The 72089-nt window shown below is 44.0% G+C and overlaps 4 non-coding genes across 4 annotated transcripts; all 4 read left to right on the top strand.

The window, feature by feature from the left end:
• Positions 1-20158: 20158 nt before the first annotated feature.
• On the top strand, positions 20159-20244 carry trnal-cag (transfer RNA leucine (anticodon CAG)). The gene has a single exon. It is a non-coding gene; the product is annotated as a tRNA-Leu (tRNA).
• Positions 20245-21728: 1484 nt separating this feature from the next.
• On the top strand, positions 21729-21801 carry trnav-aac (transfer RNA valine (anticodon AAC)). The gene has a single exon. It is a non-coding gene; the product is annotated as a tRNA-Val (tRNA).
• A 2055-nt stretch (positions 21802-23856) lies between these two features.
• On the top strand, positions 23857-23929 carry trnav-aac (transfer RNA valine (anticodon AAC)). The gene has a single exon. It is a non-coding gene; the product is annotated as a tRNA-Val (tRNA).
• Positions 23930-25584: 1655 nt separating this feature from the next.
• Positions 25585-25666, top strand: trnal-cag (transfer RNA leucine (anticodon CAG)). The gene has a single exon. It is a non-coding gene; the product is annotated as a tRNA-Leu (tRNA).
• Positions 25667-72089: the final 46423 nt, after the last annotated feature.

The following is a 72089-nucleotide window of genomic DNA, read 5'->3' on the forward strand; positions in this document are numbered from 1 at the left end:
TCCGATATTCCTATCCAAGTTATTTACATCCATGATGAAAAACAGTGTTTGCAGTCCTGATTTTTCTTCCCCCGCAACAATTCTTTAATAATCAATTCATCTGCAATATCCTCCTGTTCTTATCCTCACTGGCACGGAGCACTGGAAGTAAAATGGATATTACCGCTGTCGTGGTCCTGTATTTTACCCTTTTTCTTAGCTCTATATAATCACTCTGCACGACCTCATCACTATTTCTACCTCTGTCATTTGTACCAATGTGCACAATGACTTCTTGCTGCTCCCCCACCCCGGTGAGAACGTTCTCCAGCCGCTCTGAGACATCCTGGACCCTGGTACGTGGGAGGCTAAACACCATCCCGGATTCCAATTTGCTGCCACAGCGTCTCTTGTCTGTCACCCTCACTATCGAGTCTGCAAAATTACTTCTGAAGTTATTCTGCTTGCACAACCTTCTGACAATGGGATTTCGTAAAGAAACAGATAGATTTGGCGGAATTGCTTTGCTTCAGGCAGTGGGGAGATTCCAATGAATCGTCATCAGGAATCTCTCATGAGTTGGAAAGGTGAGTTTTCTTTTCACTCCCAAACTTTGCTGTGATTAGCGACAGGGAAACAGAAAGGGAGCAATCGACAGTTCCTTCACAGATAGGCTACATTTCTTCCACCTCGAAGTTAAATCAATAAGACCCCAAACTGTACCATGTGAGGTCTCCTTGAACATTGTCCGAACTATATGACACCATCACATTCTCTACTCCAGGTCAGTGCATTATTGCTGTTGCTGTACACAGAATAAATTCATTAACAATCAATGGCCCTACTTGTTTTGAAGATGTGTTAATATGTGCCTGCATAATGTAAACATAAGCGTTTCATGTCTTCACAATATCTGTGTTAAGATGAATATGTTTTATTCTTAAACAAATACAGAAATTACTGGAAAAGCTCAGCCTGTCTTCCAGAATGTATGAAGAGAAATCAGAGTTCAATTTTTCAGTTCAATGACCTTTCCTTTCAAACTGACTTATTGGGAAATTATTTCCCCAGTTTTATTCTCCCACACAAGTAGAAATATCCATCCGGTATTCACCAGCTATACTCTTCTCAAGATCTTATATGGTCAAGACAACAACCCTCATTCTCAGGCTGAACTGTTAATTCATCATAACGGAATGCCTTCATCCCAAGAATGAGTAAAGAGAAAAAAAGCTTGGAAACGTTTCAAAAGCAATTTTGTTTTTTTTTCAGATTAGGCAATTATAACTACACATATTACTTCAGTTGTGATCTCAGTCATGCCCTGTACTGATGCAGAAAAACATCACTAAGATCAAACCCAACACCCCTTGCACGAAACAGAATCATTCCATTTACCTTCCATATCATTTGCTGCATCTTCAGAGTAATTTGATGTGAGTCATGTGCCAGAACACACAAATCCCTCGGTACCACTGAGGTCTGCATTGTCCTTGCATTGAAATCATTTTCTGCTGTTTGTCTTTTCCTCAAAACAGAAAATTCCCTTGCTCACAACTGTCCTCTGTCTGTATGCCATTGCCGAATGCTCTGACCTCCACCAGTCTGTGTCCCATTGCAGACCTTCTGCACTCCCTCTGTCAGTATCCCATTGCAGACTCTCTGCCCTCCCTCTGTCACTATCCCATCGCAGATGCTCTGCCCTCCCCCTTTATACCAAATCAAACGCTCTCCTCACCCCATCTGTATCCCATTGCAGCTGTCCTACCCTCCACTGTCTACATCCCATTGCAGACGCTATGCCCTCGCCCTGTCTGTATTCCACTTCAGATGCCCTCCCCTCCCCTATCTATATCCCATTGCAGATGTGTTGCTATCCCCTGTCTCTATCCCATTACAGATGCTCTGCCCTTCCCCTGTCTCTATCCCATTGCAAATGCTCTGCCCTCCCACACCTCTATCCCATTGCAGATTATCTGCCCTCCCCCGTCTCTATCCTATTGCAGATGCTCTGCCCTCCCTCTGTCTGTATCCCATTGCAGACGTTCCGCCTCGATTTGACATCTGATTAAATGACTATCCTGGTGCATGAACACACAGAGCTCCATCCCTTTCATCCGGTTCATTAGAATAGATTGTAATTTGTTGATGACATCACACAGATCTCTGAAGAATTCCACTAGTTACAGCTTTCGAAACACAGAATGAGTAATGATCTCTACTCTGTATTTCCAGACGTACCTCTGGTGCCCCTTGACCACTCACCCATTCCATGCCCTTCATCATTTGTAATCTTCTAGAGAGTTCAAATTTGACTCCAATCAACATGAATGGCTGTGCTTTCAGTCATCCTGCATCTCAATTCTCAAATTCAGTAGTCGCACCTCGTCCTTCTTTATCAAGGCACGATTCCAAAAAGAGTTTGATTATCCTGTTCAAACATATTAGAAAAACAGTGCTGGGAGCTTTGAAACTGGAGTTTTCGGCCCAGTGATAGGGACACTACCATCATTCAGCATTAGCCCCTGAAGCTGCAACAAGATGCTCCTGTGTGTTTGTTCATCAGCCTGTCGTAACATGCTGTGACACTACTCCACAGGACACGAATATGCACCACCGTCTCCAGAGATAGGGGCACTACCAGACAGTCATGGACTGGAATCGAATCCATACTTCCGCCTCAGATACGTGGGCACCATCCATTCAACAAGACCTAAACCATGCTCAGAGTTTGGGTCATATTTTAAGTGTATGGATGTATTAAATTCTGGTTAGCATTACTAAATTATACAGGGGACATTTCTCATTGAAAAAAGTACAAGTTATTCGACTTAACTTTAGGAAGTTGAGTACATGGGCTGTGCCATTGAGATACACTATGAAGATCTTTAACTGTTTGGCTATCATTTCTGGTTGAAATGGCTATTATCAGTAGTCTGCTACTTTTGTGGAAGAAATCCTACAAACACACGCTGCACTATGAAGGATCTCATGTAGATATCAATACTGAACACCGGAGATCAGGAAGGAGCACAATTCTGGTCCCAAAACACCGGTCACTATTTAAAATCTCTAACATGTGGCTTCCCTCTTCTGAAAATCATTCATTGATACAAGGAAGCTGTTTCCTTTCCATATTTTGCTTACCGACTCCTTCCTCTGCCTGCGCAAGGCAAACCAAGCTCTGGGTCTTTGGGAAACCCAAGTCTGGTGTCTGTGGGCCGTCTGGAGAGGGGATTGTCAATTTAATCCGAAGGGGGAACGTGAGGGGGCAGTAATATCATTCACTGGGCTGAGGTGTTGCAGATGGAGTTTAACATGGATACATGTGAAGGATTGCATTTTGGTAAAACAAACAAGGGGAGAGCTTACACAATTAATGCTGGGCTTTGGTAGTTATGTCGAAAAGAGGGACCCGGGGCGCAGGCATAATTCTTTAAGTTTGTGGTGCAGGGTGTTTAAGGTTACTTCATTGCTCAGACCTTTGAGGTTAGAAGCTGGGAAGTCATGCTGAGATTGTTCAGGACATTGATAAAGCCTCTTCTGAAGTACTGTGTGCAGTTCTGTTCTCGGAAGGAGGTTATTAAGCCGTAGAGAGTTCAGAGCGGATTTAACAGAATGTTACCAGTAGCACCTCATCTCCTGCCTCGAAAGCCAACAAACACACGGCAAGAACATTTACAAATCTCCACTGGCCAACCCAGATCCCAGATCCAACCCCCGGACTCACATCTGCCCTCTCGAGGAGACCTAATGTACATCTGCCTTCCCACCATCTGCTCCACACTCCCCACCGAACTATCACTATCACCTCCTACCTTCGCTCACCTATCACTTATCTTTTCCCCAGCCTCACCCCATCACCTAGTTTCACTTACCCCTTCTCCCTCCCCATTCCTGAAGAAAGGTCCTGCCTGAAACGTCGACTCTCTTGCTCCTCGGATGGTGCCTGGCTTACTGTGCCTTTTCCACCGCCATGCTTTACCTACACTGTATTATCCAATATCTGCAGTCCCCATTATCTCTTAGGTACAATCCCCTGTTAACATAACCATGTAGTTGTCTGTTATTACTGCACGTAGTCTTAGGGATATTTTCTTCTCAGATCATGGACGATATAAGTTCTCTCAATGCCTTCCTGATATTGCGGTGCCTGATCAGTGGATACAGAATGTACCTTTCAATTTATAAACAGAGAAGCATGCTTATATTCTGATAAACCTCTGGCATTGCTCTCATATCCAAGGCAGATTGAATGCTTACACATGATTGTTCTACCAGACCCAACATTTGTTCCCTCAGTCAGCCCCACATATCCCATCCAGAATGTGTAAATTTTAATCATAATTTTGAATTTTAATAAAACGAATTGAATTGAAATGGGTTACCGGGAGTAATTGGTTCAGCGACTCCGATTGATGTCAGTCTCCGTGTATCCTAATAGCGTCACTGGAGGGCTTTCCTCTTCTATTAACTAGTGACTCGGTTCAATGTGTTATTCTATAGTATCAGCGGGAGCATCAGCGACAGCATTAACGGGCAACAGCAGACGCAGAGAGAGGTGGAAGAGAGATCAGAATCTGAGAACATTAAACATGCATGTTCCAACAATGAATCAGAATCTGAGAACATTAAAATTGAATGTTCTAACAATGGATCAGAATCTGAGAACATTAAACTTAAATGTTCTAACAATGGATCAGAATCTGAGAACATTTGGCTGGAATATTCCAACAACGGATCAGAATCTGTGAACATTAGACTGGAGTGTTACAACAATGGACAGGAGTTTATCCGGGGGTCTTTACTGGCTTGGTCAACCTTGGATCTCTTTAGCATTTCGGCTCTATGATGTATTGATGGTTATTCAAGCTGGTTGCTATCCCATCCTTACTATAGTTGGTGTTCCTGCTAAGTCATTCTATCTGGTCATTAAGGCGGGTTGGACTGAATTGCTGCTCATATTATTTATTATTTGGAAAGATAGATGTCAACATTTTCAATTCCAATGAAATATTCAATTACTCACAAATTATGTTGAACAAGTTATCCAGAGAAATTGCTCACCAATATGTGAGGAGAACCAGACTGTTCCAAACTCCGAAATCCTTCTCACCCTCCACAGATTTACATTTCTATCTCCTCCCCACTCACGAATCTTGTCCAATCCCTCCATCATGATATCCCCGTCTCCTCCTCAACCTTAGTGCATCTTCTGAATAAACTATCAATTGTGACTTTGTTAAATCTGGATACAATTTATCAAGCCCCTTCTAAACACATGTCAATTACAGAGTAATTGCTGTTGAGTATGATGAACTTGTTCACTGTCAGGCGGGCAGACACTGCATGCTGCTTAAGTCATTGACACATAATCTAGACACACGGAATAATAATCTGTTGATATCTCATGAACGAAATTGATGTAATTGAACTGAAGGCTTCATCATTTGTGAGAAAAGGCCCATCTGCTTGGTTCATGTCCTTCAGAGAGGTCAATGGGTTATCCTTCCTCAGTCAGGTCTGGGCAAACCCACAGCAATGTGTTTTACTCTTGACTGTCCTGAGAAACAGCTGAACCAGCCACTCAGTCCAAGATCCGTATAACACACTGGCCTGACCAGGGCTGCACACATCCCGTGAGAGAAGAAACAAAGTAAAGTGAGCTCCCTTCCTCTGCCTGTTTTCCTTATTCCTACACTTCATTTCCATTCAGGTAGGTGACCATTCCCTATTTCAAGTGCAGTCTTTCTGACTGGATCTCTCCCCAATAGTGATGTTCATCTCCATAGGCACCTCTGTTGCTGGCTTTACTGATGCTAACATGCAGATGCAAGGAACTTTTAAATTCCACATCAGTGGCAGTGCATAGAAAATGAATGGGCTTTTATGTCATAATAAAGATACGGAGACCAGTAAGTGAGGGGAAGGAACTATTGTGATCATCACTGAGAGTATGGCTGAGGTAGTATTTGGTGTATTATGGACAGATTTGTTTTCTCCTTTAAAAGGAACTTTCTCATTGCAAGACAGGCTGTGTAAAGGAATTTCACGAGACTAACCCTGGGCTGATGGCAAAAGAGGAGTGAGTTAAGAATAATCTATAGCACTGTCAGAGAATAATTGCATTAAAACTTTAATGATGATGGACAATCACTCGTTATGTTCTACACAGACACTAAATGAATTCCATGGCTTGTATTTTTATTTTTACTCGGGATGCATGATTCTGGATATTTAAGTGCCTCTCAGGATAAAATCTTCAGTCAAATCCTGTCTTGATATAAGGGTCAATCCCTCGTACCTGAGCAGGTCAATTAAACACTTTTGTTAATGTTAATACGTGACGGTGTCTGTGTGGGGAGTATTTTCTTCTCATAGAGGGTAGCGAATGTCAGGAATTCTCAGGTCAAGAAAGTTAGGGGAGTGAGATCACTCCAAGTATTTAAAGAGGAGGTAGATGGATTTTTGACCCGCAGAGAGCCGAGGGCGTGAAGAATTGTGCATTAAACAATAGTTAATGCCAACACTTGATCAGCCATGATAGCATACAATGGCGTGAGCATCCAAATTACTTATTCCTGTTCCTTATGTCCTCATATTCTGGCTTTGGAAAGTGAATGGTTGTAATTTTCCTCGAGGTTTTGTTATTGACTGTTGAGGACAGTGAGAGAAAAGTTAATTGTGAGCCATCTCTGGGAGAGATATAGGCCCGATATTCACAGTACATCCGGGGCTACAACAAGACCAATAAATGAAATACCATTTGCCGAGAGGACACAATCTTTAAAGAGGTGGGAGACCACTTTCATGCCCAGTTTGGATTTCCCATCACATTTTCCAACCCACAGTAAACCACACAGTGTTGAGGGACTGAATGATATTCTGTAATACTGCGGACCAGGTATTTGGAACAAGTGGTCTCTATCTGCTCCTAATAAAGTGGTTTTAAGGACTGAATGGAACATAGGAACAGAGAACTGAGGACCAGGAATGGGTCATTAGACACTTTGTCATTGCTCGATCAGACAATAAGATCAGGGCTGATCTGATTGTGGTCTGCGCAGTACTTTTCTGTCTGTCCAAAATTATCCTACATTCACGTGTCTGCCAAATGTTGCAAAACACAACTTTGAATAAATGAAAGCACCCAGACACAATGCTAGGAAACTGCAAAAAGCCAAAGGACACAAGCAGCACAATTCTGGAGGGCAACAGACATTTATCTATCAGTCACGTTCCCATCCAATTAAGGCTGCTGCAGTTTATCATTTTAGATTTGTTCATGGAATGTGGGTGTTGTTGATAGGCCAACATTTATGGACCATGTCTAATTACAATGGAAGTGGTGGTGTTGACCTGCCATCTTGGGATGAAATTGTTGGGGAAGAGAATTCTCATTTGAACAGCATGTGTGAGTTTCTCATTTCTGCTCCGAGCAATGTTGGAGGGTCACTGTTTCCTTTACTAGCCCCACTTCTCCACTGGTTACAGCAGATTTCAAGTGTAATCTGGGTCATTTTCCCGAAAAATGGGAGACATAGAGTCACACACGTACAGACGCACACACAAATGCACATGTCTTATGATGAAAAGAAATGAGGAAAGGTTTCCAGAGTTGCATAGCAGTTGAACTCATGTCAAATAGAAAAGTGATAATGTGTCCCAACTGCTATTCTGTCTGCAGTGTTATTCTACTCAAACAAACTGCAGGTATGAGACTTCTTCCTGGAACAGTTGGATTTGGCAGAATTTCCTTTCCTTCAAGCAGTTGAGAGATTCCCATGAATCCTCGACAGGAATCCTCCATGTTTGGTAAAGATAACTCAGGGATTTTTTACTCTCGCACTTTGCTGTCAGTAGGGACAAAGTGATAGAGAGGAAGCAGAAAACACTACTATCATAGGGCAAACCAGACAGAGAACAGCCAGGGAACTCCTAGAAGCATGGCATTCATCCACAAACTCCATCACCAGACACATCGACCTGGACCCCATATACAAACCACTACAGCGGACAGCTGAAACTGACACCCGGAAGCGGCAAGGACAGACCACTATAAATACCAGAAGAAACATCAAAGAAGCGCTTCACAGGAGGCTCCACAGCACTGAAGATGTCTCCTAGCCAGGGGACGAAACGTTTACAATAAAAACTTCCAGCTCGGCGAACAGAATCACAACAGTCTCGTACTCCACAGGGATAAGATCGCCTACGTGCAGAACAGAGAATTGGACACCTGCCTGGTCAGCCTGGACCAGGAGAAAGCCCTAGACAGGATATCACACAGGTATATGAGCGATGCTCTCTCCAAAATGTGCTTTGGGGAGGGAATCTGCATTGGATCAGACTGCTCTACACCAACATTATCAGTGCAGTCTCAATCAATGGGTGGGAATCAGAGAGCTTCCCAGTCAGATCTGGAGTCAGGCAGGGCTGACCTCTCTCTCCTGCCTTGTTTGTGTGCTGCATAGAGCCATTTGCTGAGTCCATCAGGAAGGATGTGAGCCTGAGAGGGGTGACTATTCCTGGCAGCAGGGCTATGCAGTTTAAGGCCTCCGTGTAGATGGATGACGTCGCCGTTTTCTGCTCGGATCTGCTGTCCGTGCGCAAACTCATGTGCATATGTGACCAGTTCGAATGGGCCTCAGGGGCCAAGGTAAATCGAGGTAAGAGCGAGGCTATGCTCTTCTGGAACTGGGCCGACCAATCCTCGATCCACTTCACCGTCAGGACCGACCACCAGAAGGTTCTGGGTATTTGGTTCGAGGAGGCTGGAGCGTGTGCCAAGTCTAGGGAGGAGCGTATTAGCAAAGTGTGGCAGAAACTGGGTAGATGGAAGCTACGGTCGCTCTCCATCGCGGGAAAAAAACTGGTCATCAGGTGTGAGGCAGTGTCATTGCTGTTATATGTGACACAAGTCTGACCTATTCCTAGAACCTGTGCAGCTGCAGTCACTTCCAATTTATATGGAGGTCAAAGATGGACCGGTTCCGAAGGGACCCGCTGTACAAAGATCTGGGTAATGTGGGAAAAAATACACCCAATGCCACCCTCACCCTGATGGCCACCTTTGCGTTTGGCTGCATCAAGCTGTGCAGGGATCCCCGGTACACAAACACCAAGTGTCACTGCACACTGAGGTTCTACCTGTCCCGGTGTTGCGAAGGATGGACCTGGCCTCGCTGCCGTGGATCGTTCCGAGTAGTTGGACCTTCCGTATCACCTGTCCTTCGTGGAGAAGTTTATGAAGAAAATCACCTTTGACCAAAAGTCCATCAGGAAGTGGTCAGCACGTAGCAACCTTGAGACCTTTCGGGAAAAGGAGAGGGCCGATCCTATTGAGCGGTTCCCTGAGCAGACTGTCAAAGCCATTTGGCAGAATGCTTCATCACCAAACTTTCCAACAAGCACCAAGACATGGCTTGGTTGGTGGTGAGAAAGGCTCTGTCTGTGAGATCCTTTATGCACGCCCTGACTCTCAGCCGTACCACACGTTGCCCTCGAAGTGGCTGTGGGAGTCGGGTGGCGGGGCGAGACTGTCACACACCTTCTAGAATGTGCCTACGCAGAAGGAGAGGAATGCAGTGGTGCTTGTCCCGAGCAGCGCCGTGACACGGGATTCTGTGCTCTACGGTCTGTTCCCCGGGATGCACACCGAGACAAACATCAACTGTGCCTGGAGGATCATCGACTCTCTGGTCCGAAACCTGTTGATCTTCCAGCTGAAGGAGTTGACCCCGACTGAGTGTTGCAGACTGGCACATTCCAAGGTCCAGGACTACGTGTTGAGGGACGCACTGAAGCTTGGGGCAGCTGCCATCAAGGCGCGGTGGGGAAAGACCACCGTGTAATATCTGCCTGCCTAAGAAGAACACGGGGCCCACGCATTCATTTGGGCCCTGCTGATGCTGCAGCTAAATATTTGGACATAGGCCTGTATATAAAACTGATAAATTCTGATCTCTGTATCTAAATGTTTACGTATGTATGGCATGACCAACTGTACAGATCATCAAATTATTTTATGAATAAAGTATACTTTTGAAATAAAAAAAGCCGAAGTGTGCTGCATGCAGAATGTTCCTGGGAGAAGGCTAATTTGATGTGACCTTCCGGAGTGGGAAGCACTGCGAGCAGCTCCTGAAGGTCTTCAAGGAGAAGGAAGGGGAGCCTCTGTTCACCACCTTGCCAGCGATCCTGTTGGGTGTGCGTCCTGCACAGAGCAGGGGAGTTACGATTCATATGTACAGCCCCCACGTCCCAGCAGCTGGTGTCCTCACCTTCCTGAGAAGATACGTCCAGGTTGAGGCAGAAAGCACTGATGTGGTCGACCCTTTCAGGATCTGGACCAACAAGTGGTAGGTCAGGTTAATCCTGAGTGTCAATGCCATTGGATCATCATCCATCCAGCCTCCAACTTTGCAATCGGAGGGGGTAGAGGGTACCTGACATACGCAGCCCAGCCGAAAGTGTGCTAAACCTGCGGAGGTCAGGTCACATTGCGGCTGACTGTAAGGTCACTGTCGGAACTGCAAACAGGAGGGTCACCTGACCAAGGAATGCAAAGAGACCAAGAACTGTAATCTGTGTGGCGAGGCGGACCACGTGTACAAGGCCTACCCAAGACGAGCATCCGCCACCTCAGCACAGATGGCCAGAGGTGGATGGCAAAAGATAAGCAAGGCAACACAAACCAGCAAGGGAACAGTGTCTGGTGGCACCCGGAAGGAAGGACAGCCTGGAGCGGAACAGCCAGCAGCCAGCAGGTAGTTACAGTAGCTGATCCCAGCTCCTACAGAGCAGATGGAGGCAATAGAGGAGGAGGGAGCCAAGGAGGCAGAGGAGTGGATTCGAATAAAAAACAGGAGGGCGAAAACGTGCCCAGTCACCAAAACCTCCTACCAAAGGGGGAAATGACAGCTTCACGGTGAGGTTACAGGCAGCTCTTCGGATGGTGAAGATGGGCCGCATGGTGGCACAGTGGTTAGAACTACCTCCTGCCAGCGCCAGAGACCCGGGTTCAATTCCCACCTCAGGCGACTTTGTGTGTGGAGTTTGCACGTTCTCCCCGTGTCTGCGTGGGTTTCCACCGGGTGCTCCAGTTTTGTCCCACAATCCAAGAATATGCAGGTTCAGTGAATTGGCCATGCTAAATTGCCCGTAGTGTTAGATAAAGGGTTAAAATGTAGGGGGAAGGGTCTGGGTGGGTTGCGCTTCGGCAGGTTGGTGTGGACGTGTTGGGATGAAGGGCCTGTTTCCACATTGTAAGTAATCTAAGCTAATCAAAGATGGGCTCGAGGAGGGTCATCACCAGAAGAAGAAACAGAGCACTGCGGGGAGAAAAGAGGGTGGAACCTCCCAAACAGGAAACGATAAACCCTCTGATGTGACTGCCAAAAGCCACCCTTCACCAGGTTAAAACCAGGAGGTAGCCACCAACGCACAGCTCTATGTAACTGGCAGCAGAGACCCTCTTCAGATCTGAGCTGAGGATTAGGGAAACCATTATCTTCTTATGTTAAAAACAGATGTAAATTCCGTGTAAATGGAGTCAATGGAAAGGAGATTGGTTTCCTTCATGCTATGGGCTGCGCACACAACCTTCTGTCATTTCTCTTACTGTCCTGGGTTGGGCTGTTGCCACACCAGGCCATTACGCTCCTGGATGGTTTGCTCTCAGTGGTGCATTTGTAGAAATTGGTTAGGATCGTTCTTGGCATGCCAAATGTCCTGAGCTGCTGGAGAACGAAGAGGGGTTGTTGTACCATCTCGACTGTCACATCTACGTGGGAAGTCCAGGACAGACTGTAAGTTATCTTCACTCCGAGGGACTTAATGTTGTCCACCATTTCAAATTCAGTTCCATTGATGTAGATGGTGGCATGTTCTCCTCCTTTCATTCTGAAGTCATTGATCAGTTGGTTGGTTCTGCCGATGTTGAGAGAGGTTGGTCTCAGTGCAGCACGTCACCAAGTCCTCTTTTTCCATTCTGTATTTTGACTTGCCATCATTACATATCTGTCCTACTATGATGGTGTCATCAGTGAACATGTAGATGGCATTCGTTCAAACTTTGGCAATACAGTCTTGGGTGTATGTGTCCTGTGGGTCAGAAAGCTGAGGATCCAATTTCAGAGGGCGGAGCTGAGACTAAGGGAGTTTTGTGATCAGTCTGAAGGTAATAATGGTGTTGAAGGAGAATCTATAGTCAATGAGGAGGAATATGACGTGGGTGTCCTTGTTGTCCAGATGTTCCAAGGATTTGACACCCGCTATGGACACATTCCGCTGTAGGGGATCGAGGCAGGCTGGGAGACTGGAGCTAATGTGGGCCATGACTAGCCTCTCGAAGCACTTCGTGCACCCCCTGGCAGCTGCACTCTAAAGAGAAATGTCCCAGCTTACCCAACCTCTCTCTATGACTCAGAGCCTTGAGTCCTGGCAACATCCTTGTAACGTTCCAGTTTAATACCGTCCTTCCTATAGCAAGGTGACCAGAACTGAACATAATATTGAACGTGAAACTATTTGCAACTGTAAGTTTTACTCTGCTGCCGATTATTATGCGCTGTGATGTTATTTTGTTTTTGTGTTATTCTGAAATCTTGTTATTAATTAAATCTTCTGATGGCAATCCCCTCTGGTGAACGGCCTCCTGACTGCTTGAATTGGAATTAATCTATTTTGTTTGGGCAGATATATTGAGGCCGCTGTATATTAGAGAACAGGGAGAGATGATGCATGTTTGTGCAGTGTGTATCCTTTACTGGACAAGCTTGTCTCTCCGTGCATCTAAAGCTTTTAATGTGGTCAGAGTACCTCAGAATTGATACTTCACAGAAGGAAGCTATTCAGCTCATTGTCAGTGCATGAACATAGAACATTACAGCTCAGTACCTGCAACATCCTTCAGCACTGCCCACAGCTCCACCGACCTTAATGCAAAACGTAATTTACTAACTCATCTTTCCATTCTCTTATTAAGGACATTTTCAAAAAGACAAACAACAATCGCCCCAAAACAGATTTTTACAGTGTACCTCTGGCTACTGAACTCGAGGATGAACATTCCCTATAAACTACCACCCTCTGTCTTCTTTCAGCTAGCCAATGTCTGATCCAAACCACTAAATCACCCTCAATTCCACGTCTACGTATTTTCTGGGAGAAAGTAAGGACTACAGATATTTGATATCAAAGTCGAAAGTGTGGTGCTGGAAAAGCACAGCAGGTCAGGCAGAATCCGAGGAGCTAGGAGAAAGTGAAGATTGCAGATACTAGAGACCTGAACACTGATTCCTGATGAAGCGTTTACAAATGAAACATCGACTCTCCTACTCCTTGGACGCTGCCTCATCTGTTCTGATTTTCCAACACCGCACTCTCCATATTGTCTGCAATAGCCTAGCATGGTGGACTTATCAAATTTTTGACTGAAATCCTTATACCCCACTTTACCCTCATGTTTGGTTAACTTCTCAATGAACTCAGTAAGACTTGTGAAACATGACATAACCTTCACAAAACCTTGTTGACTATTCATAATCAAATGATTCCTTTCTAGATGATAATACGTCCTATCTCTTATAATCCTTTCCAACACTTTACCCAAAGTAAGCCTGGTATATAATTACCAGGGTTGTCTCTTCTCAATTTCTTGAACTAAGGGACAACATTTGCTATCGTCCAGTCTTCTGGCACTATTCCTGCAGACAATGGCGATGTAAAGATCCGAACCAATGTTTGTGTAACCTCCTCCCTAACTTCTCAGAGAATCCGAGAATTGATCCCATCTGGCCAAGGGGACTTATCTATTTTCACACTCTCTAGAATTGCTAACATCTTCACCTTAAGAACTTCAATCTCATCTAGTCTAATAGCCTTCACTCCATATAGGCCTTGATAGCATTGTTTTTCCATTGTGAATACTGATACAAGTATTTATTTAGTGCTGTCGTATCTCCTTGGACTACACACACAACTTCACACTACTGTTCTTGATTGGCCCTAATCTTAATTTGGTCATTACTTTATTCGTGACATACTGATACAATGCTTGAGGGTTTTCCTGGATCGTACTTGCCAAAGACTTCTCACGCTCTCTCTTGGCTATTCTTAGCTCTTTCTGTAAGTCCTTCCGAGATAACTTGTAACTCTCAAGCATCCGAACTGACCCTCACGTTTCATCTTTACATAAGCCTCCTTCTTCCTCTTGACAAGAGATTCAACTTCTTCAGTAAACCACAGCAGCCTCACGTGACCACTTCCTCCTTTCCTGACAGGTATAAACTTATCAAGGACACACAGTAGCTGTTGTTTGAAAAAACTCCACATTTCAATTGTGCCCATCTCCTGCAGTTTCCTTCCTCATGCTATGCATCCTAAAACCTTTCCTAATTGCATCATAATTGCCTTTCCCCCAGCTATAACTCTTGCCCTGCGGTATAGACCTGTCCCTTACTATCGCTAAGGTAAACATAACTGAATTGTGGCCACTATCAGCCAAGTGTTCACCTACCTCCAAATCTAACACCTGGTCTGGTTAATTACCCAGTACCAAATCCAATTTGGCCTTGTACCATGTTGGCCTATGTACATACTGTGTCAGGAAACCATTCTGCACACATTGGACTAAAACTGACCCATATAAAGTAATTGAACTCTAGCATTTCCAGTCAATATTTGGAAAGGTAAAGTCTTCCGTAACAAATACTCTGTTATATTCGCTCTTATCCAACATCATCTTTGTAATCCTTAGTTGAAATCTCTGGAACTTTTCAGAGGGCTATAGAGAACTGTCAACAGGTTGACCTCTCCGTTTTTGTTTCTAACCTCTTCCCATACTAACTCAGTAGACGAGTTCTTATCAAACATCCTTTCTGCCAACGTAATATTGTCTTTGATTAACAGCGCCATCTCCCTCCCACCACTTCTAATACCTTCCTTGTTCTGAATGAAGCATCTAAACCCCGGACCCTCAAACGATCAGTCCTGTCCCTGCTCTATCCATTTCTCCAAAGTGGCCACAACATTTGTGAAAAGCTTTGTAGCTCGGGTGCTTGTTGTTATGGTTCTGTTCGCCGAAATGGGAATTTGTGTTGCAAACGTTTAGTCCCTTGTCTAGGGTCATCCTCAGTGCTTGGGAACCTCCTGTGAAGCGCTTCTGTGATATTTCCTCCGACATTTGTAGTGGTTTGTCTCTGCCACTTCCGGTTGTCAGTTCCAGCTGTCCGCTGAATTGGCTGGTATATTGGGTCCAGGTTGATGTGTTTGATAATAGAATCTGTTGATGAGTGCCACGCCTCTAAGAATTCCCTGGTTGTTCTCTGTTTGGCTTGTCCTATAATAGTTGTTTTGTCCCAGTCGAACATCAAGCTGTACAATTTGGAAACAGGGAGTGATTGGAGGGATGTTAAACGAGGGTGAGTAGCATAGATCAGAAGACAGCATGAGGAGAGATAGACAGGAACAGACAGAAAATGTAAGTTTTATTTAGAAATTCTCACAGATTGCAAAGCCTTTATCTTGTGCCATACCCTGTGAGCATTGGGCGAATACTGGCTGTGGTCCCAGAGCGTTGATCTTCAATAATATCACAGAGCTGAGTTGCTGACAGTTAAACAGAGTGCAAAAGGCCAAGCGATTTTTGTTTTTGCAATTAGAAGGTGGTTTAATTTAAATAGACTGGGCGAACAGCAGCAGGAACTGAGAATCCTGCTCATACTGCGCCAGAGAACCTCAATGAGGTGGATCACTGACAGAGGGGAAATCAGCATCTCAGCTGTGGGCCAATAATGAGCGAGAAAGATTGCACACCACTTCCGTGGTTTTGTAATACACACTTCAATTTATCTCGCTCAATATCATAAGTGTATCTTATCTCTTTGTACTTTCCATAGTTTTGTATGGACAGAAAATTATTTTGTGCTGGATTTTGTTTTCAATAAACAGATTTTATTCTTCGTTCCTCACTTTAAATGTATCCTTGAATCTGTTCTGCATATGAGTTATAAAGGGTAACATTCCAATACTGATAACTGGGGAATATTATTGTCCGTCCGTCATGTCTGAACTGCCATGTCCCCCACATCTCTTTATGTTCTGTCTCCTCCACAATTCCATAATCACACTGTCATTGAAGTCCAGTAAATGACACTTCATCACAGTTCACGAACTTCAATAACATCAATAGCACAGGCCTCATCTGCCTCTCTCCGAAACTGGAATAACAATCTGAATTGCATTTGTCACGTTCAATTCTCTGTTAAAAGTTTCATGCCATTTGTCTGTTATAACCTCACGTTTCTCAGACACACATTCCCCTCAGATCATGAACTATCTAAATTGTCTCAATGTTTTATTGAAATTATAATGCTTGGTCAGTAGTTCCAGGATGTATGTTTCCATTTATAAACAGAGAAGCACGTTTCAGTTCTGATAAACTTATGGCATTTCACCTGCATCCAAGACAGATTGAATGGTTAAACTCAATTGATCTACCAGCCTCAAGATCTACCACCCTTACATAGCCCATCCAGAAAATGACAGTTTAAATCATTGTTCTGAATTTGAATAAAACAATATTGAATTGAAAGTCGTTGGCTGGAGCTATTTGTTCAGTGACTGTGATTGATGTCATTCTCCATGGATCCGAGATGTGTCACTGGAGGGTTTGCCTCTTCTATTAATTAAGGACTCGCTTCAATGTGTAATCCCAGTATGGGCGGGAGCATCAACGACTGCACTAACAGGGATCAGTACCTCGAGAGATGGAGGAGGAGAGATCAGAATCTGAGAACATTAGACTGGGACGTTCAATTAATGGATCAGAATGTGAGAACCTTAGACTGGAATATTACAACAGACAGGAGTTTATACTTGGGTCTTTACTTCCTTTCTCAACCTTGGATATCATTAGCATCACGGATACAAGATATCCTTTGGATTATTCAAGGTGGTTACTATCCCATCCTCGCTATAGTTGGTGTTCCTGGTAAGTCATTCCATCTGTCCATTAAGCTGAGTTTAACTGAATTGCTGTTCATAATCACATTTTAAAATTTGGAAGTCATCATTTTCAGATATAGTCAAAAATTTTATTCCTTACTGATTATAGCTAGCAAATTACTATTCACAACTTACTCAACAATACGCGAGGAGAAACCAGAATGTTGCTAAACTCCATTATCTTTTTTCTCCATTAATATTTACATTTCTACATATTGTCCCCACTCACCAATCCTGCCCAGGACCACTATCAGGGATATTTAAGTCACCTTCTCAGCCTTAATGCAACTGCTGAATCATTCATCATTTGTGTCTTTGGTAAATTCAGATATAAACATTTCAAGTCCCTTCCAATTCTGCTTACAGCACAACATATTTACACTTGAGATTGTTACTTTGTCCTCTCCACAGAATCTGTCAGATGAGCAGACAGTGCATGCTGGTCAAGCCATTGACTCATCAACAAGCGGCACACAATAATAATCTTTTGGTGTCTCATGAAGGAAGTTGATGGAATGCAAATGAAATCATCACCACTTGTTATAAACAGAAGCCTATCTGTTTGTCTCATGTCCTGTAGAGAAGGCAATGTGTTATCCTTCCATGGTCAGGTCTCTGTGTGACTGCAAATCCACATCAATGTGGTTTACTCTTTATTATCCTTTGCATCAGCTGAATCAGCCACTCAGTTCAAGATCAGCATAAAATGCTGGCCTGACCAGGGCTGCACACATCCCATGAGAGCAGAACAACAGGAAAGATAGCTTCCTTCCTCTGCCTGATTTCCATGTTCCTGCAAGTAATTTCCATTCAGGTAGGTGACCATTCCCTGTTTCAAGTGAATTCTTTCTGATTGAGTCTCTCTCTCTGAACGTGATATACATCTCCATCGACACCTCTGGTGATGACTGACGCAAAGATGTAAGAAACTTCAAAATTCCACATCATTCGCAGTGTAGTGAGAAGGAGTTGTTTTTCAAACCACAGGAAAAAAAGTTAAGACAGCTAAGTAAGGGAACAGAATTATTGTGATCAACCCTAGAGTGTTGTTGAGATAGTATTTGGGGTATTGTGCACAGATTTTCTCTCCTTTATAAAGAATAATCCTCTTGGCAGAAAGAGTGTAAAGGAGTTTCACCAGACTCATTGTTGGAATGATTGTACCATCGCCTGTGCGTAAGGATTAATCTGTAGCGCTTTGAAGAATGAGATTGTAAAGAACCTTAAGGTGATGGGCAGTTACTCATTATATTCCAAACAGAATTAATACGGTGATAAATTCCATATTTTTTTAACGTGGTTTACATGATTCTCGATGGCTTAAAAGACTCTGAAAACGTTCCTCTCAATCCACGCCACTCACCATTTCGATTGAGAGAGAGGGCCATTCTTTAACTAAACTCTTCCAACATTAATACAGTACATTTGGTGTGTAATCATACATAGAACTTCACGTTATCCACCATCCCGACAGGAGTCACAATACCTTCATTCTAAAACAGTTAACTATCCCTACCAGCTTCTGACCCCCACGGAGAACATGGGTCTGTCTTCTTGGAGATGGGAGATGCCTCCTCGAGGCTTGGCACAAAACATTCGGCTTCCTTCTTCACTGCCGGCAAAACACGTTAAAGTAACATTTGTTCCACAAGCAATGGAGCCACGAGGAACATTGTGAGCCGTCTATGAGTACATTCTCTGCTCCATTCGTTTTCCAGGATGGAACATCCGTGACACCCTCCTATTCCTATGTAAGTGTCTCGAGGGGTGAATGGTCTCCTCCTGGTTCTATAGAACAGGTTTAGGGGTCTTCCTGGACCCTGCCTGTTCCTATTTAACAGCTCAATGTAATGCCGGGACGCCTCCTCTTCAACTCCTCTTCGTTTCTGCAAGGCCTCATTTGGAAGCTGTCTGTCGTTATTCAAGATCCGAGAATTGGCAGCAGAGGTGCTGAATCATGGTTTGGATCAGTTCGCACGTTATAGTGACTCATTCAATCAGCAACAGCAATGAAAGAAATTACACTCTCAGAGGAACCTCTGGACTTGTGATTTCATAGCGTCGCTAGTATTAAGGTGAGCCCCGAGATCTAAGCCAAGTTGGAACTGAAACGGAGGAATTGACAGAGAGGCTACAGAATGACATCGCAACCTTTTGGTTTTCTTTAAATCACTGACGAGCAGGAAAATGTAAACGGGAGGGCGAGTGGGAAAGTGAGGCAGTTGCAGCTCTGGTGAATCTCCTTCTTTGTGAGTCACTCAGCAACAAGAGACGTGAAGGTGACTCATGCGGGAGAGCTCTTCACATCGAGAACAAAAAGCACTCAAGGGCAGTTAGCACCTCTTCCGCAGTGGGGGTGGGGTGAGTAGGACCTTCTGTTACTATGTTCAGAAACTGCCTTTTAAATTGACGTGAACAGAAACTGCATTTCTAATAAGCACCATGGAATTTAGCAAAATTTATTGAGTCGCTTCTCGTCGATTCGCACACAGGTTTCCAACTCAGTTGGTATCCATGTGGCTCATGTCCAGGTATGAACATCCCTGCAGCCAATTGCACGGTTAAGGTAAAAGGCAAGGAAAGTGGCATCTCGAACTGGCCCCGAGGTCAGAGCATCCTCCCAATGTGATCTGTCGTTCTCGGATTGTAATGCTACCTCCGGTTTTAGGATGGAGAACATTCTTTGGGACTCTTATTCTGCAAAACAGACACAGTGACTGAAACGATGCTGCACGGTATAATGTGGAACACGGCCTGCTCAGCTTTGTGCATTTTCCCTGCAGTCCGGTGTGTTTCATGTTCCGTGTAAACGTGAAAGTTGTCCTGTTTCGAGCAATGGGTGAAATCATTCAGCAAAGCAAGAATCGAAATTGAAGTAATGTCAAGCAGCTCATGGTGATTTGACCAAATCATAACCGAACATATATTCTCACGCAGTCAAAGATACATTTCTGGTTGAAAAGAGTCTGAGAAGATAGACTCAGCTTACCATTGAATTTTGTCTGGATTGATGGGCTTTCATGATCTGCTGCGAAATTGTCATTGTAGCTGGGCACATCCCAGCAGCTGTGCGAGTCGGAGAGGGATCATGGAACCCTTTTCATTTGACTTAGCATGTGTGGTTATGCAGGAGCACAATTCGAAATGCAAGTAAATGCGCTGCCGCGCTGTCTGGTAGTGTGGCCGAGCGGTCTAAGGCGCTGGATCCAGGTTCCAGTCGGGAAAGGGGCGTGGGTTCGAATCCCACCGCGGACATTTTAGCTGATCAACTCCACCGCTGCAGCGTTGTTAAAATCCCCGCTGTGTTGATATTCCAGGGGAATTAACTGTGGTGAATATTGTGAAGTCTCTCTGCTGTCATGATGGTGCTCGCCTCCCCTGCCGAAAATCGCAAACAGCTCAACACTTGCTTTACGTTCCATGCAAGTTGAGTTTTTACTGGAACCGAATGGAGACTGTTATTTCATCGCTGTTGTGAAACAAAGTCCTGCGCTGAATCGATTCATCGTTATTTGGCTTTCTGGCGAATGGGAAATTCTTTCCACTGAATGTGTTATTGAATTTCTCCCATTTCCTTCATTTCCGTCTTGGAGACACCGGAAGGGAAAGGTAATCTAATCGAGACTGTGATTGGTGAAATTCACTTTTTTTAATGGCCCATACTTATTATATTCTTTCTTTCTCTCTTTTCAGCATTGTCCGGGAAGTGGTGGTGCACTAAGGCTGCAGTATGTTTGAAAGAGTAGTTTGGAATTGCCCAGTTGTTAGTTGTGAGGTTACTTTATGCCTCATGCCCTCGGACTGTCTCACATTTAGCATTCATGCTTCGCTGTGTCTGAACATGCATTAGGTATGCCAGTTTTGTTTGTGTTCCGTGTTAAATGCTTTCTGTTTGCGATTCGCTCAATACATTACGAGTTAACAGGGGTTCTGAGGTAACTTCCAGCAGCAAAAATCCTCAACTGAGGATCTGGAAAAATTTCACGAAGTATGGTCAGTCACAGCATAAGTAAGGGAGTCGTTCGTTTCTGCAGTGTTTCACAATACTACCTTTCCCGTGAGCAGTCGAACAGTCTAAATGATTGTGCTACAGACTGCGACGGCAAGATCCGCTAAAAAGTAATCCTTTCAAACACAACGTTATTGGGGTACACCGCGTGGAAACAGATACTTCGGTGTATCTCATCCATGCTCACCACATATCCAAAATTAAACAAGTCCCGTTCCACAGCATTTGGCCTCCATCCCTCTAAACCCATCCTATCCAGAAACTGATCCGAATACCATTGCAATTTTCTGAGTGCAATAGCCTCCTCCACTTCCTCTGGTAGCTCATTCCATACACGCACAACCTTGTGTGTGGGAAATGTGCCTCAGGTCCTTTGTCAATTTCAGAGCACTCACCTTAAACCTATGCTCCCGAGTTTCCAACTCACCCCAGCTTGGGTAAAGCACGTAAATACTCAGTTCAAAACCCTTCCATAAAATCATGTAGCAGCCGTTATGCTGCCGGGAAAGTTGTCCCAGCCTATTCCACCTCACTCTACAGTCCGAACATTGACCACATCCTTGTCTATATTTTGTCACCAATTTCACGTCTGTTTCTTTTTTTTAACTTTTTCAAGATGTCAATTACCCTGGATAACAACGAGCTATTGGAAAAAGAAAGGTGAAACGGAGAATGGCTTCAACTTTCAGTGCTGGATGCCACAGAGCCGCAGCACGGCCGGCGCAGGCTTGTTTCTGTAGTGTAGTGGTCATCACATTTGCCTAACACGCGAAAGGTCCCCAGTTCGAAACTGGGCAGAAACTGCTTTGTTCTTCAATTGCAGCCTTTTACACGGACAAGAACGCAGCTTTCTTGCTTGCTTTCCCATCTGCAAACCTGCCTTCGAAATCGCTCGAACAAATCTGCTCTCTTTGTGAAATGTAATGCAATTCCATTAAATTAGTTTGCAAAGCATTGTAAAGGTTTTCTCCAAGCTGGGTCTGATCATATGCCATTCTGTTTCAGAGTGTAGTTACCGCGTTCTGAATCTTCCACAAAAAGCAGTACCGCATTTGCATTCCTTGCGCAGGCGGGCCGGTTCAAAGACAGCGAAGAAGCTGATGAGCTGGTGTCACAGTACGCCACGGATTCCTCAACTGGTCTGTCTGACAAATGTACCCCAAAGTCGTCTCTGCAAGGCCTCATTTGGAAGCTGTCTGTCGTTATTCAACGTGCGAGAATTGGCAGCAGAGGTGCTGAATCATGGTTTGGATCAGTTCGCACGTTATAGTGACTCATTCAATCAGCAACAGCAATGAAAGAAATTACACACTCAGAGGAACCTCTGGACTTGTGATTTCATAGCGTCGCTAGTATTAAGGTGAGCCCCGAGATCTAAGCCAAGTTGGAACTGAAACGGAGGAATTGACAGAGAGGCTACAGAATGACATCGCAACCTTTTGGTTTTCTTTAAATCACTGACGAGCAGGAAAATGTAAACGGGAGGGCGAGTGGGAAAGTGAGGCAGTTGCAGCTCTGGTGAATCTCCTTCTTTGTGAGTCACTCAGCAACAAGAGACGTGAAGGTGACTCATGCGGGAGAGCTCTTCACATCGAGAACAAAAAGCACTCAAGGGCAGTTAGCACCTCTTCCGCAGTGGGGGTGGGGTGAGTAGGACCTTCTGTTACTATGTTCAGAAACTGCCTTTTAAATTGACGTGAACAGAAACTGCATTTCTAATAAGCACCATGGAATTTAGCAAAATTTATTGAGTCGCTTCTCGTCGATTCGCACACAGGTTTCCAACTCAGTTGGTATCCATGTGGCTCATGTCCAGGTATGAACATCCCTGCAGCCAATTGCACGGTTAAGGTAAAAGGCAAGGAAAGTGGCATCTCGAACTGGCCCCGAGGTCAGAGCATCCTCCCAATGTGATCTGTCGTTCTCGGATTGTAATGCTACCTCCGGTTTTAGGATGGAGAACATTCTTTGGGACTCTTATTCTGCAAAACAGACACAGTGACTGAAACGATGCTGCACGGTATAATGTGGAACACGGCCTGCTCAGCTTTGTGCATTTTCCCTGCAGTCCGGTGTGTTTCATGTTCCGTGTAAACGTGAAAGTTGTCCTGTTTCCAGTCACAGCAAAAGTAAGGGAGTCGTTCGTTTCTGCAGTGTTTCACAATACTACCTTTCCCGTGAGCAGTCGAACAGTCTAAATGATTGTGCTACAGACTGCGACGGCAAGATCCGCTAAAAAGTAATCCTTTCAAACACAACGTTATTGGGGTACACCGCGTGGAAACAGATACTTCGGTGTATCTCATCCATGCTCACCACATATCCAAAATTAAACCAGTCCCGTTCCACAGCATTTGGCCTCCATCCCTCTAAACCCATCCTATCCAGAAACTGATCCGATTACCATTGCAATTTTCTGAGTGCAATAGCCTCCTCCACTTCCTCTGGTAGCTCATTCCATACACGCACAACCTTGTGTGTGGGAAATGTGCCTCAGGTCCTTTGTCAATTTCAGAGCACTCACCTTAAACCTATGCTCCCGAGTTTCCAACTCACCCCAGCTTGGGTAAAGCACGTAAATACTCAGTTCAAAACCCTTCCATAAAATCATGTCGCAGCCGTTATGCTGCCGGGAAAGTTGTCCCAGCCTATTCCACCTCACTCTACAGTCCGAACATTGACCACATCCTTGTCTATATTTTGTCACCAATTTCACGTCTGTTTCTTTTTTTAACTTTTTCAAGATGTCAATTACCCTGGATAACAACGAGCTATTGGAAAAAGAAAGGTGAAACGGAGAATGGCTTCAACTTTCAGGGCTGGATGCCACAGAGCCGCAGCACGGCCGGCGCAGGCTTGTTTCTGTAGTGTAGTGGTCATCACATTCGCCTAACACGCGAAAGGTCCCCAGTTCGAAACTGGGCAGAAACTGCTTTGTTCTTCAATTGCAGCCTTTTACACGGACAACAACGCAGCTTTCTTGCTTGCTTTCCCATCTGCAAACCTGCCTTCGAAATCGCTCGAACAAATCTGCTCTCTTTGTGAAATGTAATGCAATTCCATTAAATTAGTTTGCAAAGCATTGTAAAGGTTTTCTCCAAGCTGGGTCTGATCATATGCCATTCTGTTTCAGAGTGTAGTTACCGCGTTCTGAATCTTCCACAAAAAGCAGTACCGCATTTGCATTCCTTGCGCAGGCGGGCCGGTTCAAAGACAGCGAAGAAGCTGATGAGCTGGTGTCACAGTGCACCGCGGATTCCTCAACTGGTCTGTCTGACAAATGTACCCCAAAGTCGTCTCTGCAAGGCCTCATTTGGAAGCTGTCTGTCGTTATTCAACGTGCGAGAATTGGCAGCAGAGGTGCTGAATCATGGTTTGCATCAGTTCGCACGTTATAGTGACTCATTCAATCAGCAACAGCAATGAAAGAAATTACACTCTCAGAGGAACCTCTGGACTTGTGATTTCATAGCGTCGCTAGTATTAAGGTGAGCCACGAGATCTAAGCCAAGTTGGAACTGAAACGGAGGAATTGACAGAGAGGCTACAGAATGACATCGCAACCTTTTGGTTTTCTTTAAATCACTGACGAGCAGGAAAATGTAAACGGGAGGGCGAGTGGGAAAGTGAGGCAGTTGCAGCTCTGGTGAATCTCCTTCTTTGTGAGTCACTCAGCAACAAGAGACGTGAAGGTGACTCATGCGGGAGAGCTCTTCACATCGAGAACAAAAAGCACTCAAGGGCAGTTAGCACCTCTTCCGCAGTGGGGGTGGGGTGAGTAGGACCTTCTGTTACTATGTTCAGAAACTGACTTTTAAATTGACGTGAACAGAAACTGCATTTCTAATAAGCACCATGGAATTTAGCAAAATTTATTGAGTCGCTTCTCGTCGATTCGCACACAGGTTTCCAACTCAGTTGGTATCCATGTGGCTCATGTCCAGGTATGAACATCCCTGCAGCCAATTGCACGGTTAATGGAAAAGACAAGGAAATTGGCATCTCGAACTGGCCCCGAGGTCAGAGCATCCTCCCAATGTGATCTGTCGTTCTCGGATTGTAATGCTACCTCCGGTGTTAGGGTGGAGAACATTCTTTGGGACTCTTATCCTGCAAAACAGACACAGTGACTGAAACTATGCTGTACGGTATGATGTGGAACACGGCCTGCTCAGCTTTGTGCATTTTCCCTGTAGTCCGGTGTGTTTCATGTTCCGTGTAAACGTGGAAGTTGTCCTGTTTCGAGCAATGGGTGAAATCATTCAGCAAAGCAAGAATCGAAATTGAAGTAATGTCAAGCAGCTCATGGTGATTTGACCAAATCATAACCGAACATATATTCTCACGCAGTCACAGATACATTTCTGGTTGAAAAGAGTCTGAGAAGATAGACTCAGCTTACCATTGATTTTTGTCTGGATTGATGGGCTTTCATGATCTGCTGCGAAATTGTCATTGTAACTGGGCACATCCCAGCAGCTGTGCGAGTCGGAGAGGGATCATGGAACCCTTTTCATTTGACTTAGCATGTGTGGTTATGCAGGAGCACAATTCGAAATGCAAGTAAATGCGCTGCTGCGCTGTCTGGTAGTGTGGCCGAGCGGTCTAAGGCGCTGGATCCAGGTTCCAGTCCTGAAAGGGGCGTGGGTTCGAATCCCACCACTGCCATTTCAGCTGGTCAACTCCACCGCTGCAGCATTGTTAAAATCCCCGCTGCGTTGATGTTGCAGGGGAATTAACTGTGGTGAATATTGTGAAGTCTCTCTGCTGTCGTGATGGTGCTCGCCTCCCCTGCCGAAAATCGCAAACAGCTCAACGCTTGCTTTACGTTCCAGGCAAGTTGAGTTTTTACTGGAACCGAATGGAGACTGTTATTTCATCGCTGTTGTGAAACAAAGTCCTGCGCTGAATCGATTCATCGTTATTTGGCTTTCTGGCGAATGGGAAATTCTTTCCACTGAATGTGTTATTGAATTTCTCCCATTTCCTTCATTTCCATCTTGGAGACACCGGAAGGGAAAGGTAATCTAATCGAGACTGTGATTGGTGAAATTCACTTTTTTTATGGCCCATACTTATTATATTCTTTTTTTCTCTCTTTTCAGCATTGTTTGGGAAGAGGTGGTGCACTAAGGTTGCACTATGTTTGAAAGAGTAGTTTGGACTTGCCCTGTTGTTAGTTGTGAGACTAACAACAGTTGTTAGTTATGCCGCATGACCTTGGACTGTATCATTCGTGCTTCGCTGTGTCTGAACATGCATTAGGTATGCCAGTTTTGTTTGTGTTCCGTGTTAAATGCTTACTGCTTGCTATTAGCTCAATACATTACGAGTTAACAGGGTTTCTGAGGTAACTTCCAGCAGCAAAAATCCTTAACTGAGGGTCTGGGAAAATTTCACGAAGTATGGTCAGTCACAGCAAAAGTAAGGGAGTCGTTCGTTTCTGCAGTGTTTCACAATACTACCTTTCCCGTGAACAGTCGAACAGTCTAAATGATTGTGCCATAGACTGCCACAGCAAGCTCCGCTAAAAAGTAATCCTTTAAAGCCGGTGTAAGCAACACAACGTTATTGGGGTACACTGCGTGGAAACAGATACTTCGCTGTATCTCAACCATACTCACCACATCGCCAAAATTAAACAAGTCCCATTCCACAGCATTTGGCCTCCATCCCTCTAAACCCATCCTATCCAGAAACTCGTCCAATTACCATTGCAATTTTCTGAGTGCAATAGCCTCCTCCACTTCCTCTGGTAGCTCATTCCATACACGCACAACCTTGTGTGTGGGAAATGTGCCTCAGGTCCTTTGTCAATTTCAGACCACTCACCTTAAACCTGTGCTCTCGAGTTTCCAACTCACCCCAGCTTGGTTAAAACTCATAAATTCTCTGTTTACAACCCTTCCATAAAATCATGTCGCAGCCGTTAACGCTGCCGGGAAAGTTGTCCCAGCCTGTTCCACCTCACTCTACAGTCCAAACATTGACGATATCCTTGCTGAAAATGTGTTGCTGGTTATAGCGCAGCAGGTCAGGCAGCATCCAAGGAACAGGAAATTCGACGTTTCGGGCCAGAGCCCATCATCAGCAATGAGGAGAGTGTACCAGGCTGGCTAAGATAAAAGGTAGGGAGGAGGGAATTGGGGGAGGGGCGATGGAGATGTGATAGATGGAAGGAGGTCAAGGTGAGGGTGATAGGCTGGAGTGTGGTGGGGGCGGAGAGGTCAGGAAGAAGATTGCAGGTTAGGAGGGCGGTGCTGAGTTGAGGGAACCAACTGAGACAAGGTGGGGGGAGGGAAAATGAGGAAACTGGAGAAATCTGAGTTCATCACTTGTGGTTGGAGGGTTCCCAGGCGGAAGACGAGGCGCTCTTCCTCCAACCGTCGTGTTGTTATGTTCTGCCGATGGAGGAGTCCATGGACCTGCATGTCCTCGGTGGAGTGGGAGGGAGAGTTAAAGTGTTGAGCCACGGGGTGGTTGGGTTGGTTGGTCCGGGCGTCCCAGAGGTGCTCCCTGAAGCGTTCCACAATTAGGCGGCCCGTCTCCCCAAAATAGAGGAGGCCACATCGGGTGCAGCGGATGCAATAGATGATGTGTGTGGAGGTGCAGGTGAATTTGGGGCGGATATGGAAGCATCCCTTCGGGCCTTGGAGAGAAGTAAGGGAGGAGGCGTGGGCGCAAGTTTTACATTTCCTGCGGTTGCAGGGGAAGGTGCCGGGAGTGGAGGTTGGGTTGGTGGGGGTGTGTGGACCTGACGAGGGAGTCACGAGGAGAGTGGTCTTTGCGGAACGCTGATAGGGGAGGGGAGGGAAATATATCCCTGGTGGTGGGGTCCGTTTGGAGGTGGCGGAAATGACGGCAGATGATACGTTGTATACGGAGGTTGGTGGGGTGGAAGGTGAGAACCAGTGGGGTTCTGTCTTGGTGGCGGTTGGAGGGGCGGAGCTCAAGGGCGGAGGAGCGGGAAGTGGAGGAGATGCGGTGGAGGGCATCGTCGATCACGTCTGGGGGGAATCTGCGGTCCTTGAAGAAGGAGGCCATCTGGGCTGTACGGTACTGGAACTGGTCCTCCTGGGAGCAGATGCGGCGGAGACGAACGAATTGGGAATATGGGATGGCGTTTTTACAGGGGGCAGGTTGGTGACGATATCCATATCTATATTTTGTCACCAATTTAAAATCTCTTTTTTTAAAAAAAAAAATTTTCAATATGTCAATTACCCTGGATAACAACGAGATATTGGAAAAAGAAAAGTGAAACGTAGAATGTCTTCAACTTTCAGTGCTGGATGCCACTGAACCGCAGGGCATCTGGCTGAGGCTTGTTTCTGTAGTGTAGCAGTCATCACGTTCGCCTCAACACGCGAAAGGTCCCCCGCTCGAAACTGGGTAGAAACTGCTTTGTTCTTCAACTGCAGCCTTTTACACGGACAAGCACGGAGCTTTATTTCTTGCTTTCCCATCTGCAAACCTGCCTTGGAAATTGCTCGAACAAATCTGCTCTCTTTGTGAAATGTGATGCAATTCCATTTAGTTAGTGTGCAAAGCATGGTAAAGGTTTTCTCCAACCTGGTCAAGCGACTCAATAAATTTTGCTAAATTCCATGGTGCTTATTAGAAATGCAGTTTCTGTTCACGTCAACTTAAAAGGCAGTTTCTGAACATAGTAACAGAAGTTACTACTCACCCCTCCCCCACTCCGGAAGAGGTGCTAACTGCACTTGAGTGCTTTTTGTTCTCGATGTGAAGAGCTCTCACGCCTGAGTCACCTTCACGTCTCTTGCTGCTGAGTGACTCACAAAGAAGGAGTTTCACCAGAGCTGCAACTGCCTCACTTTCCCACTCGAGCTCCCGTTTACATTTTCCTGCTGCTCAGTGATTTAAAGAGAACCAAAAGGATGCGATGTCATTCTGTAGCCTCTCTGTCCATTCCTCCGTTTCAGTTCCAAAATGGCTTAGATCTCGGGACGCACCTTAATACTAGCGACGTTATGAAATCACAAGTCCAGAGGTTCCTTTGAGAGTGTAATTTCTTTCATTGCTTTTGCTGATTGAATGAGTCACTAACGTGCGAACTGATCCAAACCATGATTTAGCACCTTTGGGAACTGTATTCATATTGAATCTGGGACATGACTTGCAGCTGGAGCAGAAATTGTGGAGGGGAAGCTTGGAAACACGGATTGGGGGTCAGTGTCACTTCCTGACCCAGCCTGGAATTTCCAAGTACATTTCCAAAACTATACCTAACCATCGGAGTGGCTCGATCTGCCCCTGTGTAGCAGGTCCGAAGGGCTGAATGGAACATCAGAATGTCGGGCTCCGGGACACGAGTGGGCCTTTCGGCCCTTTGACACTACTCCACCAGTAAATCAGATTGTGGCTTATCTCATGGCGTTCCCACCTGCACTTTGCTCTCCATGCACCATTATCCCTGATTCACCTGTCTATGGAAAATCAGATGAAGCCAACCTCGACATAATATAAGGATTCAGCCCTCCCAAACTTCTGGGAAGGAGAATTCCCACCTGAATGAATTCCCACTTTGTGATTTTTTTTCACTCCAGTTGTGACTGAGGATGGAGGGTGTCACTGTTTCCTTTTCTCGTCCCACTCCTCCACTGCTCACGACAAATGTTAAATGTAACCAGGTTGGTGACATGGCTGATGATAAAGATCTTAGCCTGGGTCAGATTCAGTGATAAGAACAAGTCAGGCAGATTTCTTTAGACAGCCACAAGTTACGAACAGCACTAGCGGAGGAGTATGGTGGATTTGTGCATAGCACTGCTGCCGCACATACCACGGAGATGGGTTCAGTTCCAACCTCGGGCGACCCTCTTGTGGAGTTTGAACATTTTCCCCACGCCTCTCTGCGTTTCCACCCAGTGATCCAGTTTCCTGCCACAGTCCAAATATGTACAGTTTAAAGTGGATTGCCCATAGTGCCCAAGGATGTGTGGGTTAGTTATGGGAAATGCAGGGTTCCATGGATAAGATTGGGGGCATGTCCAAGTGGGGATGCTGTTGGGTGGGTAAGTGTGGACTTAATGGACGGAACGTCCTGCCTCTACACTGTAGAGCTTCTATGACAATGACAACAATTTTGGGCTATACAAACACCCAGTGGGTATATACCTAATCCTCTCTCCTCAAGGTCTCATATGTTTTATTTCTCTCTCTCATTCTAAGAGTAACCTTTAAAAGCCTTTCTAATATAAGCCCTTCATCCCAGGAATAAGTGTAATGAAATATCTCTGAACTGCTTCCAATGTAATTATATCCTTTCTCAGATAAGGAGACACAAAAGACTAATCTCACACTCAGATCACAATGTTTATAATTGTTTTCTCAAAGTGCTGTGAGTCTTTGCAACACTCTTCCCCATAGAGTATTGGAGGCAGAGATACTGAATTTTTTGAGTCACAGATGGAAGGTTCAAAAATAACAACAGAGTCAAGGATTATCGACGAATTGGCAGCAATGTGCATTGTGAGGGGAAAATGTAGACAGTGGTATCAAATAACATGGCTTCAGAACCTGCAGGAATATAATGCAAAATGAAATGATAATATCGATAAAATGTTAAGGGGGAATACAAGATGGCGGCGATCCAGAAGGTCTGCTTTGCTGGGCTCTGCATCAACACACGGGCAAAGTGTTTCTCTATCCCGCCCCATCCCAGCCCTTTACTTAAAATTCAACACTAGAAGAGTGATTGAATCATTACTGATCCCGGTTTGTCAAAGGGAAATGACAAAACACGGGAAAGGATCAAGTAAGTCCCAACAAGCGGTGCACCCGTCAGCATCGAGCATGCCTGAGACCGCCGCTGCAACCCACTCCGCTCGTTCCATGGACCCAGTTACTCACCAGGCCTTGGTCACTGAGTTCACTAAGTTACGTGAAATGATTGAAGCCATGATTGAAGAACCGTTCAGCCGTGGCTAGAGCCGCTCTCAGCCGTGCTCCAGAAACATGAGCAGCAACTTGACAGCCTTGGAAACAGAACAGACGATGCCAAGGGCCGAACTGCAGCGACAGAGACCGTGATCGATTCCTCTCGGGAGAGGATCCTCGCCACTGAAAAACAGGTCTGCACCTTAACTGAACAAGATGACGAACTGAACAAGATGATGAGCTCGAGAACAGGATGAAGAATATACACATCGTCGGTTTGCTGGAGCGGACAGAAGGTGGTCAGCTGGTGAGTTTTTTTTCAAGAACTGGCTGCAGCGATTCCTTCACTTCGAAACTGATGAGGGACGGGTGAAGACTGAGACAGTTCATCGGGTTACGGCGTGGAAGTCAGACTCAGACCAACATCTTCATCCTGTCCTTGCGCGATTACTTAGTTTTGGGGACAAACAAAGATTGATGGAAGCTTTAGAACCCAGGGGAAAGAGCCGATGGGTTTAATTCACGAGGGCTCCAGGATTATGTTCTGTTAGGACTTTTTAGCGGCGGTGACTCAGGAAAGAAAATCTTTTGATGATATCAAGAGAAGAGTAAGGGAACTCGGGATTCAGTATTCCTAACGCTTCCCAGCGGTGTCCGTATTGCTTTGAATGGATCCGTGATCCCGTCTGACTCTCAAGAGAAAGCGAAAAGTTTGTGGACATTTTAAAGTAAGTTGGATATTTAGGTAACCATGTTTCTCTCCGAAAGAAATTTTGTTGGATTTTTCTGCTATTAACCAGTGTTAAATTATAGCCTGGAATGGGTAGAGTACTCAGTTTTAACTTCTTCATTAGTATTAATACTTTTTTTTTCTTTCTTTGCTTGTGTCTGGGGTGCAGCTCCAACTGGAGGGAGTTACAAATGTAGTTGTGATGACTAAGTGCCGACTGAAGGGCAGTTCAAGCCCGATTTTTGTTGTTAATTGCCCTGGATTCTTTATTGGTAGCGAGCACAAAATAAAGTTTTGAGATATGTAAGCGTCCCCAGTGGGCGGTGGGGGGTAAATTCCACAATCGAGTGTCATTGGCATTTTGGATTTTATTTCGTTCTTTGGTTTTTTTATGTGTTTAGCTTTGGAACGTTTTGAGAGCTTGTTAGTTGTATTAGTTTTAGTTTGGACAGTTTTTAGGCTCTATGAGTATTTTTTTTCCATTAATGATCAGCGATGTGTAATTTGATGTGAAACTCTAGAGTTGAAATGTTGCTACAGTGTGTTATGGAAACTGATGTGCTTAAATGTTGTACCTGGAACATTAAGGGGAGCCATCTGCCAGTCAAGAGGAAAAATGTACTTTCTAGTCTTCAAAAAGAGAGGGTGGATGTTGTCCTATTGCAGGAGATGCACCTTGATGGAAAGGAACATTTGACGTTACAGCAGGGTGGGTTTGATCAGATTTATTTATCATCTTTTAATACTAGGAATAGGGGAGAATCCATACTAGTGAAGAAGAATCTTCCATTTAAATTATTGGATTGTACTAGACATTCACGGAAGGATCAGCATCCCCAGAATCTTGAACTATGGGAAATAATACAGTATTTTGAATGTTTATTGCCCCCCGGCGCGCCCTCTTAAAATCCTAGTTGATGCATTTCCCAAATTCAGTTATCTTGCATCGTGGCAGATTACCATAGAAGGAGATTTCAACTCTCTTATGGCCCCACGGTGGACAGAATGTCCAAAGGTCCCCCAATACCCTCATTATAATGCAAGCAATTAGTTCTCGGGCAGAACTCGAGCTGGTGGATGTCTGGAGGCAGATCTACCTCACAAGTAGGGATTTTATTTTCTCCTTTAACCCGCAGAAGTGGCACTCGAGGGTTGATCTCTTCCCCATTCCTGCTACAATCTTAGATTCAGTGGCATCCTCCACAATTGGAAATCTTACCCCAACATACCTGCCCCAGAAGTAAGATAGAAGTTACATAAGATTATGTTGTACGCAGTTGAGGCTCTTATGTTTTTGTCAAATCCCACAGTTTCGGCAGCTCACGTGATGCAATGCATTAATTCGCTTATCACCTTTTCGGGCTATAAGATTAATTTTACAAAGTTTGTGGCCATCCCTATGGGAGGTCTCAGGGAAATACCTGATGTTGAAGGCAAATCCTGGTTTCCTTTTAATTGGTTACGGGAGTGGTTTCCCTATTTCAGTATATTCATTACATCTGTCTTTGATCATTTACTTAACATGAACTATGTCCATTTGTTTGACAAAATTAAACATGACCTTCAAAGATGGGATGCACTCCCAATATCCTGGCTAGGTCGGATGGTTGTTCTTAAAATGAATGTCCTTCCTTATTTGCTATACCCCGGGTGAATTATTCTTTTCGTGTTTCCCAGACAGAAATTTAGGAGACTTAATGGCTGATTTAGCTCTTTTATTTGTCACCATAAGCGACTCTTTATCAAGCTAACCAAATTGCAACTACCTCACAGAGCGTGGGGAGTAGATTCCCAGATTAAAATCTATCAATTAAGCTCTTTATTATCCCATGTTAGTGTCTGAGCCACTGAGGACTCAGCGTCACTGCGGTTAGATATTGAACCCTCTCAGAGAAAGTGAACCCTTATTAGTCTGTTTTTCTTAGAAAAAATGGCATTGTGGAGTATTCTCATAACCCAATAATTATCAATCCTGTTAAAACATGAATGACAATGCGTCAGATCGAGGGCAATACAGCCAAAACCATGTTTCTTACCCCTACAATTGGTATACCGAGTTGTCAACCGGGGCTAATGAATTCCATGTTTAAACTGTGGGAAGCCAGGGGTGTAACTTGCTTGAGTGATTTAGAATTAATAGAATCCCTACAGTGTGGGAAGAAGCCCTTGGCCCAAGAAGTCGACTTCGACCCACCCAGACCCATTCCCCTACCATCCTATATTTACCCTGACTAATGCTCCAACCTACATATCCCTGAACACTATGGGTGATTTATCAATAGCCAATTCATCTAACCTGCATGTCTGTGAATCCTGGTGCTGTGAGGCCGCAGTGCTTACTACTGAACCACCACGTGTTATTTGAGGGAGAACGAATGACATCATTTGATCAAAAAACTCGTAAGTATGGACTACCTACTGAAGACATCTACTGTTTATTTTTCCAGTTCAGAGATTTGATTTTAAAAAAATACAGCTTTAACAGACTCTTACAGATGCGATCGAGAGAAGTGGGTGCTTATTGCTTAGAATACACTCTCTGTCAGTACCCTTTATCATTAGTTGGAGTGTGCCCCCTCAGACGAGTCTGTGAAGATTTGTGATGCCTGCAAGAGAGAGAGTTGGGGGTTCAGAATACCTCGGAGAGATGGGAGGATATTTGTGAAAATGCTCGAAGGATTTTGATCTGTAATAGGACCCATTCCATGCAGTTGAAAATTCTTCATAGGGTCTATCTGACCACAGATTGACTCTCAAAATGCAAAATGGGATTATCTTCAGCATATCGTAAATGCAGAATGACTACAGACACTCTTACTCATTGCTTGTTGTCCTGCTGCAGGCTTCATATATATTGGAGCACTGTGGTAGCTCTGATAGAGTAGGTATTGGGGATTGAATTGGAGATGGATCCGGTTTTTCTTTTCCTGGGCCTGCTCAGGGTTCCTTACGCAGATGCACATAAGGAAAAAAATATATATATCCTTACTTTCTGTGCTAGGAAACATGTTCTGTTGTGTTGGATGTCTGAAAACCCCGGGTCTGTTGGGTCGTCGTAAGTTCTTCATGGAGAATATCCCTTTGGACTTTCTCACCAGTATGGTGCATCAAAAAAACAGAGATTTATATAAGACATGACAGCATTTTTTTTGGATTACCACGATGCAGGTTTATCTGTCACATGAAGAAGGGCTTTTATACAGCCATGACGATATTGGCTAATGGATCTAATATCAAGCGAGGAACAATTATGAACATAAAATGCGTATCAGTTAATGCTCTTGAAGAACGAGAGCTACGTTTTGTTATTCATTATTTAGAATTAATAGAATCCTTACAGTGTGGAAACAAGCCCTTGGGCCCAACAGGTCGACTTCGACCCACACATACCCATTCCCCTACCATCCTATATTTACCCTGACTATTGTTTATTTTTGTTTTACTTCTGTCCATTTAGTGTTTTTAACTTGTTTTGTATGTACATGTACATGCGTGTAATTTTGTTCAGTTATTTGAGTTGTGTTGTTAATCGGTTATTATAATATTAAAAATGTCTTCTCAATAAAATTACTTTATTAAAAAAAATAAAATGGTAACATTGATAGAATAGACTCCCAAAGAACTCTCATTAGAGAGACCATGTCTAGGTGACATCCTCAGTGCTTGGGAGCCTCCGGTGAAGCACGTCTGAGATGTTTCCTCCGGCATTTACAGTAGTTTGTATCTGCCACTCCTGGTTGTCAGTTCCAGCTGTCCGCTGAAATGTCTGCAACACAAATTCTCAGTTTGGTGAACAGAACCACAACAATGAGCACCCGAGCTACAAAACTTCTCACAAACTATATACACTTCGGTAAGAACCCCCTTCAGTTTCCTAGGCTGTAAAGAAATAAGTTCTAACCTGTCCAATTTCTCCCCATAACTTAAACCCTTTAGCACAGGAAACATCTCTGAAATTTCTTCTACACTCTTCCTTGTTCAATAATATCCTTTCTAGAGCAAGGTGAACAAAACTGAACACCATACTCCAACTGCAGCCTTACCAATATCCTGTATAATTGCAACATAACGCCCCAACTTCTATACTCAATGCCCTGATGTAGGTCAGTGTGCCAACAGCCTCCTTCACTGTCCCGTGTATCTGTGACTCAAATTTCAGACAACCGTGCACCTGATCTCTCATGTCCTTTATTCCACTACACTCCTTAAGGCACTCTCATTCATCATTAAACTCCTACCTGGATTTGACTTTCCAAAATGCAAGACGTCACCCTTATCTATGTTACACTCCACATGCTATTTCTCAGCCCACTCCTGCTTCCGATCAAGGTATTGCTGCAATTTCTGGTAATGTTCCTCATTGGATCCCTCCTATTTTAGTGTCATCTGCAAACTGACTAACCTTGCGTTGTGCACCATCGCCCAGAGCATTGATATAGATAACAAACAGCAATGGGCCCAGCACCGATCCTTGAGGCACTCCAATTGTCACAGGACTCTAGTCCGACAAGCATACCTCCACCATAGCCATTTGCTTCCTAACGCCAAGCCAACTGTGTCACCAATTTGCCAGTTCACCTTGGAGTTCATGCAATCTAACCTTCTCGAGCGGCCCACCATGTGGAACCTTATCAAAGGCCATACAGAAATCCATATAGACTATGACCACCACCCTGCCCTCGTCAACCTTTCTGGTCATTTCCTCAAAAAACTCAAACAAAATTTGTAAAGCATGACCTGCCACGCACAAAGCCATGCTGACGGTTCCAGGTCAAACTCTGTCTTTCCATACGCATGCACATCTTATCTCTCTGAACCTTCTCAAGTGGTTTACCGAAAACAGATGTGAATCTTACTGGTGCATACTTCCCACGTTTTTCTATGCAGCCCTTCTTGAATAAGGGCACAACATTTGCTCCTGCCAAATCTTCCGGGACCCTAGCCCCTGACAGGAGAAAGGCTTTTAGTAAAGAGAAGCTGGGAGGAATGTGAAGAGGCTATGGTGGAGGTATACTTGTCGGACTAGAGTCCTGTGACAATTGGAGTGCCTCAAGGATCAGTGCTGGGCCCATTGCTATTTGTTATCTATATCAATGATCTGGATGATGGTGCACAACGTAATGTTGTACCAAATCTGAATGATGTATTTTTGTCAGTAATTGAGCAAACAACCTGACTGACAGAATTCAGAACCTGGATAGCCTCTTCCTGTTCCTGTGTGAGACACTCAAGAGGCAACACAGTCTCAGTGATGTACAGCACTGAAAAAGACCCTCCGATCCAGTCATCCATTCTGATCAAATATCTAAATTAATCTCGTCCCCCTTGCCAGCACTTGGTCCATACTCCTCTAAAACCTTCCCATGCATGTACCCATTCCAATGCCTTTTAAATGGTGTAACTGTGCCTGCCTCCACCACCTCTTTTGGGTTTTCAGTCCATAAACACAGCAGTCTCTCTTCGAAAGTGTTGTGCCTAATTTCCCTTTAAAAATCTTTCCCCTCTCACTTTAAACCTTTGTCCTGTAATTTTTGACTCGCCTACCCTGGGGTAAAGACATTGACTGTTTACCTTATCTATGCCCCTCATGATTTTATAAACCTCTTTAAGGTCACCCCTTAGCCTTAACACTTGAAAATAGCCCCAGCCTATTCAAACTCTCCCTGTAGCCCAAACCCTCCAACATCTGCAACATTCTTTTAAATCTCTTCTGCACCCCTTTGACAACATCTTTCCGATAGCAGGGAGACCAGAATTAAAGGCAATATTACAAAGTGGCCAAACCCATGTCCTGGACAGGGGCAACATGTCTTGCACACACATAGACTCAAAGCACGCACCAATAAAGGAAAGATCACCAAGTGCCTTCTTCACTACGCTGTCTACCTGTGATGGCACTTTCAAGGAACTGAGAACCTGCACCACAAGGTGACACAGTAGCTCAGTGACTAGCATTGCTACCTCAGAGCACAGCGATCTGGGTTTAACTCCATCTTTGAATGACTGCCTGTATGGAGTTTGCACATTCTCCCCGTGTCTGCTTGTGTTTCTTCTGGGTGCTACATTTTCCTGCCACAGTACAAAGATATACCGGCAAGAGGAGATTGGCCATGCTAAATTGCCAACAAGTACCCAGGGATGTGTAGGCGAGGTGGATTAGCCATGGGAAATGCAGGCTCAGAGGGACAGGGTAGGGGTTTCTCCAGTAGGATACTGTTTAGTGGGTCGGTGTGGCCTCGATGGGCTGAATAGCCTGTTTCCTCACTGTAGGGATTCGATAATTTCAATTGAGTTCTCTTTGAGTGGCAACTTTCGACAGAACCCTACCTACATATCTTGCCCTGATTTGCCTTGCCAAAATGCAACACCTCATATTTATCTAAATTTAACTCCATCCGCCATCCCTCGGCTCACCTAATCAACTTTCTCTCTGTTCGGAGATATCATTTTTCACTGTCGACTACACCACCAAATTTGGTATTATCTACAAGCTTACTGACCATACTTCATATACTCAAATGCAAATGATTTGTGTAAGTGACAAAAGGCAGTGGACTCACTATTGAAATTCGCGGCACACCACTGGTCACATATCTCCAAGGTCATTGAACAAATATCCAGTGTCATGCCCTGTCTCTGATATTCCAGAAAATGTTGGATCTACATGGCCAACTCTCCCTGGATCCCAGGCAGTCTGACCTTGCTAACCAGTCTACAGAACATTTTGGTTTTCTTACTGAATTCCATAAAGACAACATCCACTGTCCTGCCCTCATCAATCATCTTCATTACTTCCTCAAAAAATTCCACCGAGTCAGTGAGTCGTGATTTCCAATGTACAAAGCTCTCTTCAGTCCTTGTCTTTCAAAATGCGTATACATCCTTTCTCTCAAAATCCTCTCCAACAATTTAGTCACCATTGACGTCAGGCTCACCGATTTATAATTACCTGGTTTTTCCGTTCTTTCTTAAATGATGACTCTACATTAGCAGCCCTCCAGTATTTTGTCACCTCCCCTGTGGTAATCAATGATACAAATATATCAGCAAAATGCAGAGAAATCTCTCTTTCCTAGCTTCCCACAAATGTCTGAGATACAACTGATCAGGTCCCAAGGATTTGTTCACCTTTATGTGTTTTAAAATGTCCAACACGTCCTTGTAATATAGACACTTTTCAAGACATCACTATACATTTCCTCATTCTCTCGCTCTTGTAACTCCCTCCACATTAAATACTGAGGAGAAATACTCGTTTCATATCCCTCCCATCTCTTGTGGTTACACACATCGGTAGCCTTACTGATCTTTAAGGTGCCCTATTCCTCCCTAGTTAATCTTTTGCCATGAAAAGATTTGTAGAATTTCTTCAATACCTCGTCAACCTTATTTCTAAAGCCAACTCGTGTTCACATTTTTCTAGCCCGATTTCCCCATTGACTATACACTTACTGCCCTTATCCTCTGGGTATCCACTTGATTTCAGTTCTGTTCACCTGACATATGCCTCCTTTCTTACCTTGATCAGCGCATCAATATGTCTACCCATCCAGCACTCTCTGCACTCACCAGCCTTGCCCATCTCACTAATGGGAACACGTTGGCTCTGGACTCTCTGAAACCAAGTTTTGATCGCCTTGCATTTACCAACCATCACTTTACCTGCAAAATCGAGTATTCTAATTAGCCTTTCACAGGGCTCGACTAACACTTTCAAAATTAGCCTTGTTTAAAGTTAGAACTTTATTGTTTACATCAGGTCTTTCCTATTCCATAACTAGTTTAAACGTAATATTTATGCGTAACAGACTTGAAATGTTAAATAAACACTTTCTGCTCCTCTGTAACAGGCTCGAGAGACTGCATGGGATCCTCCTGTCCCTGTATAATAGCCACAAGACATTAAATGTTATTACGAGAAGCCAATAAACTGTATCTGATGGAGGTCCATCCCTTCTCAGTTACAGAAACAATGAACTCCAGGTGCCCTCTCAGTGACACCTCATACAGCTGCAGCGACAAATCCTTTTATTTTGAATGATTTTGTTGGCAAAATGTGCTAATATTCCAGAGTTCCACCTTTTCAATTAGCAACAGGCTAATATGGACTGAATGGCCTTCTCTTATCCTTCTGTAAGAGACCCACAGGGACAGAATTGCTTCGGCCTGTTCCTAGTGCACTGTGTCAAGGTTATAAAAGGATTTGAAAACAGGGCACTTAAAACCCAGCGTAGCCTCACACTGGTCAATAAGTATCATACTGTAGGTTAAGGCATCTAGAAACTTGCCCATCCGATGTTTTTTTTTTATGTAGCCGATCTATTATTTTATAACTGCTTTCATTCATAAACCGAGTGGAACACATATAGACCCATGCAAGGAAAAAGAAATAAAAATTGAAACATTTATGGTCCATCTCTCAGCACCCTCATCCAATCCATCCAAAACCAGTAAATGTTCCCTTTTATAGTGATATGAAAAGTGATGCATGGAACTGGTTAACTGATCCTATTTGTTCAGTGACTGTGATTAATGCCAGTCGCGATGGATACTAATTATCCCAATGGGTTTCCATCTTTTAATGATAATTGGGCGCCGTTCAATGTATTATTCCATAACATGAGCGGGAGCATCATCGACAGCACTGACAGGGATTAGCAGATCCAGAGAGAGGGGGAGGAGAGATCAGAATCTGAGAACATTAGACTGGAATATTCCAACAATGGAACAGAATCTGAGAACATTAGACTGGAATGTTCCAACAATGGATCAGAATCTGAGAACATTACACCAGAATGTGCCAACAATGGATCATAATCTGAGAACATTAGACTGGAATATTCCAACAATAGACAGGAGTTTATCCTATTATGTTTGGCGTCTTTCTGCATATTATTTGTTGTCATTATCAATGAAGATCTATTACGCTCTTCTCATTATTCAATATTTTTATTATCCCTTCCTGGCTATCGTTGGTGTTCCTAGTAAGTGTCACTGTCCGTTTTTTTTCTATAAACTAGTTATGGCTGTATTACTGTTCTTTCATATATTCTACATTTCTATCTGCTATTATTGTTCCTGTTGAAACTCTGAATCCAGATATTTACTCTACAGACCACTACTAACTACATCAATGAAGGTGTTCAATTACTGCCTCCCTCTGCTCTGGCAATGTTACTCATGGGTCTCTGTGTTGACCTACTCAGTTTCAGCGGATAACCGCAATATACTGTATCTTTGCCTTTGTTATTTAAATATTAAGAGCATGGAGGTCACTGCCTGCTCTTCTGGTTACAAACTCCGCTTCCTTCCAGTATTTCTATCCCATCCCTGGCTAATACCTGCGGCTGAAGCAAACGAGTCACAACTGTGGGTGATCCCTTTGGCCATGAGCTGATTCCTGACACCATACCCTGTCCATTTCTAACTTGAAATACTCACCACTCCACAATGTATCTCACTGGCTTATTCCACCGCCTGTTTGAACTTTGAGTTATAAAATACAGTCTTAATGAAGTTAATAATCTGCTGCTGACGCTCCTGGCTTCAAACCTGTCGAAGCAAATCTGATTCGAACTCACACCAACCTCCCATCCATCAGTCATTCATGTGCACCCGGGTATATATTGCTATTGTTATGACAATGCCTTTATTTTAACATTTTCAAACACTTTACCTATCTGTCCATGAAAATTCTCTCGTTTTCTCTCTCCGTTGATTAAATAAAAGCCTGCCAGTTGTTCGTATTTAAAACAGTTTCCTCCATGTGCGTTCCTTCTCAAACATTGAGTTTCGCATTCAACCACGCCAATCTGTACCTGCATTTGTCCCTCTCAGGTGACCTTGCGATCAGTAACACGAGGAAGCCCATTGAGTAAAGGACCAGGCATCTAAATTGTGTGACAATGCTGTCACTTTTTTTTAAAAAAGGTTATTTTCCTTTTTTTAACAAGAGGTCTTAAAGGCCAAACTGCCTACGGAAAATGGCTCATGTAAGTAACTTAAGAGACTTTTAGGGTTTTTAATAAATAGCAGTAATAATGGCCAGCTCACATAGACCAGGCTTTCTAGTTTTTTCCTTATAGCTGTAAGTCACCAGGTGCTTGGGTCCCAGAAGTGTTGGAAGCTTTAGTAAATTATCCCTAACTGCTATTCTCCCTGAAGCTTCACTTGATGCTGTTTCCTCCTGGATTGGAGAACTGTATGTCTGAATGCTCCTTTTTACCATGGAATGTGTTTAGGTGATGTTAGTATATTGGAACAGTTCATTTGTAGAAGATACTGTATCAATTATTTGGTTAAGGTTTCCAATAGTTAAGTTATTCTAAAATCCTCTTCATTTTGTATAGATTTCATTAGAGTGTTTAAATATATTGTGTTTTACTTAATGGTGAGTGGTTTGACTAGTAGCATCACATCTGGGACACCCACTTCACATCTACCTTTAAAATAAGAAAAAGTTGGCATTCAAGCTACCTTCTTAAAATAGTTTGAGACAGTCTGGTTGGTCTATAGCAAACTGGGGACTTTTGTCAGGTTCGACATCGATAATACCAAATTGGATTTAGAATTACAATCCCTACAGTCTGCAAACAAGCCACTCGACCCAACAAGTCCACACCGTACCACTGAGGAGTAACCTCCCCAGACTCATTCCTCGACCGTATTATTACACATTTACCTCTAACCCACACATCCCTGAAAACTGCAAACAATTTAGCATGGCCAATTCAGCTGACATGCACACTTTTGGATTGTGGGAGGAAACCAGTGAATCCAGAATAAGCTCTTGCAGACGCTGGAGAGTACGCACCAGGAGGCTATTGGGTTCAAAGGTCGTGTATGGTAGCTGTTAGGGTCTTTTGTTGCGGATGTTGAATTCGGTTAGTTTAAACAGTGTTTTGTGTATAAACATTCTTTCAGTCACTCAGAGTTCTCTGGGTGTGGATGAAGTGAAGTTGAAGGCAAAGCTGTCGGAATTGGCAGACAAGCTGGAGTTGGAGTTGTGTTTGTCTGTGAGAAAATGAGAGATAATTACAGCTATAGGTCAGCAATTACATTTGGCGTAAACACCATCAGACTCTTTGGAAACGGCGAGAATTCAATTTCAAATGAGGCACCGTGAACATGAGAAGGAATTGAAACAGTTTGAATTATGATGAAGCGTAGTAATAAAAGAACAGAAAATGAAGAAGAAAGAGAAAAAGAAAGAAGAAAAACAGAGAGATTTAATTTCAAAGGTTAGTAATTAGAGAGGAAAGTTGACATAGAAGGCGATGATGAAAGTAGATGGTAGGCTGGATGAGGAGGATAGTGAGGATGAGCAACCCTATATTAGTCAAAGGCTTGATGGGGATCTGTTTAAATACATCCAGACATTATCTAAATTTGATGAGAATGATGGAGGAGCCTTTTTAATTTCATTTGAGAAAGTGGCTAAACAAATGCAGTGCCCAGTGACCATTGGACTTAGTGATTCAAACAAAGCTGATAGGTATTTGCATCCCTATTGGAGGAGGTATCTGGGGAGGAGGAGGACGTAAAGAAAGCTATCTGAAGTACATATGAGCTTGTGACAGAAGCCGACAGATAGTGTTTCAGAAATCTAAAATAGTGTCCGTGGTTAAACGCACATTGAGTTTGAAAGAATCTAACAAATTAATTTTGAAAGGTGGGTAAGAGTATTAAAAAGAGAACAAAGTTATGGCACTCTTAGAGAGATTCTTATTTTGGAGAAGTTCAACAATTCACTTCCTGCAGTCGTGAGAACTTGAGTGGAAGAGCAGAGTTGCAATGGCAAGCTTAGAAACTGTAATGGCTGATGATGATGATGATTGAGTTCAGAAATCAAAGCTTGGTTTCTATGAGGGATTGAGAAGAATGTGCGAGATCTTCTTAAAACATATCCCCGTGAGAGTAAGATTTACTGGCATATGCCAGGAGTAGCAGGTAAAGAGGTTACAGCATTAAGAGGTACAGAAGTACGTAATTCTGTTGTGCTGAGATATGAGGAGCTATGTCATTCTGAGGGAGTATTGGAGAGATGAGAAGTGCTCCATTATGTAACTTGTCGTTGGAGTGTCCAGTGAAAACATCAAAAGATTTTTTCCACAATGGGAAAGGAGGCCTTCAGCTTGGCGTTAGCATTACAACATTTCAGCATTTAAATTGCGAATAACATACCTGAGACAAATCTTTATCAGTGATTGACAATCAGTGACCCCTTAAAGTTTTTTGGAGAAGTTTAGGGAGAAAAATACCAGTCTGTTTCGATTGAGCTTATTGTTGCTGTCATTCAATTTGAAATTATACAGGTGACAGTGCGAGAAAACCTACGTTTTGAGACGTTGTAGAGACTTGGATGAAGAAAGACAAAGGCATTCTGTGGCAGGAGTAAAATGAATGAAATCGAATCGAGTTGGGAACATTTGTATGCTCAGATTCAATGTAATATATATATGCACCTCTTCCTCCGCTACATTGATAACTGCATTGGTGCCACCTCGTGCTCCTGTGAGGAGGTTGAGCAATTCATCAACTTCACCAACACATTCCACCCTGACCTTAAATTTACCTAGACAATCTCTGACACCTCCCTCCCCTTCCTGGATCTCTCCATCTGCATTAATGATGACCGAATTGACACCGACATTTTTTACAAACCCACCGACTCCCACAGCTACCTGGATTGCACCTCTTCCCAACCTACCTCTTGCAAAAATGTCATCCGGTATTCCCAATTCCTCCGTGTCCGCCCTATCTGCTCCCAGGAGGACCAGTTCCACCACAAAACACACCAGGTGGCCTTCTTCTTTAGAGACCGCAATTTCCCTTCCACGTGGTTAAAGATGCCCTCCAACGCATCTCGTCCACATCCCGCACCTCTGCCCTCAGACTTCACCCCTCCAACCGTAACAAGGGCAGAACGCCCCTGGTGGTCACCTGCCACCCTAGCAACCTTCACATAAACCAAATTGTCCGCCAACATTTCAGCCATCTCCCAACGTACCCCACCACCAGGGATATATTTCCCTCCCCACCCCTTTCCACCTTCCACAAAAACCGTTCCCTCCGTGACTACCTGGTGAGGTCCACGCCCCCCTACAACCCACCCTCCCATCCTGGCATCTTCCCCTGCCACTGCAGGAATTGCAAAACTTGCGCCCACACCTCCTCCCTCAGGTCCATCCAAGGCCCTAAAGGTATCTACATTGTGGCATCTGGACGTCTCCTAGCAGAGCACTTTAGGGAACATCTCCTGGACACCCGCACCAATCAACCACACCGCCTGTGACCCAACATTTCACCTCCCCCTCCCACTCTGCCGAGGACATGGAGATCCTGGGACTTCTTCACCGCCGCTCCCTCACCACCAGAAGCCTGGAGGAAGAACACCTCATCTTTCGCCTCAACCACAGGGCATCAATGTGGACTTGAAAAGTTTCCACATTTCCATTTCCCCCACCTCACCCCAGTTCCAAACTTCCAGCTCAGCACTGTTTCCCATGACTTGTCTTACCTGCCTATCTTCTTTTCCACCTATCCACTCCACCCTCCCCCAAACCTATCACCTTCTTCCCCTCCCCCACTCACCTATTGTACTCTATGCTACTTTCTCCACACCCCCACCCCCCTCTCACTTATCTCTCCACCCTTCAGGCTCTCTGCCTTTATTCCTGATGAAGGGCTTTTGCCCGAAACGTCGACTTTACTGCTCCTCTGATGCTGCCTGAACTGCTGTGCTCTTCCAGCACCACTAATCCAGAATCTGGTTTCCAGCATCTGCAGTCATTGTTTTTACCAATATCTGCATTTCAGTCTACAAATAGAGGACGATTAGGAGGTCTAAAATTAATCCATCTTTGTATATTGATGGATCATTTTATTAAAGGAGGAGTTGTGATTATACTATCACTGTAAAGAGGTTATTTTCTCTTAGGTTGTTTTTGAAGAGGTTATAAAGGCAGAGGTGCAGAACTGCTGTCTCAAGACAGTTTAAGTAAATAACTGAGAAAGCCTTTAGGTTTCATTAAATGGTGGTAACAATGGAAGAGCTGTGGCCAGCTCTCACAGACCAGGTCTACTCGTGTGGTTTTTAGCTGCAGCATTCAGAAGCTGCTGGGGATCCCAGAAGGGTTGGGAGTGTCAATACATGATCCCCAGCTGCTTTTCTCGTTGAGATCTCTTGTTGATGTTGATTTCTCCTGTATTGGAAAATTGCATTTAAGAATCTGTATTTGAATATATCGTTGTGTCAAGCGATGTATACCAAGAAGGTACAATATGTATTGTTGTGTAAGTGTTCCAATATAAGCTATCCCAAAATGTTCTTTTCTTTGATTGGACTTTAACTAAATCATTTGAATAGATTATATTATATTTTGCTTAATGTCGAGTGGTTTGACCAGACACAACATATCTAGAACGCACACTTTCCATCTATATTCAAAATAAGAAAAGCTTTGGGTCTAAGCGGCCTTGAAATATTTTGCGGGGATCTGGTCTGGTCCACAACACTTGTAGCTGAGGGGTTTTTGATTGACTCCTGTTATTGAAAAGTTAGTGGAGGGGCGGGGGATAGTTTGCTGGAGGTTGTGCTGTGAGCTGCCTCAGACATTCAGGGAGACCTGAGAATTTGCTGACCCAACTCGGGATGGAGCATGGGGACTGTAGTTACAACATCTGGGTCTGTAACATGATCAACAAACGGAGCAGAGGCTGCAGAGAGGGGAAGCTCTGAAACCACGCAGTGAGTGTGTGTGGGGAAAGGGATCTGCTGTATCAACCCCTGGTTTTCCAGGAACAGCTTCTCAAGCTCCACCTAACCTAGGATCAAAGTGTGAGGGGACCCTGATTGAACAAGGAGCTGGTCACAGAGCGGTGTCACCTCCTTCAACACGACCTGCAGCTTCACACCAGGGGGAGGACGATGCTGCAAGTGGCTGTTAGGGTCACAGTTTCATTCAGCTTCTATGATTTGGAACTTTCCAGGCAGGACTAGGTGACATATCCATCATTTCCCAGTATCTCAACATCAGTGTTAACCATTCGGTGATGGTGGATACATATGGTGGATGAGAAGCATTGTTTCTCCCTCAGCAGGGAGCTGCCGGGTGTATTCAGGATAGTGGGATTCCCGATGGTGAACATTGCATCTGCAGAGTACCCATGTCAATGGGGAGAGGTAGAGGAACTGAAGGAGCTCTCTCTCTATTAATGTTACAGTATACCCATGCACAGTACATCATGTTGGTGAATACCCACCGTCCTGGCAGCAGTCACGGCCTATTCATTCAGAAGCAGCCAGCCATTTCCCATCGTCATCGGGTCTTCACGTAGAAAATAAATGAATATATATTGGATAAAGGCCGTCCCCTTGATGCACGTTTCAATACACCATCCCCACCACCAATCAACCACGTCAAAGTATTCCATGTGTACGGAGAGCAATGGGGTCACTTGGAGTGTCTAGGAGCAGATGATCAGGGATGGAGCAAAACCTGCCATGTCTGAACGGGTCTGAGTGAACCCCCCAGTACACAGTATCAATAAGTCCTGTAATCCCTTTCCATTTCAGTAGCATATTGCCTTCCATTATTCCTGTAAATGAAATGACAGGTTATATAATGTTAAATTACACCTGCCAAACTATTATCTATTGCCTTTACCTCTCTGAATCTATTTGCAGACTCTCCACGTTCTCTTGGTAATTTAATGTCTTGCTTACCACAGCGACATCACCAAACTCAGCATCTGTATATCTGTTCCATCCTCCTGATCATTAATATAGACTGTAAATAGTTGAGAACCCAGCGCTGGTCACTGTATGACCTTACTGGTTGCATTCTGTCTAACTGATTGAGACTGATTTATCCTGAGTGCCTGCTTCCTGTATGATCCCCAATCCTCCCCCGTTCCTGGGCAACGCAGTCAAAGAGTTGAATAAGAACAATGAGCATCTGTGAGGAATCCAACCCCTCGATGAGGCTGATGCCAACACGGCCTCTGTTCCACTTTCCTGCCATCTCTCCATCCTAAAACTCTAGTCTCTTGTTGTAGATTGTGACACATGAAAAAAAATCCGCTCCAAATCTACGCATTCAATTACTTTTAGCATTTTACAGATCTGAGTGAGATCTCCTTTCATTCTTATAAACTCGAAAGTATAGGCCTAAACTGCTTAATTTCTCTTCATAAGACAACACTTCAAATATGAATTCAATTTAATGAAGCTCTTCTGAATTGCCTCCAATGGAAATACCTCATTCTGCAGGACATCTAAACTGTACTCCAGTTGCAGCCTCACTAATTCCTTGCATAGCTACAGCAACACTCCCTCCGTTTCTACTCTATCCTTTTATAAGTAAACACTGGCATTATGCTTGCAGTTCTCATTTCTTACAGTACCCGCAAGCAAGTATTCTGTGATATGCAAGCAGACACCCATCTCCCTCTGCACCTAAGCACTTTGAACTTTCTCTCCATTTAGATAATACATTGTCTTTTTATTATACTGGCCAACTTGAATAGCCCCATATTTATTCACTTTAATTTTCCTTGCCAAATGTTGGCCCATTCATCCAACCTGTCCATATAGTTTTAAATCATTCCGAAGTAATTTCCTACCAATGTTAGTGTCATCTGAACATGTGGCATCGCATTTTCTATCCCATCAACCGAGTGCAGTACCACCATCGATTGCAAATGTATGAGGTATGAGTCCTGAAATCAATGGCACCCCACAAATTGCATTTGCCAAAAGAAAATGACACATTTATTTCATCTGACTCCATTTTATTTGTTATCCAATCCTTCATCCAAGCTAATAGATTACTCTTAAACCCATGTTGTCTGATCTTACCACTTACTCTTTGGAGAAGTGACATATCCAATGCCTTCGGGAAGACCAGATATGCTCCATCTCCAGGATTCCCATTATTCACCTTATTTGTGACATCTTCAAATAACTCAAGCAAACAATTCAAACACGGTTTAGCCTTCGTAATACCATGTTGACTCTGAGGAATTGTGGTTTAACTTTGCAAATGTTCTGAACAATGGACTCTAACAATTAGCCTTAAATTACAATAGTTTATTTTTACACTTTAGTCCCTAATGTATAACATTATTATAAGTTCTTCCCTTTCGAAAGCCTTTGCGTTTTCTTTGAATTTCTATTTAATGGGCAAACGTTTTTAAGAGATCTGCTCCAATTACTGTGTAAAAGCCATGTGTGGCTGACTGGACTCATCATCCTGCTGGTGTACAATTCGATGGGCTGACGTCTTTCTGGTGTTCCCATTTGTCCTTTCCAAGGCCAGAATGACCTCCTCCTGTTGATCTTTTAGATGACTGGGAGGTTATGGAATCTTACTGTTGCCGTCTAGTATTTTGAGGGGTGATGGGTCTTATCATACTTCTCTATAACAGGTGGAAATACTGAACGGTCTCCTCATGTATCCCAGAAATGGGACCGAGGGAGTGAGTGTTCTTCTCTTGTTCCCATACAACAGACACGTGTCTAAATTACCTCTTCCTTTCTCACGAAAGAAATCTCAGATAGTTTTTATCCTTATCCAATTCCCTTGCAATAGGCTCAGTGGGTCTGACTGGCCTCCTGTTATCCCAGTGTAACAATCTCCAGTCACTGTGTGACCTCTTCCAGTTCCTATGTTACAGACTTGAGGAGGCTGAATGGACTGATCCTGTTGCTGCTTAACAGGATACTGGTGCAGCATGGCCTACTGTTATAGGCTCGACTGGCTGATTGGCCTCCTTCTGTAAATGTATATCAGGCTCCAGAGGCTGAATAGCCTCGTCCTCTTTTGGTGTAATAGGTTCAAAGGCCTGAATATCATCCTGTTGTTCCTGTGTAACAGGCTGGAGAACAGAATGGATTCCTCCACTATCTGTGTAATTCACTTCACTTGTTAACTCCTTCGGTCATCTGTGTTCAAATAAGATCACCTTTAATTTTTGTAAACTCCAATGACTACTGTACCAACCTGATCATCCTTTCGTTGTAAGCCAGCGCCTTCATTGCAGGAATCAGTTGAGGGAGCCATCTCAGAGCTGCTTCCAACATAACAACACCCTTTCTTCATAGAAGAGGCTAAATCTGTACACACTACTCCAGATGTGCTCTCTCTGTACAGCAGCAGCAACACTTTACCAGCCTGTTGTAAGATTCCCACCCAGGTTAGAGCAGTATCAGCTCTCTGGGAGAATACAGAGCATTGTTGGAAGATTATTGTCCTTCTCTACTCCATCAGCATAACGGGAGATCTGGAGAAATTAAAGTTTGAGAAGATCATAAATGATGTAGCGAGATGATCTCTGCCAGTAATCTCCCCAGAGCCCACATCGCTCAGATTCCACAGGATCTAGTAAGGTGGATCGCAAAAACAGGAGGAGGAAACATTGATGGGTGTTATATATCAAAGTGAAAGCTGCAATACAAATGTTAGACATGTTATAAAACAGGAAATGAGATATACACATTTGCGGATACAGCAGTAATAATGTACTGTTTACATTATGTCTAAACTGTGTTAACCCAATTGAGTGCTAATGCTGGGAAAATGGATTTCATGACCACGTGTGAGATGGTTTACATGAACATTATGTTGAACACTGAGCTTGAGATCAGGTTATTTAGGAATTGGTGTTGAGTGATTAGAAGAGCTAATTGAAAATTTTGGGAACAGTGACCACAATGTATTGGTTTTCTTTTATACTGTTTGAGTACACGATAGTTTTTGTTGTATTTGAAGTAACCGTTATAAATCTGAGTTATGCAAGCCTTGAAGGTGTGAGGAGAAAGTGGGGACTACAGATGCTGGAGATCAGAGTCAAAGAGTGTGGTGCTGAAAAAGCACAGTCAGCTAGCATACTAAGAGCAGATAAATCGATGTTTCGGGCATAAGCCCTTCATCAGGAATGAAGCTTATGGGCCAAGGGGGCTGAGAGATAAATGAGAAGAGGGTGCGCCAGGGTGGAGGTAGCTGGGATTGCGATAGGTAGATGAAGGTGGGGTTGAAAGTGATAGGTGATAAAGGGAGACAAAACGCCTCATCTACTGCATCCATTAAACCCAATGTGGTCTTCTCTACATTGGCGAGGCAGGAGGTCAACTTGTAGATCATTTCAGGTAACATCTCTGGGACAGCCACATTGAACAACTCCAACGCCTTGTAGCTGAGCACTTTAACTCCCCTTCCCACTCTGCCAAGGGCATGAGGGTCCTGGGCCTGCTCCATCGCCAAATCCGAGCCACCAGAAACCTGGAGGAAGAAAGCCTCCTCTTCTGCCTTGGGACCATCCAACCACGGGGGATCATAGTGGATTTCCCCATTTCCCCTAATCCCATCTTATCCCATTCCAACCTTCCACGTCAGCACCGCCCTTTTGAATGTTCTGATGTGTCCACCTTCCTTCCTATCAATTTGGTCCACCCTCTTCTCCAACTATCACTTTCAACCCCACCTTCAACTACCTATTAGATGAAAGGAGGCAGCTTAGAAAAATTCCAATTGTTGCAGGAAGCCAGTGGATTCAGAGAAATGTAGGACCCAGCAAAGGATGACCAAGAAACTGAGAAGAAAAACAAAAAGAGAAAAAGCGTGCAAGCGAAAGAAAAACATAAAGACTGCTAAAAAGCCGTCTATTAATGTATGAAGAAAAATAAAAATAAGATCAAATGTGGAACAGTTGGTGTGCGTTCAGGATAAGTTATTGCAGAGAACAGAGAAATCTCAGGGAAAAGAAACAGTTTCTTTGGTGTCTATCTTCATGGAAGAATGTCCAGAAATTCTTCCAGAAATACCAAGTGACCATGGGACTTGTGTGAGTAAAATCTGAGATCATTCTGATCAGTGTTGGGGTCATCTTTGAAAAGAAAGCTGGATTGAGTGTTTATAAATCTGACAGACTAGATGTACTTCATACATGTATTTCAGAGGAAGCAGCAATACACACGTTAATTGCATTGCGGACTGAATATTTTAATTAGAATCTGACCATAGGGGAGGTGCCAGAGAACTGGAGAACAGCTAATACGATTCCACTTCACAGTAAGGATGGGAGAGGTAGTCCAGGGAACTATAGACGAGCGAGTATTAGATCACTGTTAAGGAAACTACTGGAGAAAATAGGGAAGGAGAAAATCGAACTCCAATCAGAGTCGCAAGGTTTGATCAGGGATAATCATCATGACTTTATCAGAAGGAAGTCACATCCAATGGGTTTGATTGAATTAGTTTGAGGAGGTCGATTGTTTTGTTTTTTTTAGAAAGGCCTTTGACAAATTTCCACCTGGAACACTGAAAAATAAAATAAAATCTCACAATATGAAGGAAATCTTGAAAAGTTACAACGAAAACTGTCTTAGTAGCAGGAGACAGAGGGTGGTGGAAGAGGGCTGTTTGTGTAACTGGAGTCCAGTGACCCCTGGTGTACCACAGGGATCAGAGGTGTATCCCTTATTGTTTGTGTAATTCATAAATAAATACATAATGTGTGTGTGTGTGTGTGTGAGAGAGAGAGAGAGAGAGAATGTGGAGGGGGCTAGGTGGAGATTGGGGAAGGTGAGGTAAGTAAGTGTATGTTTGACATAACGATTGGCTGGGTGGTTAGCAGTGAGGAGGAAGGCCTTAATTTACAGGAGGATGCAGATGGAATGATCAGATTGGCAGATCAATGGCAGATGGAATGTAACCCTGATAAATATGAGGTGATGCTCTTTGGGAGAATGAAGCAGGCAGGGCAGGACTCAATGAATGGCAGCACACTTTAAACCTCAGAGTGTGCTTCTCCACACATCCCTGAATGTGACTGGACAGGGTAATGGACTAGTTAAGAATTGGACCTTGGGTGTTGTGTTTCCTAATCAGGGCGTAGATTATAAGAGTAATACAGGGCTTTGGTTCTGCCAAAATGGAATACTGTATGTAGTTCTGGGAGCCACATTCCAGGAAGGATGTGATTGTACTGGAGAGGGTGCAGAGGTGATTCACCAGCATGTTCCCTGGGATGGGGCATATCAGCTATGGAGAGAGGCTGGATAAGATCGGGTTGTTTACTTTGGAGCAGAAAAAGCTGAGGGGTCCGTGATTCAGAATGATAAGATTGTGAGCGACACGGACAGGGTGGATAGACAGCAGCTTTTCCTTTTAGTCAGTGGGTCAAGAACAAAGGAGCACACTTTTAAAGTGAAGGGTTTGAGTTTCAGAGACGATTTAAACATTTTTTTCAGCTGAGGATGTTGTGTTCTGAGATTACTTCCTGAGAGGGAAATTATCACAGATAACCTCGCAATCATTAAAATGTACTTGGACTAGCACTTGGAAGTGTCATAACATTCCAGGCTATGGGACTGCTGTAGGGAAGTGGGACTAATATAGATCATGCTGTTCTTCTGTTGGCACAGAGTCTATGCTCCTGTGAGTGTATGGTGTTGAAGGTCAATTATTGAGCAGTTTAAGGCGGGGATTGATGAGTTTCTGAAGAGTATTCACAAGGGTTATAAGAGTGAAGTGTAATAACTTGATAAATCATGTCAATGTGCAAAATATGAGTAACATGTACAGTTTCCTTACAGTTTGAAACCAGAGAATGGAGAATGGGGAACAGGGAAATGGCAGAACTATGAAGCCACTACTTCAGTTCTGTCTTCACAGAACTTTCTAACAATACAAGGAAAACCAAGTCTGGTGTGGGAAAATGATAGCGTACATGGAACATAGAACATAGTAAGGAAATGGTTTAGGAGAAATTATTGGGGTTTAAAGTAATGGTCATAGACTACACTAACATAGACTTATGAAATGGGAATTATGTTTGAGATACAGAATGGGAGATAAATGAAAGAGAAGCAATATATGTTAAACATTTTGATTTTTCGAAAAATTTTGGTACAGCTCCAAGCCCAGTTTGCATAATCAAATCTGAGTGGATTGGGGCTAATGGAGAGACATGTTTCTGGAATGGGACAGCTGGCAGGAAACAGTGAATAGAAATAAACAGACTCGTCAAGCAACAGCCTGACATTGTCTGTATGGTATGATTCTGTAAGGTATAAGTCCTTCCACATCTAGTCAAGAAACATTGGGACAATTAAACAATTCACTGGAGGAAGAGATTCCACAAATAACCCCTTCCTCCATGATGGAAGAGCCCAGCACTTCAGTGTATAAGATAAGACTGATTCATTCGTAACAATCCTCAATCAGAACTACTAAGTGGATGATCCATTTCAGACTATGTCCCATACTCCCCATCACCTTCCCCAGAAATCTCCTGTCTCATCAGCAGGACGGATACAGCAGACGTGGCGGCACATTGGGATACAGTTGGAATGGAATTGCTCTTGGAGTCCTCAACAATGACTCCGTATCCCTGAAGTCTCGTGGCATTAGTTTACACATGGAAAAGGAAACCTCCTGCTGCTTACCATATACCAGCCTCTTTCAACTGATGAGTCCGTACTCCTCCATGCTGAACAATACTTGGAGGAAGCACTCAGGGTCGCACAGACGCAAGATGTACTCTGGGTGGAGGATTTCAATGTCCACCTCCAAGAGTATTTCAGCGACAGCATTACTGATCGAGCTGGCCTGGTACTAAAGGATATAACTGCTAGACTGGCAAGTGGTGAAGGAACCATCAAGAGGAAAATACATACTGACCACAGCCTTGCTAATCTGCCAGTTGCAGAAGTATCTGTCCATGACAGTATTGGTAAGAGTGACCAGCGTATAGTCATTGTGGAGACAAAGTCACACCTGCACATTGAGAATAACATTCACCATTTGGGTGGTACTATCACGGTGCTAAATAGGACAGACTTCAAACAGATCTAGCAGCTCAAGTCTGGGTGTCCATAAGGTGCTGTGGTTCATCTATAGGAGCAGAATTGTACAGCCACACACCCTCATGACCTGGCATATCCCCCTCGCAACAATTACCATCAAGCCAGAGGATCAACTTTGGTTCAATGGATGTGCAGGATGGCAGGAGCAGCACCAGGCAAACCTGAAAATGCGGTGTCAACCTGGTGAAGCCACCAAACAGGACTACGTGTGGGCAAAACAGCATAAGCAGTAAGTGATAAACAGAGCTAAGTGATCCCACAAGCAAAGGATCAGATCTAAGTTCTGCAGTCCTTCCACATCTAATCGAGAAATGTTCGGGACAATTAAACAATTTACTGGAGGAAGAGATTCCACAAATAACCCCTTCCTCCATGATGGAAGAGCCTAGCACTTCAGTGTATAAGATGAGGCTGATGCATTCGCAACAACTTTCAGTCAGAAATGCTGAGTGGATGATCCATCTCAGCCCCCTCCCGTGGTCCTCAGTAATTCAGTAACCAATCATCAACCAATTCGATTCACTCAACGCGATGTCCAGAAACGATTGGAGATACTGGATACTCCATAGGGTCCATACTCTGACAACATTCTGGCAATAGTACCAATAACTTGTACTGCAGAACTTGCCACTCTCCCAGCCAAACTGTTTCAATATAGTTACAACAATGGCTTTCTCCAATTACGTGAAAATCACCCCAAGTATCTCCTGTATATAAAAAGCAGAACAAATCTATTCCGGCCAATTACCACCCCATCAGCCAACATTCGATCATCAGTAAAGCGGTGGAAGGTGTCAGTGCTTTTAAGCAGCACTTGCTCAGCAAAACCTGGTCAATGACGTCCAGTTTGGGCTCCACCAGGTCCACTCAGCTCCTAACCTCATTACCGTGGTTTAAACATGGACAAAAAGCTGAATTCCAGAGTTGGTGTGAGAGCGACAGCCCTTTAAATCAAGGCTGCCTTCGATCAAATATGGTATCAAGGGGCTTTAGCAACACTGGACTCAATGGGTATTAGAGGCAAACTCCCTGCTGGTTAGAATCATACCTGACACGTAGGAAGATGGTCATGGTTGAAAAAGGTCAGTCAACTCAGCTCCAAGTCTGTCGGAGTCCCTCGAGCAGTGAACAGAAACTTCTTCAGGGCTGCTTCATCAATAACCTTCCCTCCATTTTAAGGTCAGAAGTGGGGATGTTCGCCAATGGTTGTACAATGTTCTGCAACATTTGTGGCTCCTCGGATACTGAAGCAGTCCATGTTCAAACGCGACAAGATCTGGACAGTATCCAGGCTGGCAAGTGGCAAGTAATGTTCAGGCCTCACAAATGACCATCACCAATAAAATACAATCTAACCTGCCCCTTGGCATTCAATGGTGGTACTATCACTGAATCCCCCAGTATCAAAGTCCTAGTGGGTAATCATTGCTCAGAAACTCACTGGTCTCGCCACATAAAGACAGTAACTACAAGAGCAGGTCAGAAGCTAGGAATGCTGCGGCGAGTAACTCACATCCTGACATCCAAAAGTCTGTCCATCATCTAAGTCAGAAGTGCGATAGAAGACTCCCAATTTGCCTGGATGAGTGCAGCCCCAACAACATACAAGAATCTGTATACCATCCAGGACAAAGTAACCAGTTTGACTGTCCCTTCATCCACAATACTCCACCATCAATGCTCAGCAGCAGCTGTAGCAGCAGCAGTGCGTTACTATCTACATGCTTCAATGAAATGATTCACCAAACATCCTCAGAGACCATCTAACCAACTCACGACCACGTCTATCTAGAAGGACAGGGCTGCAGATGTATGAGAAAACCATCATCTTCAGGTTCCCCTCCAAGCCATTCAACATCCTGACTTGGACATATATCACCACTCCTTCACAGTCGTTGGGTCAGAATCCTGGGATTCTCTCCCTAATGGAATTGGAGGTCAATCACAGCAGGTGGACTGCAGTGTTCAACAAGGCAGCTCACCACCACCTTCTCAATGGCAACTCGGGACAGGCAATAAATGCTGGCCCAGCCAGTGACTGCCAGATTGACGAAATACAGAAATAGAAATTAACAGAGGACGGTTGCTGAGGTATCACAGGGATCGGTATTTGGGGCCCAGCTGTTCACAATGTCCTTTAAACATTTGGTTGCTGGAATCAGATACAATATATCCCAGCCTGCTGACAACACTAATGGATGTGGGATTGTGAGGAGGTTGTAAAAAAGCACCAAGAAGACTGAGACAAGTGGAGTGAATAAGTAAATACGTGACAGATGGAGAACAATATGGATAGAGGTGACAGTGTGCCCTTTGGTGGAAACGATAAATTGTCACTCTACCATTTGAAAAGGATTGGTTAAAACATGTTGATCTACAAAGTGACTTATGCTCCGTTTTATTGTTTCCTTCTGCATAAACCTCTGAGGTCCCTGCAGTGCAGTGAGTTCTGTAACCAGATGTTAATACTCGGAATGACATTGGCACGCTGACCAGTGTATATCTAACCAGCAAGTGGGAGCTATAACACGGAAAAAGGATCTGCATCTCCTTGTACGCCAGTCGCTGAAAGCAATATTGCAGAAACAGAAAGCAGTGAAGAAGATAAATGGTGTGTTGACCTTCATTTCAGTGGGATTTGAGTCTAGGAGTAAGGTTGTCTTTCTGCAGCTGTACAGGGCCCCGGTGAGACATCCATTCGAACATTGTGCAGCATTATGTGCAGTTTTGGTCTCCTCACCTAATAAAGACAAACCTGACATTGACGGAGAGCAGTGAAGGATGACCAGACTGATCTCTGGGATGACAGGTTTGTTGTGGGAACCGAGTTTGGGGTGACTGGGCCAATATTCAATGGGGTTTAGTAAAATGAGTGGAGATCGCAGTGAAATATACAAAACTCTGACAGGGTGAGACAGATTGGAAGCAGACATGATTATTCCCCTGTCTGACATGTCTAAAACAAGAAACCACAGCATTAGGTACAGGCAGGTCACACTGCATTGAGATGAGAATAACTGGCTGCACTCAGATATTGGTGACCCTGGGGAATTGGCTCGCACCTGGAAATCAAGACACTGATTATAAGTAAGGATTTAGAGACAGTAAAGGGATCGTGGGAGAGCAGGAGTACGGTGGAAATGAAGGGCCAACCAACATTACGTTGAATTGGGTCGCAAACTCGGTGGACCAAACGTACTACTGCACCTCCTATTTTATAGCTTCCCAAGGTTACTCACATTAGCGGATATGTACATCGTGTGGGGTAAGTGCATTGAGGAGATTTTTTCCATGAAATAGAATGGGGGAGGCTTAAAGTGTGTGTGACCTACTCCTTTTCCGCTGTTTCTATGCAGTGTGTGGGAAAGCTCTGTAAATGTTGTCACATGCTCTCAGATGTTAGGAAGGAGGACTGTGTTCCCATTCCCTTTTCCGACACTGATGCTGGGGCCGGGTGTTCTGTCCGGTTTCATCCTTTCAGTCCTCGGAGCAGTTTGATACAAATGAGTGCCTTGCTTGGCCGTTTCAGAGAACATTGAAATGTTTATCACATGTCAGGGTCTTTGGAGTCAGTTTTAGGCCAGCCCAGGAAATCACGGGAGGTTCACTTCATAAAAGTACATTGGAGAAGGAAATTATGTTTACAATCGATATTGGCTTCAAGGTCACTGTTACTGAACCCAGGTTTTAGATCTCGATACTTTATTAATTGTTTTAAACTTCCAACCGCTGCCAGAGCATTATCATGGTCTGGATTAGTAATCCAGTGACATTTTCACAACAGCACTATCTCCACATGGGGACCTGTCAGAGACAACACTGAGCAGGGTATTTCTGTGCTGCTTGTCAGCTCTGTCAAATAGAACTCCCACCCAATTTGACTGCCTTGGTGGGAATTAGGGGGTGATAATTGGTCAGATTGTAATTATTCCCCTCTTAGGGGACTGGACACAGCTGAGTAATTTTCCACATTGCCAGGGAGATGTTAGAGGTGGAGCTGGAATGAAACAGCTTCCCAGGGACACGGCTTGTTGTGCAGCACAAGGCTTCAGTCCTATTGCAGGAACGGGGTCAGGGCCCATTGCCTTTGTCGTATCTACTGTGTTCGGCTGTTTCTTCATGTCACATACAGCAAATCGAATTAGTTGAATACTGGCATCTATGATTTTATGGGCATCATGATGAGGGTGAGGTGTATCATCGACTCAACACTTCTGGCAGAGGATGGTGCAGATAAAACATCCTTCTCTTTTACACTGATGTGCAGGTCTGTTCCATTATTTAGGATGGGGATGTTTGTGGAGCCCTCTCCTCCAGTCATTTGTTTAATCGTCCATCACCATTTATAACTGAATGTGGCAGGACTGCAGGGCTTCGTTCAGATCTGTTGGTCAAGTCTGGTAGCTTTAATGAGTTAGCATCAGGTTCAGGTTCATGTGATTCTCACTCTGACATGTTCACCCACACTCGTCACTGAGCCATAGATGGTGTTGATGGTAATGACAGACTGAAGTATTATCCTGGCAAAAAGTTACAGGTTGTGGTTGAATGCATGTCTGCTTCTCCTGCTGCTGTGGTCTACAGCACAACATGAATACGCAGTTTCGAGCTGCAATATCTGCAATGCAATTCTGCTGTCTGTTCCCCAATTCTCACTGAGACCCATTCACCCATCAGCCCTGTACTCAGTGACCTAACCTGGTTTCTGATGTGGAAATACTTCAATTTCAAACTCTCATTCTGCTGAGGGTCTGTCTCCCCGGGTCTTGCTTCCAATCTGACACATTCCGCAAAAGTACTTAACTGATCTTAATTCAAATGTTTAATTCACCTGAATCTTTTTTCCTTGAGAAATGCCATCTTCTGTGTTTAAAGTGAATGTGTTTCCCTCTGTTTCTTTCCCTGACCATGAATAAGAGCTCTGTAGTGTCAGTGATTCCAGCCTTATGTAGTTTCAGAACCAATGAATTCTCTGGATTCCCAATCATCTTCACTACATTGTATGTTTCCTCTTTTGGTTTGATGCCGTATCACTCATGGCTGCCTTGTCCTCTCATGAGTATGTTTCATCTTCTTGGGGTTTCATTCCTGGTATTATCTTCCGAGTTATCCCCAGAAACTCCTGCTATTGCTGCTCCATGGTCTTTCCTGCTCAGCTCCCCTTCCAATTAACTCTGGCCAGCTCCTCCCGCATGTCTTTGTAGTTACATTGCTGAATTATAATCACATTACATCTTGAAGAAAGCATTACATATAAAATGAAAGAATGATTTTGAGAGATGGGCCACGAAGATTGGTGGATTTCTTAACTAGATACAAAGGGAGAACGAGAGAGAGGATATAGATATGGAGATGTGGAAAATGAGAAAAACTACATTATCGAAAGAAGTAGATGTACTTCTCTCAATGTTTTGGCAATTCCTGTGTGCTGTGGTCCTTTGTACAGTACACGTACAACAGAGCAATATGTTCAAATATTGGGTCTGATGCCATAACTTTCCTCTCCAATAATATGACAGACACTAGTTTTGGAAAGAACCCAACAGGCCAACATATTTAATTCCTGGTAGAAAGGGGATTAATTGAAGTAAGTTTGGAAACCAGAAACAAGAATTTCTAACACACATTCTGATAAAAATGAGAGACTAGAGTTGGGAATCCCAGAAAAGGGGGAACGTTGAGAGAAAGAAAAGGTATCACTTCAGATGATGATCAAATAATGTTTTAATGCTTAAAAAATATTATTCATCATGTGCATCATTTTTTTGTTAACTGTGTCTCAGTAGTTCATTCAGAATGTGTTGTACACATATGAAGAGAGTTACTTATCTGAACACACACTGATTAAACAGTGTATCTAGAATCTTTTTTTCTCCATTTCAGACTGTCCTGTTGTCGTGCTAGCAGGATATATGAAAACCAACTGGCCACCAAAAGACATGACCCACTATCACTAGTTTCCATTCATACAGAAAAAGAAGGACACCACGTTGACTGTGACAATGCACACTTCTAGGACAAAGCCACGCACGAAAGTTCTTAGGAACATGACATTCTAGCCAGAAGTCCATCAACAAACGCATCAATTTAGAGCCTATCTGCCTTCCCTCGAACAAAAAACTGGAAATGACATCATGCACCTTAAGAAACCAAGACCTAGAAAACATCTGAAAACAAACCATCAAGCTCAGCGAGTTAAAATGCATACTAATAAATTGTTATTTTTCTCTTATTAGTGGAATTTGGGACTACTTTGTCACTCGTGTTTTAACAGATTACGAGGTGAGATGAGCTTTTCTGGTGTGTGGTTTTAATTAACGGGGAGTTCAACATCGACATCATAACAGTTTGAGGGCTTGTCGTATGGGATTTGAACATATTTGAACAGATTTGGGGTACAAATGGTCCCAGCAGATTCCATCACTTGGCAGTTAGTGACCTCGATCTTCAAATAAAACAGGTGACAAAATTCATTTAATTTTGTTTCCTTGTGGTTGGTTAAATTAAAAGAAATGGCTTTTACTATTACTAAAGAGGTTCTGAGGTTTAAAGGTGATTCCCAAATTTGGCAAGAAAGTGTAGAAAGACAAAGGAAGGACATACTTTTAGAATTAACATGTAGATTAGAATTGGTTTTCAAGCAGGGACGAAGGGAAAGCTGTCATCATAATGGAGTTGGTCAAGCACTTTGGTCTGTCATAGAAGCAGGAAACTGCAGTCGAATTCGAGAAACTTAAATTGCAAATATGATAACTGGAGTTAGAAGATAAAGAGAGAGACAGAAAGAGAGAGAAGATAGAGAAAGAGAAAAAGAGGAAATAGGAAGAGAGGGAGAATTTGAAATTCTGATGTTTGGAATTAGATAAGAACGTTAAATTAGCAGGATGAAGTTGAAGCGAGAATGCAGGGATATATAAAACAATGTTAATACATTGCCATATTTCGGTGAGAAAAATGCCCAAACCGTTTTTATTTCATTTGCAAAATTGGCTCATGGCATGTCCAGTGAAACCTGTGGGTAATGCTATTTTCTGGATCAGTGGTGCTGGAAGAGCACAGCAGTTCAGGCAGCATCCAACGAGGAGCGAAATCGACGTTTCGGGCAAAAGCCCTTCATCAGGAATAAAGGCAGTGAGCCGGAAGCATGGAAAGATAAGCTAGACGAGGGTGGGGTGGGAGAGAGTAGCATAGAGCACAATGGGTGAGTGGGGGAGGAGATGAAGGTGATAGGTCAGGGAGGAGAGGGTGGAGTGGATAGGTGGAAAAGAAGATAAGCAGGTCGGACAAGTCCGGACAAGTCATGGGGAGAGTGCTGAACTGAAAGTTTGAAACTAGGATGAGGTGGGGAAAGGGAAATGAGGAAGCTGTTGAAGTCCACATTGATGCCCTGGGGTTGAAGTGTTCCGAGGCGGAAGATGAGGCGTTCTTCCTCCAGGCGTCTGGTGGTGTGGGAGCGGCGGTGAAGGAGGCCCAGGACCTCCCTGTCCTCGGCAGAGTGTGAGGGGGAGTTAACATTTTGGGCCACGGGGCGGTGTGGTTGATTGGTGCGGGTATCTCGGAGATGTTCCCTAAAGCGCTGTGCTAGGAGGCGTCCAGTCTCCCCAATGTGGAGGAGAACGCATCGGGAGCAACGGATACAATAAATGATATTAGTGGATGTGCAGGTAAAACTTTGATGGATGTGGAAGGCTCCTTTAGGGCCTCGGATAGAGGTGAGGGAGGTGGTATGGGCACAGGTTTTACAGTTCCTGCGGTGGCAGGGGAAAGTGCCAGGATGAGAGGGTGGGTCGTTGGGGGCATGGACCTGACCACGTAGTCACGGAGGGAACAGTCTTTGCGAAAGGCGGAAAGGGATGGGGAGGGAAATGTATCCCTGGTGGTGGGGTCTTTTTGGAGGTGGCGGAAATGTCGGCGGATGATTTGGTTTCTGCGAAGGTTGGTAGGTGGAAGGTGAGCACCAGGGGCATTCTGTCCTTGTTACGGTTGGAGGGGTGTGGTCTGAGGGCGAAGGTGCGGGATGTGGACGAGATGCATTGGAGGGCATCTTTAACCACGTGGGAAGGGAAGTAAGTCTCTAAAGAAGGAGGCCATCTGATGTGTTCTATGGTGGAACTGGTCCTCCTGGGAGCAGATACGGCGGAGGCGGAGGAATTGGGAATACGGGATGGCATTTTTGCAAGAGATAGGGTGGGAAGAGGTGTAATCCAGGTAGCTGTGGGAGTCGGAGGGTTTGTTAAAATATCAGTGTCAAGTCGGTCATCATTAATGGAGATGGAGAGATCCAGGAAGGGGAGGGAGGTGTCAGATATGGTCCAGGTAAATTTAAGGTCAGTTGAAATGTGTTGGTGAAGTTGATGAATTGCTCAACCTCCTTGCGGGAGAACGAGGTGGCGCCAATGCAGTCATAAATGTAGCAGAGGAAGAGGTGGGGAGTGGTGCCGGTGTAATTACGGAAGATCAACTGTCCTACGTAGCCAACAAAGAGACAGGCATAGCTGGGGCCCATATGTGTGCCCATGGCTACCCCTTTTTACCTGTGGGTAATGCTAGTTCAAACTAAGCTGGTGGGTGAAGCTTGAGAAGTCTGTGCAGTGCTGTCACATGAGGGAGCAAGAGATTATGCAGATGTCAAACAGGTTATTTCGAGTGCTTATGCATTGGTACTAGAAGAATATAGACAGTGGTTCAGAAATATAGAGACAGAACCAGGTCAGACTTATATTGAGTTTGAAAGAATTAAACACAGTCATTTTGATAAATGGGTGCAGGCCTTAAAAATGGAATAAGACCTGTGAGGCTCGAAGGGAGATTATTCTGCTGGAGGAGTTTAAAGACTCACTTCCAGAGATGGTAAGAATTCATGTGAATGAACAGAAAGTTCAAGAAGTGAAAAGCATGGCAGAAATGGCAGGTGAGTATGCATTGGTGCATGAGATGAAATTTAGCTTCTGGGAGGATTTTCATCCTGTGAGTGATAAAAATTTGGAGAAGGGGAGATCCTACACTACAAAACATAGAGAAAAGCACACTGGCAATAGGTTAGCCCAGGTGAAAAAAACAAGTCCAAGGGGTTGAAAGGAAGTGAAAGGCCTCAGGTGTTCTTACAATAACGTAGTGGAACACATAAAAATTACAGTGCCGATGGTTTAAGAAGGGCACTGTGTAAAGGTGTTTTCACTGCAGTAAGTTGGGGCACACGGTGCTGGGCATTGAAGGAAGACATTTTGTTATGAAGGAGTTTAAGCCAGTGGCATTAGTGAACCTGGAAAAGGAGACCCCAAGTGGAGCCGAGGAGCTGCAGGAGAGTGCACAGCCCAGCAGGGGCTGGGTATGGAGGCAGTGCCTGGTCTGTATAAAGAATTCGCCTCCGTAGATAAACCTTACTAAGGAAAAACGGGGTGGGGGGAGGAGAAGTAGTTATAATTTTCCAAGATACGGACCTGCTCAGTCTCTAATAGTTGAGAAGTGAGGGGCCGTAAAGGCACAACAGATCAGGCAGCATTCGAAGAGCAGGACAATCGACACATCAGGCATAAACCCATCGTCAGGAATGTGGCGGGGGGAACAGGGGGCTGAAAGATAAAGAGGAGGGTAGGAGCTGGGCTGGTGGAGGGTCACTCGGAGGGCGATAGGAAGAAATAGGTGGGAGTGATTGTGATATGTTGGAGGGGAGGGTGGAGTGGGTAAGTGGAAAGGAACAGGGCAGTGCTAAGTTGAATGGTTGGATCTGAGTTGAGGCTGGGGGAGGGGAGATTTGGAAATTGGCGAGGTCAATGTTGATGCTGTATAGTTTGAGGGTTCCAGCTGTCCTACTACTATCCACTCCACCCTCCTCTCTGCCCTTTCACCATCAGTCATCACCTGCATCTACTGATCGCCTTCCAAGCTCCCTTCCACCCAGCTCCACCCCTACCCTCCTATGTAATTCTCAGCCGCTTTCCCTCTCCCTTAACCCCCACTTTCCTGATGAAGGACGTATGCCTGAAATGTCAACTCCCCTACCCTCGGATGCTGCCGGCTTGCTGTGCTTTTCCAGCCCCACACTTTTCAACTCTGATCTCCAGCATCTGAGTCCTCACTTTCCCTCCCCCTCTAATAGTAAGAGATGAAAGTATTTTCACTCTTTCTGACATGTTACTCACAGCGTGATAATTTGTGGAATGGGGACAGAAATTAAGCATTCCCTGTGTAACATTAGGTTGGAGTGCCAAATCAAGGTTGGGGAAGTAACAGTGAGAGTTGAGTGACAGAGTGTCAGTTCCAGGAATACAGTTTGTTCATGGGAATGATTTAGTAGGATCCAAGGTGGGAGAGGCAGTCCTTGTGTGGAGAAGCCAAAGTAAGACTAGGAATTGGGGAATTAAAAGAAAAATACCCAGGGATTTTTCCAGACTGTGTAGTAACAAGATCCCCACTGTCATTAAGTTCCAACAGGAAGGAAACCGAAAGATAAAAGCCAAAGGAGTTGATGCACCGGAAACTCAGGCTAAAGCATTTCTGTGTCTGGAATGCACAAGGAAGTGGTTATGTTTTGTGTATCATGCCATACATGCCAAATGGTCGGTAAGTCACAGCAGGATAAACCAGCACCTTTATTGTCAACCCTGTATTCGAAACCACCTTTCATGTGGGTTAGGATTAATTATGGCGCTCCCCATTTCTGAAATAAAAGTGGAAACCAACATCTGCTGAACATAATGGACTGTCTACCCGATTTCCAGGGATAATTACATTTTGGGGGTGTGAAGGCAAAAAGGGAGGCAGAGGAGTTGGGAGCTATCTTTACCTCACTGTGGCTACGCTGTGTGATTCAGTCACACAAGGGTCTCATTTTACACCGCTCAGCTGTTTGATGACGTCATGGATATTTTGGCATACAGCAGTTTGAATGAAGGCGTCCAATCCCGAATCCCAGGGAGCCTTGGAAATTTGGCATCAGATGCTGAAGACAATATTAACAGCGTACTGTTTAGAATTACCCGAATTATTGGATAAAGTGTCCCATTATACTGCTTGCCATTAGAGATGCCCCAAATATAATTACTCATTTTTCTTCCTTTGAGTTAATATTCGTACATGAAGTGAGAGGGCGCCCCTTGAAATTAATTAAATATAAATTGTCAGACCCAAAGTCGGAGATCTCACACTTGGATTATGTATCTGAGGTGAGGAGAGATTGGATAAGTAGGTGAGTCAGCTAAACAGCACCTGAAAAGGGCACAGTGTAGGGTGAAGCAGGTGGCAGATAAAAACACTGAAACTTTGATGATTTCCCGTGTGGATGATGTATTAGTATTGCCAGCAGTGGTGGGAAATCCATTCAAAGCCAGGTTTAGTGGCCCCTTACAAATTAAAAAATGCTGAGTCAGTTAAACTATCTATCTGGAAAGATACCGAATATGACAAAAATGTGAGAGAATGTCATGTGAATGAATAATGCTCCAGCCACATTTAAGACTCAGGAACAGAGTTAGGTCCAGATGAACAAATTGCAGTTTATCTGTATGATGTAGTGATCTATTGCAAGTGATTGAAAGCTCACATGTTACAGTTGCCAGAACATGTTGAAGGATTACAAGAAGCAAACCTGGTAATAAACTTAAAGAAAACAGAATTAGCGAAGGCAGAGGACGTTACATTGGACTTATAAGGTTGACCCCATGGGACACAAAGACGAAGGGCTTTGAGGAATTTCCCATGACCATCCTCGAAGAAAGAGGTGTTCGATTTTTGGAACTGAGTGGATTCTATCGGAAGATTGTTGCAAACTTCAGCAGCGTATTGGCACCACTGATGGATTTATGAAAAAGGTCACAGAATTGTGATAGACAGAACAATGCCAGGAGGCATTTGAGAATTTGAAAGCAGGTTAAATCACCCGCACCAGATTTAGCTACACCAAATATTTTGAAACCCTTTGAAAATTGTGTATGATGCTCTGGATATAGGGGTCGGAGATATGTTGACACAGAAAGTTGATGATGGGATTGAGTGGCCAATTCGCTACTTGTCGAAAAAACTCAATATCCACCAGAAAACAAAAATACAAAATTTCAATTATAGAAAAGAATGATTGAATTTCGTACTGGCCTGACAACATTTGAATGGTTACATGACAAATTGTCGCAGATGGTTGTAGACAACAACGACAATCCTTTCGTATTTTTGAAATATTTAAAGACCAGAATGAGAATATTTCATTGGAGTCTCATGTGACTAACTTTAAACTTAAAATGCACATGCTGTGGGTCCTAAAAATGTGATAGCAGATGTATTATCGTGGATTTCAAGGAAAAAGTGCAGATAAGATTGACTTATTCCAGTGCTATATATGTGGTGGAATTAATATGAAGCATAACTGAGATTAATACTTTGTATTTCAGAATAATGAGGTTAAGAATCAGAGGAAAAGGTTCATTTTTTTTCTAAACATGTGAAGTGTTCTGAAGCCGAAAGCATGTCTGGTCACTTTAAGACAGAATGGATTTTGCTGAATAGAAAGTATAGCCATAGATGCCAGCGAAAGGGCAGACTGTTCCACATGTAACATTTAGCAGGGAATGGATACCTGAGTTTTGGTTGCTGTTTTGACAACAATTCAAATACAACCAAAGAGTTTGAATAACGCTCAGGATACCCGAAACCAGCGGAATTTGAATGTTGTTGTTTGGACACCTGGAAAGCAATCAAATTATGAGAATTGTTGTATCATGGGGAGTATTTAAACCCAGCATTTAAACACTAGAGGGAGAGCCACTGCCATCCAACGCAGAGTATCTGCTGTAGAGCAGGAGTGCTAACTGGCCAACTCAAACACGCTCTATCAAAGATACATGTTCATGTAAAACCTACTTGCAGTAAACAAAACATGACCCAGGCATGATCAGCAGCTGGAAGAGTGAACACAGCGGGGAAGATAGAGACTGTGTGGTCTTCAGATTGTAATGTTTAATATGTGGGTTGTTGGAACACCATACTTTTACAGAGTTGGAGTCAGATAGCAAGTAGTTAAGAAACAGAGGGGCTTGTATTTGTGAATAGTTGTTGTTTAGTGTTCACTATTAAAGTTAAGAAACTGACTTGCTCTTTAAAAAAATAGTGGAATGTAGGAGATCTGTGTCGCTCATATTTTAACAGATTACGAGGTGAGGCGAGCTTTTCTGGGTGTTTGGTTTTAATTAACAGAGGGGTTCGACTCCACCTTGTAAATGTCCATCCACGCTAACCCCATTTCCCTGCAGTTGGCCCATATCCTTCTAGTCCTTTCCTATCCAAATATTTATCCAAATGCTTTTGAAATGTTGTTAATGTACCCCCATCAACCACATCTGCTGGCAGCTCATCCACGTACCAGCCTCTGTGGAAAGAAGTGGCCCCTCAGTTTCTCTTTTATTCCTTCCCCTCTAACCTTAAACTCATCCCCTCTATTCTCGATTCTCTAAACCTTGGAAAAAGTTTCATCCTATCCATATCCCTCATGATTTTATACAGCTCTATAAGGTCCCCCTCAGTCTCCTACACTCTAAACAAAATGTCCTATTTTGTTCAACCTCTCCCTATAACTCAGACTAGTGGGTCCTGACAACATCCTTGTAAACTTCATATGCACATTTTCTAATTTAATAATATCCTCCCGATAACAAGGTGACAAAACTGATCACAATACTCCAAGTGCGGCCTTACCAAAGTCCTGTGTAATTGCAACATAAATTCCCAAATTCTATACTCAATGTCCTGCCTGATGAAGGCCAGTGTGCCAAAAGACTTCCTCGCTGCCCTGTCTACATGTGACTCCACTCGCAGAGAACCGTGCACCTGAACCCAATGGTCATTCTTCCCACGACACACCTTAAGGCCCTCCCATTCAACATGAAACTCCTACCTTGATTTCAGTTTCCAAAAGGCAAGACCTCACACATCTACACTACATTCCATTTTCCATTTCTCGGCCCATTTCCCCACCTGATTAAAATCCTGCTGCAATTTCTGATAAACTTCCTCACTGATCATGCTCCCACTTACTTTAGTGTCAACTGTAAACTTACTAATCATGCCTTGTACATTCTCAACCAAATCGTAGACAACAAACAGCAATGGACCCAGCCTCCAGTCTGACTATCATCCTTACACTAAACCCTCTGCTTCCTACCATCAAGCCAACTGTGTATCCAATTGGCCAGTTCCCCCAGCATTCCACGTGATGTCACTCTCCAGAGCAGCCTGCCATGTGGTACCTTATCAAAGGCCTTACTGATATCCATAGAGACTAGGGTTACCACTCGGCCCTCATCAACCTTCCTGGTCACTTCATCAAAAGACTCTAACAAATTTGGAAGCATGACCTCCCACTCACAAGTCTATGCTGACTGCTCCGAATCAAACCCTGTGTAAGTATGGGGCGCAGTCAATGGTAGGCTGTCCTTCATTGTAAGATGATTCAAGTACATAAGTAAAGCCATCTTCCTGCTGTTGTGGAGCCTTGCTGAGAGAGTATTTGGGGCACTCTCTACAGAATTGGTCACCTTTGTAAGGAATGATCTCCTTACCACAAACACGGGTGATGGTATCATGAGAATAGAGTGAAGAGGCTGAGTGTTTAATCTGTAGAACTGTGAGAGATTAAAACATAGTGATGCTGAAACACGAGGAGTGGCAGCGATCACTTATTTCCAAACAGACATTGACAGGGTGAGAAATTCCATAGTTTACCCAGGATTGATTGGTTTGGTTTATTGCCACGTGTACCTCAGGACAGGGAAACACTTTATTTATGAGCAGTGGAGGCAGATTATAGTAAGCATGGCCAGACAGATAATAGGGTGGGAATAGACTTGGACAGAGTAAGGCCTACAGGTTACACTGAACAGGACGTGCACTAGACAAGATCAACATGAACAAGATCAGCATTATTTGAAGTTAGAGAGTCCATCCATCAGTCTAACGTGACTTTCCTAATAGTTTATATGCCTACATTAACTCTCACCACGTTATTGTGCAGTCGGCGTGTGAACCCGTACTGAACATCAGGTTGCTCACAATCCCCAACAGCAGCCACAATACCTTCCATCTGAAACAGGTAGCCATTCCCACCAGCTTCCGCACTACACAGAGAACACCAGGCTGGCTTCTCGGAGATGGAAGGTGCCTTCTTGTAACTTCACACAAGACATATGGCTTCCCTCCTCACCGCTAGAAAACCACGTTAAAGTCCCACGTGTGTGTCATGAGTATCGGAGCCAAGTGGAACAACGTGGAGCAGTCTGTCTGTGCAGCCTCTGCTCCAATTGTTTATCATGTTGGAGCATCAGTTAGAAGTCACCTCAGACTGCCGATACTGGAGATCAGAGTAGAGTGTCGATTGTTGGAAACGTACAGCAGGTCAGGCAGCATCCGAGAAGCAGGAGAACCGACGTTTTGGGCATAAGACATTCATCAGGAATCAGCATCAATTACGTCATTCTGCCCCTGTGTCAGTGCATTGAGGTGGGAATGGCCTCCTACTGTTCCTGTGTAAGTGACTCAAGGGACTGACTGGCTTCTTCCTCGTTCGACTGGACAAGGCCAAGTTGCTCCTGGTTCCTGTTTGACTGCTCGATGTACTGACAAGTGTGATGATGCTGTAGCTTTAAGAGGCTTTTTTATCCTGGTTTCTTTTAAGAGAGATATTGAACGATCATTACCAAGCTGGCTAGTTAAGACCACTTGAGTAAACAGCGAGGGAGGCCTTAGGTTTATTTTAATGCAGTGAATGGGTGTGGCCAGCTCTCACAGATTAGGATCACTGGGTTTTTTCTCAGTAATGTCAAAAATTATGGGGGTCTCCACAGAGTTGGAAGTTTCCCAAAATGTCTCCTAGCTGCTACACTCTCTGAATTTTCTCGAGATGCTGTTTTCTATTCCTGCATTTTCCTTTTGTGGTTATTGGAATTTCCTTTGTTGGACTAGTTCATTAGTAATAGTTCCTAGTTCTATTATTCTGTTAAGCTGTCCAATAGAATTATGTTATTCTAAATTTCTCTTTCTTTGGTTTTATTTCATCTTCCGTGTTTAAGTAAATAGTATTTTGCTCACCACCAAGTAGTTTGACCTAGTCACATTGCATCTGGAACAGACACTTTACATTTCCTTTAAAATAAGAAAACGTAAGAATCCACCTTACCACCTTCAAATATTTTCCAGGCGCTCTGGTGTGGTCCATCACACGAGACCCCTTCTCTTCCTGAGTAAGGCTGGAGGCACTGAATGGGTTGTCCCTATTTTTCTCCAATAGTGTAAATGGGCTGAATGATTTCCTCATATTGCTGTAAAACTAGCGTGAGGTGCGAATGAACTCTTGTTTTACTGTGGCAATGTACAGGGTTAGGCAGTGCTGTTACATGAATGTTACAGACACGTTAACAGCACAAGCCTCAATGGAGTCTGGTCTTCCTGCACATGGACACAGACCAGTTCAGGAGCTGATGGGGGATAAAATGTTCTGAACATTGTGGAATCTTCAGTGACCAACCCCACTTCTGATCTTATGGTGGGGAAGGTGGTGGCGGGAGACATTGATGAAGCAGCTGAAGAAGTTTGTGAAGAGGAAGCTACCCTGAGGATCTCCCACAGAGGTGACCCAGGACTGAGATGATGAACATCTTCCGTTGTGTCATGTTTGATTCAACACTGGAGAGTTTACTCTGATTCCGATTAAGTCCAGGTTTGTTAAGCTCCTTGATGTCAACAGAAGCCTTGATATCAGGGCCAGTCATTTTTACCTGACCCCTTTTGTTCATATCAATAGGCCATGGTATAGGAGCAACAAGGGTTTTCTTCAAACAGGTGGCATTGAATGTCAGGATTTCTCTTCTCAAGAGTGTTCGGGGAGCCAGATGACTGAAAGTATTTGAAGAGGAGGTAGATGGATATTGACCTGTCAGAGAGTTGAGAGCGATGAGGAATTGGGTATGAAAGAAGATTTCAGACTGAGAACAGATCAGCCACAATCTTGGTGAAGGGCAAGGCAGGCTTGGGGAGTGAATGACCTGCCCATGTTTCTGATGTTCTCACATTCTGTTATTGGAAAGTTAGTGGGTGTTATTTTCATGAATGTTCTGGTATTGAATGTTGCCGTCAGGGAGACCAGTGATTTTGTGAGCCATCGCTGGGTGAGGTATGGGGCTGTATTCATAGTGAATTTGGGCCTACAACATGACCAACAAATGGAGCACAAGTTTCAGAGAGGGGAAGCTCTGTACAGAGAGATGAGGGGCCTCTTTCATACCCAGCCTGGGTTTTACAATCACATTTCTCAAATCACCTCAAAGTGTGTGGGACAGTCTTGAAGGGCCAAATGATCTCCTCTGTTTCTGTGCACCAGGTTATAGAAGTAAGTAGCCTCTAAATGCTCCTGCCTAACAGGTTTAATGGCCTGAATGAAACACAGGAGCACGGGACTGAGGGACAGGAGTGAGTCATTAGATACGTTGAACCTTCTCCACCAGGCACGAAGATTGTGGCTGATCAGGTTGGGGTCTCAGCCCCACTTTCCTGTCTGCGTCCCATTATCCATGATTCAGTTCTCTGTCAAATATTTACCTAATGCAGCT

Source organism: Hemiscyllium ocellatum, unplaced genomic scaffold (genome assembly GCF_020745735.1).
Source record: "Hemiscyllium ocellatum isolate sHemOce1 unplaced genomic scaffold, sHemOce1.pat.X.cur. scaffold_412_pat_ctg1, whole genome shotgun sequence".
Taxonomy (NCBI): domain Eukaryota; kingdom Metazoa; phylum Chordata; class Chondrichthyes; order Orectolobiformes; family Hemiscylliidae; genus Hemiscyllium; species Hemiscyllium ocellatum.